The sequence below is a fragment of the Zingiber officinale genome, chromosome 4B, assembly GCF_018446385.1.
Source record: "Zingiber officinale cultivar Zhangliang chromosome 4B, Zo_v1.1, whole genome shotgun sequence".
NCBI lineage: Eukaryota > Viridiplantae > Streptophyta > Magnoliopsida > Zingiberales > Zingiberaceae > Zingiber > Zingiber officinale.
This window is the reverse complement of record NC_055993.1, coordinates 35,518,911-35,590,999: the sequence shown is the minus strand read 5'-3', so window position 1 is coordinate 35,590,999 and position 72,089 is coordinate 35,518,911. Positions and strand designations below refer to the sequence as shown.

The 72,089-nt window shown below is 37.9% G+C and overlaps 2 protein-coding genes and 1 long non-coding RNA gene across 15 annotated transcripts; all 3 read right to left on the bottom strand.

Annotated features, from left to right (window-relative positions):
- Positions 1-38,639: 38,639 nt before the first annotated feature.
- On the bottom strand, positions 38,640-52,024 carry LOC121978201 (protein MICRORCHIDIA 6-like). Its single transcript, XM_042530578.1, has 14 exons — positions 51,997-52,024; positions 51,706-51,890; positions 51,426-51,560; positions 51,012-51,110; positions 44,731-44,820; positions 44,507-44,653; positions 44,002-44,094; positions 41,783-41,834; positions 41,551-41,662; positions 40,676-40,911; positions 40,490-40,596; positions 39,757-39,830; positions 39,502-39,544; positions 38,640-39,067 (listed from the first exon to the last, which is right to left on the bottom strand). Exons 1-14 carry the CDS (start codon positions 52,022-52,024, stop codon positions 38,966-38,968), a joined length of 1,503 nt encoding a protein of 500 aa, XP_042386512.1. The 3' UTR covers positions 38,640-38,965.
- Positions 52,025-52,054: 30 nt separating this feature from the next.
- LOC121974947 lies at positions 52,055-68,124 on the bottom strand. 12 transcript variants are annotated; one of them, XR_006110157.1, is made up of 5 exons: positions 62,085-62,227; positions 61,910-61,998; positions 61,732-61,824; positions 57,739-57,845; positions 52,055-57,561 (listed from the first exon to the last, which is right to left on the bottom strand). XR_006110157.1 is itself a non-coding variant. In XM_042526242.1 (5 exons), the coding sequence occupies exons 2-5, from the start codon at positions 66,260-66,262 to the stop codon at positions 57,155-57,157; spliced, it is 612 nt and encodes a 203-aa protein (XP_042382176.1). In that variant the 5' UTR covers positions 66,263-66,394; positions 67,179-67,395; the 3' UTR covers positions 52,055-57,154. The 12 variants fall into 12 exon arrangements, 3 of the variants coding, with proteins under 3 accessions (XP_042382176.1, XP_042382175.1, XP_042382177.1); XR_006110158.1 differs by having other exon boundaries at positions 61,732-61,821; XM_042526242.1 differs by lacking the exons at positions 61,732-61,824; positions 61,910-61,998; positions 62,085-62,227 and adding exons at positions 61,430-61,483; positions 66,212-66,394; positions 67,179-67,395 and having other exon boundaries at positions 57,746-57,845.
- Positions 68,125-69,112: 988 nt separating this feature from the next.
- Positions 69,113-70,374, bottom strand: LOC121974948. Of its 2 annotated transcripts, none has more exons than XR_006110166.1 (4): positions 69,725-70,374; positions 69,550-69,638; positions 69,372-69,464; positions 69,113-69,171 (listed from the first exon to the last, which is right to left on the bottom strand). It is a non-coding gene; the product is annotated as an uncharacterized LOC121974948 (long non-coding RNA). The 2 variants fall into 2 exon arrangements; XR_006110165.1 differs by having other exon boundaries at positions 69,372-69,461.
- Positions 70,375-72,089: the final 1,715 nt, after the last annotated feature.

The window sequence follows — 72,089 nt, the reverse complement described above, 5'->3', positions numbered from 1 at the left end:
ATGTCATGATGTCATGGCATAAAGTGTGAAACTTAAATAAAGCATGACATTTAAACTAACCTAAGCATTATCATGACATTTTAAATGATCATAAAATAAATATGATGTCATGACATGGTATATGGCAAACAATATATGGCAAATAGCACATAAAGGTATAGAAAATACCTAAAACTAGCCTTAGTTGCCATTTTTGATAATTTTGATCATCTTGCCATAGGTTCTATATTCCTAAGTGTAATAGATCTAAGATCATATATCAAGGATGTTTAGATCACTATGTGCCAATTAAATTGACTCTAGACAACTCCTCAAATATGATTGGCACATCCTAATCACCTTAGGAATATTTTTCAATTTCATTTTCAAGGCTTGATTGCACCTTGAAACTTCCTAAAGTGCCACCTTTTGCCATGATTAGGTTAACTACCTATTCAAGTAAGGTTGGCACACCCTAACTCATCTAGCGTGATGAAATCACGCTCCTAGGAACCCAATACCTATTTGAGCTCATTGGGTTCACTAAATATTCACTAGGGATGACTTCCCTAGCAACCCTCCTAATGACCCTCTTAGGCTTTAAAGCCTTGATCATTTGGGACTCATCAAGATCAACTCTAGGGGTGACTCCCCTTGTGACCTTGGTGTTGTTCTTCCTAGCCCTAGGTTTTGTTCCATAATCGAATGGAACATTATGATAGGTGGGCTTGACCATTTGGGACTTAGGCTTGTGACCCAAACCTTTCTTGTCCTTAGGCTTTGAAATTTGACCCTTAGACCCTAGAGTTGACTTCTCTAAATTCTTTAGGGCCTTTTCTAGAGTGTTAAGTCTTGACCTCAAGACTTGATTTTCTTTCTCTAAAACCTCAAGTTTTAATTTATCATTCTTTCTTGAGGTGTTCCTAGGCATATGTCTAGTTGTCTTGGGGTTTCTACCTAGGTTCTCCTTAGCCTTAGATGAGTTAATCCTAGGGTTGGCCTTCCTAGTATTGTTCTTATCTAGGCTAAGATGTTTAGCACCTAAGCACACATGTTGATTTCTATGATTATCATGCTTATCATTCTTGACAATTGCAATAAGACTACTAGCATGTATCTTATTAGAAGTGCAAGAATGAACCTTAGAGGATACCTTAGGGTTTGCCTTCGCTCCCCCTTTACACGTGCTTGGTCTTTTATCCTTGTGAGATTGCCTCCCCCTTGGACATTGACTCCTATAGTGTCTCCGTTGCTTGCATTGGAAGCACACCACGTGCTCCTTGCCCTTGCGTTTTGGGACTCCGACTTCCTTGATCTTTGGCACCGGTGGAGTCTTCTTAGTCTTCTTTGGACATTTACTCTTGTAATGTCCAAATTCCCTACACTCAAAACACATTATATGCAATTTACTTGAACTTAAAGTGTTTGAGTTACCTAGGGTTGAGGATGGATGGATGCTCTCTTCTTCATCCCTCCCGGAGGTAGAAGCTTCTTCTTCGTGCTCCGATCTTGAAGAAGAACTCACCTCCTCTTCTTCTTTAGATGTTGAGTAGCCCTCAACTTCTAATTCCTCACCTCCACGATGTGAGCTACTTGGCTCACTAGGCTCCTCTTCATGGCTTGAAGTGGGGCTCTCCTCATGGAGTTTGGCCAAGTTGTTCCACAACTCCTTGGCATTATTGTATCCTCCTATCTTACACAAAATATCATTAGGTAAAGAAAATTCAATGATTTTTGTTACCTCATCATTGATGGTTGATTGGTGGATTTGCTCCTTGGTCCACTCCTTGTTCTCTAGGGTTTCTCCTTTCTTGTCCATCGGAGGCATGAAACCTAATTGAACACAACTCCAATTTTCAAGGTTAGTCATAAGAAAATACCTCATTCTTACCTTCCAATACGCGAAGTCGCAGCACTCGTAGAAGGGTGGAAACGTGATGTCTTCTCCGAGTCGATCCATTCTCTAGCTTGTGCTCCTCCGGGTGTTAATCCGACGAAGAGCAACCTTGCTCTGATACCACTTGTTAGGATCCTTCATACGGAGGCTAGAGAGGGGGGTGTGAATAGCCGACCCCAAATCGTCGCGTTTCTACAAAACGTGTTAGCGCAGCGAAAAATAAACACAGAAACGAAAGGGAAAGAAGACAAACCTCAAACAAACCGATGTAACGAGGTTCGGAGATAAACTCCTACTCCTCGGCGTGTCCGTAAGGTGGACGAAGCCTATCAATCCGTCGGTGGATGAGTCCCCGGAGAACCGGCTAATAAATGCTCCTTGTGGGTGGAGAAACCTCGCCACAATACTTGTAACAACAAGAGAGGAGTACAAGGAAAGCAAGAAGCAAATACAAACAACAATATGAATGCAACACTCGCTTGCCTTCTCTGTCGACCGGAGGCGATGAAGCAGCAACTTCACAACCCAACTGCAGCAGCTGATCGACGACTGGAAGCTCACGCGAAGCTTCGGAAGCGAGCTCAACAAAGCTCAGAACCTCAGAGCACAGAAGCAGAAGCTTCAATCCAATGGAAGAAGAAGAAGAAGGAAAGGAAGAAGAGAGGGTCAGCCCTGTAGCCCTCGACCTCTTTATATTACCTGTGCCTGCGAAGAACCTGCAACGAAGACAGAAGACGCAGAACCTAGCCGTTGTTACTCACAACGGCTAGATTCAGACCTCTGGGCCTTGCCTGATCGGTCATGGGGACCGATCAGGCCCTGTGCTGATCGGTCCCCAGACCGATCAGAAGGCTTCACAGAGAGTTGCCCAACTCTCTGTGTGGAATCTGATCGGTCCCTGGACCGATCCCACCTCAGGTGGTAGCGTCCCTGATCGGTCCCCAGACCGATCAGTAAGCCCACAGAACCATGATCGCCTTCTGTTTGTTATCTGATTGGTCACCAGACCAATCAGATACACAAAAGTATCACTGGATCGATCCAGAGCTTGGTTTTTGCCCAAACCAAGTCCCAAGTCTCCCAAACCAACATCCGGTCAACCTTGACCTATTGGTACATCATGCTTAGCATCCGGTCACTCCCTTGACCTGCTAAGACTCCCCACCAAGTGTCCGGTCAATCCCTTTGACCCACTTGGACTTTTCTCTTCGTGTCAAGTATCCGGTCACTCCCTTGACCTACTTGACCTTCTCAACACCAGATGTCCGATCATCCTTGATCCATCTGGATTTTCCCTTGCCCGGCTTCACTCACCAGGACTTTCACCTAGCTTCACTCACTAGGGTTTTCACCTGGCTTCACTCACCAGGATTTCCAATCTGCCCGGTTTCACTTACCAGGACTTTCCCACTGCCTGGCTTCACTCACCAGGACTTTCCCTTTCCGGTCCAGAGAACGAGCTCCCGAGCCCTCTCTGACCTCAGTCCGGAGAACGAGCTACCGAGCCCTCTCCGACTTCCCATGTGCCAAGCTTCCATACTTGGACTTCTCCGTGCCAAGTCTCCATACTTGGACTTTTCCCGTGCCAAGCTCCCTGCTTGGACTTTTCACCATGCCAAACTCCCTGCTTGGACTTTTCCCATGCCAAGCTCCATGCTTGGACTTTTCCCGTGCCAAGCTTCCTGCTTGGACTTTTCCCACGCCAAGCTCCCTGCTTGGACTTTTCCCGTGCCAAGCTCCCTGCTTGGACTTTTCCCAGTCATGTCAACTCACCTCGGGTCAACCAGGTCAACCTTGACCACGAGTTGCACCCACAATCTCCCAAGCTTGTATCCTTGTCAAACATCAAGATACAACTTTTCTGTTCACATCAAACATCGTCATAACTCGTCAAACATCAAAACATAACTCGAGTCAAGTCAACTCGAGTCTGGTCAACCAGGTCAACCTTGACCTAAGGTTGCACCAACATTCAGCACCGCTCATTCTCCTCTCTTCAACAAAAATGACTTTCCGTACTGGAATAAGATGATGGAAGTTTACTTGAAGATGGATATTGAGCAATGGTTCACCATCTGACGAGGGTACTGGGCATTTGTAGATGAAGCAACAAAAATACCACTCGATCTAAAAAGATGGAGTCCAGAAGAAAAAAAGAAAGCCCAGATCAACTCCAAAGTGTTGAACATGATCCAGTGCAGACTCACAAAAGAAGAACTCAACGAAGTCAAACTACACGAGAATACAAAGGAGTTATGGGACAAGCTCATGGAGCTACACGAAGGAACTCTCGATTTGAAGGTAACAAAATGTGACCTATTTCTTAATTCATTATTCAACATTAAAATGCAGGATGGTGAGATCGCGAATCAGCTCCAAGCTCGAATCAAGGACATCCTCAACAACTTTCACCTAATCGGACACCAACTCAAAAACTAGGACATAATAAGGTACGCTCTTAACTCGTTCCCTCGAAACACACTGTGGGCATCAATCATAGATGCCTATAAGGTTTCGAGGAACCTCTCTAAGTTAAAATTAGATGAACTATTTTGTGAACTTGAATTGCACGAATAAACTAACACCCCAAAGGTTGAGAAAGGAATTGTATTTCTTGCAAGCACTTCGAAGGGAGCTAAACTCAAAGTAGAAATTAAACCCGAATCAAAATCAAACAAAGAAGAGCAACTGGTGAATATGGTAAGGAAGATGTTCACTAGACGCAAGAAAAGTTTTACCAAACACGACATGAAGAAGATGTCCAAGTCGGTATCCAACAACATAGAGGTGACATTCATTGAGACTAAGTGGGTATTTAGGAATAAGTTAAATAAAAAGGGAGAAATTGTTAGGAATAAAGCTAGACTAGTAGCTAAAGCATTTAGTTAAGTAGCAGAAATTGATTATGATGAAACTTATGCCCCCAGTAGCCAGACTAAGTCCATTGGAATGCTATTAAGTTATGCAGCTCATAAAGGGTTTAAGCTCTACTAAATGGATGTTAAATAAACCTTCTTAAATGCACTAATAAAAGAAGAAGTATATGTCAACCACCTGATTTTGAAAATCTAGAACACTCTGATTATGAAGGCATTATGTGTTGGAGTAATCTGGGTATCCTAGGTTTTGATGTTTGGACAAAGGTTTAAGTTAGGTTTACTATTGTATTTGATATGCATTGTGAGTGTGCAGGATACAGGTACAACAACAAAAAGTCCAAGGGTGATCTTGGCAAAGGAGGAAAGTCCAAGGATGAGTCTTGGCGGTATAAGTCCAAGCATGTAGTCTTGGCAACGTAAGTCCAAGTGTGACTTGGCAATGGATGAAGTCCCGAAGGCACAACCTCTTGGAAAAAGGAAGACCTGACAATAATGACAAGGCTGATGGAAGCTCTAGAAGGTAAGACGTGAAAGATGGGGAGGCATCCGAGGGACTCAAGGCTGATGGAGAAAGCTAGAAGGCTAAGTCTAGGTTGGTCGGGCGAGGACGAGTGCTGAGCGAATGTACTCCGGGGTTAAATCCTAGGATTAGGGTTTTACTGTAGTGTTACTGTACTAGTACTGTAGCATTATTGCAGCGTTACTATAGCAGTCAACTGGTGTTTTCATTAGTTGACTGGTAGCCGACCGTTGGCTTGTAACGGTAGAATTTCACTTAGGGGCAGTCGACTGGTGGTTGTACCAGTTGACTAGTGGCGAGGAAAACAACAAGTGTTTTCCTCCCGAGCTCTATTTAATAGAGCTCGGGGTGCTTGCCCAAGGTTGACGAAATATAGGTGGTTAACCCTTATTAGTAGTCTTCCAAAGCCTCCAAGCTCTTCTTGTGATCTAAGAGTGTTTGGATTAAGGTTGTGGTGAGGTTTCTCCACCGAGAAGGAGATTTGAGCTAGCCGGAGGTTTCTAGGGAGTCATCCACCAATGATTGGGATCGTCCACCTTACGGACAGCCGTGGAGTAGGAGCCCTAATCTCCGAACCACGTAAACGCCTTATATTACGGTTTATTTTGGTTTATTGTCTTTCCTTATTGTTTATAGGGTTTAGCTTTCTTCTTGTTGTTTGTATTTTGTTTTCCGTTGCGTACTAACAAGTATAAAAAGTGACGATTTGGGTGAGACGCTATTCACCCCCTCCCCCCCTCTAGCGGACATAAAGGTCCCAACATTATGTAGTTTAAAATAAGCACCTAGGGCTTGATATGAATGATTATCCACCCATCTAATTTCAAAGGAATTCAAACAAGGTTGAATTGGCCCAACCTTGTTTGTAAAAACCTTTAAATCCGGTATTTTTTGTCACCCAAGTTTACGTCGATGACATAATCTTTGGATCTATAAACTCAAACTTTCTACAAAAATTTATTGACCTAATAGAGCAAAAATTTGAAATGAGTCTAGTAGGTAAGTTAACTTTCATTTTAGGCTTACAAATTAAACAAACTAATGAAGGTAATTATGTCTATTAAGAAAAATATACAAAGAAATTACTTTAAAAATTTAGAATGGATAATGTTAAAGAAATAAAAACACTCATGGCAGTGAATGAAAATATAGATAGTGATCCTAATGGAACACTAGTAGACCTAAAGTATTATAGAAATGTCATAGGTAGTCTCTTATACTTAACTGTAAGTCGACCTGACATACTATTTACAATTAGCATGTATTCTACATATCAAACATGTGCTAAGGAGTCTCATCTAAAGCTTGTTAAAAGAATCTTCATATATCTAAAAGGTACACAAAATATAGGAATGTGGTACCCTAGGCCAACTAATTTTGATCTTTTAGGATATTCTGACTCAAACTATGTTGGCTCTAAATTAGATAAAAATAAAGTACAAGTGGTGGATGTCAACTACTTGGGCCATCACTTGTCAGCTAGTTTAGTAGAAAGTAATACGTGGCATTTTATCTACAACTGAGGCAGAGTATATAGCTATGGGTGAGTGTGTAGCACAATTATTATAGATGATGCACACATTACAAGACTTTAACCTGAATTATAAAAATATAAAAATCTTTATTGACAACATAAGTTCAATAGATTTAACTAAAAATCTAGTGCATCATTCAAGAGCCAAGTATATAGAAATTAAACATCATTTTGTAAGAGATCATGTAGCCAAAGGCGATATTGAACTCAACTATGTTTGTTGAGTCAAAATAAAACCTAACGAGCATATTTAAAACCATTATTAGAACTAGAATTTAGCAACTTATGACGAAAATTAGAAATGTGTACGATAGACTAAGACAGCTATTTACAAAATAATTTTCAAATAATTTGCAAATTCAAGGATTTTTTTTATTTTCTAAAAATTCTCATTTCCTTAGTATTTTAAATATGTTTTGGCCTTAGACTAAATCAAATAGAAAACATGGTTCCTATAGTTCTAGGCATCAAATATCTCATAAACACACTAGGTCTACTTTGATTGTGTATTCAAACACTTAGAATGGTGTGAAATACATAGGCCTATTGCCTGAATTTAAGATGTTTATATCAATGCATCAACACAAGTCTAGGTGAAAAATACCAGAATTACAGTGATCAAGTTAAGTGATTCACTTTAGTCAGACACTAACTGAATACATTAACTTAATTTGACTAACCAATTGAATACTACTATCTTCAGATAGTTAGTTAGTAACTACGGTTAGATATTTAAGGATGTATTTTCTAGATGAATATTTTTAAATATAGCAGGTTCAAGGGGAGAAAATTTGAAAATAATTTTCAAAATAATTTATTTCCTTACCTATTGCAAATATCACTTTCAAAATTACCTTCAATTTTTTTGTAAAGTACTTTCAAAAATACCTTTCAAATCCTTACTCTGCAAAAATTATTATTTTTTAAACAAGTGTTTTCCAACTTTTAAAAAATTATTTTTGAAAATACTTACAAAACTCTTTGTAAAATTTTTAAAAGAAGTTTTGAACAATTGAAATTATAAAGCATACTTTTCAAATAAACTATCTTTTTAACAAATCTTCTTGAATCTATTTTTCTTACAAAATTTATTTATACAAAATGTTTTTTTTTTTTTTGCAAAGTCAAAATGTTGAAAACTATTTGAAAAATCATAAAATTTAAATAGGTTCTACTACTTTCAAACTTATTTTACTTAGCAAATTGTCATTGAAAACACTTTAAATTATTTTACAATATTTGTGCAACATATTTTTTAAGTGTTTTAAAAACTATCTTGCAAAACTATTTCTAAAACTTCTTTCATAATTTAAGCTTTGCAAAAAGATTTGATTTAGAAATTTTCAACATTTTGAAGTTTCAACGTTTTAGTCATTTTCAACGTTTTAGAAATTTCAACGTATTGAAAACCCTTTTGAACAGTTTGAAAATTTATTTTAAAAAATTATATTAACTCCTTCCTCCTATCAAACCTGCAGATTTGTGTTGGAAATTTTTACTAAAGTTTTATTACAATCTGCTATGCTTATCTGTATTATTTTGATGAATGTCAAAGGAGGAGGGTAAGAGTTAGTAAGATAAAAGAAATTTAAATTTAACCCTAAAATGATAAAGAGAATAAATAGAAACTTCTCTTGGATCATGTCTTTACTATTTCACTTCTGCATATCTTTTCCTAACTCTAACCCAGGTTGTCATTGCATCAAAAAGGGGGAGATTATTGGTGCAATTTGCACTAATGGTCTAACTTAGGTTTTGATAATGACAAGTGAGTTAAGTTAGGTGTTGTTATGATCTAATACATTTACCGAGTGTGTAGGAATGACTAACTTGGTAAAAGATGCCTTCTAAGGGATAAAATTCAGATTTCATCTCAGATAAGGAGCAACGAGTTTGGGATCAGATTTTACACGCTGGAGGTGCCTTCAAGGCTATGGAAGGTACCTTCCACACCTTATAAAGACTGTCTCGACCAAGCATTCAACATCAACTTCTATACAAGCTCCTACTCGTCCAATTGGCCTTTCAACTGCTTTGTCTTCCTACTGCTACTCTACTATGACTCTACTATGCTTGACTACCACCGAGGAGTTGTCCAAACATTGAGTTTGAGCCGACTATCTACAAAAGTATTTGGTACAAAACTTAATTACTGTACGCAATTTCTACAAACAGAAAGTGTAGTCTGTTACACTCTTTCAATTCTTGTGTACTCGATGCCCTCTTCCGGCAGTTCCAAAAAAGGCTTTTAGTGGATTACCCATCGATAAATCTATGAGATCTAGGTCTTGGAGTAGGATTCACCGAAGGTTCTGAACCAAATAAAATTGCTTACATTCAGGTTTCTTACTTGTACTCTCTTTTTCTTTTCTGTTCTTATTTTCGTTACACGTACTTTTTTTCAACTTAGAAAAAGAAAAAAAAATTTGAAAACCATGTGATTCACCCCCCCCCCCCTCCCTCTCATGTGTGTCTCGATCCAACACGATCGACTGATCCCCTTGATTGATCAACCGATCTGTGCAGTTTCCCTCTTTGTCGAGATTTGTCATTAATTCACCATTAATACTTTTATTGTTTGGTCGACCGATCTCTGGGTTTGGTTGATCGATCGGCTTGTCTTCCATGTTTGCTTCAGTACGGTCTAATCTCTTGTAACGACCCACCTTCTGAGTACTAGGCTGTAAGGCCGATCACTACAGTTATGCTAAACTATACTGTGCGGAAAGCTGGGCTAATTAAAATTTTGCTTAACTATTGTCATTTCTTTATTCTACATGTGCTAAGGATGTAATCCAAGCTGTTCATGACATATATTACATCCCCCAATGATCAAGGAATTTAACTAAGGATTTCTAGCTAATATTAGGCCTCCCAATCGATCCACCGATCGATTGGAATAGTCGGATCGATCTAGTGATCGATTCAGCCGGCTACTGTACGCGGGACATAGGTTGGATCGATCCAGTGATCGATCCAGCACGCTACTGTGCTCGGGACGATAATTTGGATCGATCGGCTGATCGATCCAGGAGGGTCAATCGATCCAGTGATCGATCCCGAAACCTTCTGTTCGCGACAGAATTGGCTCGATCGATCGGCTGATCGATCCAGACGCCTACTGTGCGAAACAGAATGTGACCAGATCGATCGGCTGATCGATCCAAAAGCACACTGTTCGCGGAATCCGCCCTCAATCGATTCATGAATCGATCAAGGACCTTCGATCGATCCATGGATCGATCAGAATTTCTGATTTCGCACTGAAACTCTGATTTCAGCACTCTGGCGTGCCAAAACCTCACACTAAAATTCTAAAATTCATAGAACATATTCTACTGGCATAAAACTAGCATTCTAAACTGAATAAAACACATGATCTACTAGCTCGTAGCATTTAACAATTAAAAGTGCATGAAAATAGAAATGCTAAAAGTTCCATTGTTTAAACTTGCTATATCCCTAAGGATCTTTTATTCCAGTTCCTGCCACACACACCATCCTTGCATTGACCTCCAGCCTCCGTTACTGGTCCACTTTTCCTTTACCTTTATCTGCAGTATAAGAAAAGTAGTATCTATAAGTTAAAAAGCTTAGTAAGAAACCATCTACCTCACAAAAACATGCAACGATGCAAACATGCTTTTAAAGAATGCTACTTGAAAACATGTACTGGCATGGCATACTATGGTTGCAAGCATAACTGAAATGACTGAACATGTAAACTGAAGCATGGCATAGCAACTAAACATACGAATCAATAAAGATAAACTGACCGAACATATAATAAGCTAAACTGATACTGAATTCAAACTCAACTAGCATAACTAATTCTGAGTTTTGAAAACTAATTCATAGTAAGTGAAAATACATAATCATGTTGTTTCGGCCCGGCAACTGTACTTGATGTGCGCGCATCCCTAACTAGACCCGAGTTTGCAAGTCCCGAATTTAGTAGGGTTAACTAGGTTATCTAAACCTACGGACGACTGTGGGAGTCCAGCCCATGGATATCTGATCCAGTACAGTGCCACTGAAAATAAAATACTGAATATAGCTAACTGTTTTAACTTGCTGTTTCTAAGTTATCTGAACCTAGAGCTAGGTTATCTGAACCTAGAGGCGACTATGGGAGCCCACCCATTGAACCGTAGTCCCATAAAACTGAACTAAACTAATGTACTATTTTAAATGCTCCTAATGCATTTAACTGAGCTATTAAACATAACTGAGGTGGCATTTAGCTACACTAACATTTTACCGAACACTTAGTGTGCTCAAACTCTCTCCTCTAATAGGGAGATCACCTCTAGGCACCCGACCACGTCTAGAATCTCCAACTAAAGGAGAACAACGTGTCCGGCCCATCTAGAGGTGCTCAACTAGATCCCTAATCCTCGAGGAGGGTTAGAACACACCCTATGTGCCGAAAAACCTGCATATAGCTAAAACTAAAAGTATGCAATCAAACGAAAGCTATAATACTGCAGGTGAGGGGTTTCTTACCTTGTGTGCTAGATTTCTTACAAATCTAATCGCTAGAAACTCCGGTGGAGGTGCCCCTTTCGAGAGACTTCTCGTGTCTATGCGCTCCTCTCGCGAAGGAGTGCGCCCTCGTGTCGAAATTATCGCCGGAAAGTGTCCTTGGGGTCCTAGAGAAAGAACCCTAGGTCTTCCTTGGTGTGGCGCCGAAAGAAGGAGGAAGAAAAGGGAGGTGTTCGGCGTGAGGGCTTGGAGGAGAGGAATTGTGCCGAACCAAATTCTAAAATAAACCCAAACCCAACTTAACTCCTCTATTTATATTAAGTGGATAATTGAACCCAACTTAAACTTAAATATAAATGTTTCCCTTCTCTTTCAGCACGGCTCTGCTGGGTTCAACTGGTTACTAACATTATCCCTAAGCCATAGGTCTCGGGTTCGATTCCCGCCTAAGCTATTTTGTGGTTCTAATTATTTTTGCTGCTTTCGCTACTCGGAAAATTCCGGAAAAATATCTAAAAATTCCAGAAAAATCATAGAATATTTATAATGCAGTTTCGAGAATTTTCGGGCATTACAATCCCCCATACCTTATAAAAAGTTCGTCCTCGAACTTAGAATAATTCTGGGTACTTCTGTCTCATGCTGGCTTCTGTCTCCTAAGTTGCCTCTTCTGCTGTGTGACTGTGCCAAATCACTTTGACTAATGGTACTTCCTTATTCTGTAATTTCTTAACTGCTCGGTCTATTATCTGAATAGGCCGACTATCATAACTGAGGTCTTTACAGATCTGTACCGACTGGGGCTCAATCACCTGGGTGGCATCTGGGATATGCTTCTTCAGCATGGAGACATGAAATACATTGTGGACTGCTGACATTTCCTGCGGTAGCTCTAGCTCATATGCTACCTTGCCCACTCTTCTGCTGATAAGGTATGGTCCCACATATCTGGGACTTAGCTTGCCCCTCTTCCCAAAACGCATTACTCCCTTCATGGGAGCTACTCTAAGGAACACTGAATCCCCAACTGAAAACTCTAAGGGTCTGCGCCGTGTATCAGCATAGCTCTTCTGGCGGCTCTGAGCTGTCTCTATCCTCTGGCGGATCTGCTGTATAGCTGCTGTGGTATCTGCTACTAGATGTGTCTGAAGCTCTAGTTCTTTCTGCTCACCACTCTCATACCAGCAGATTGGAGATCTACACCTCCGCCCATAGAGAGCCTCGTAAGGTGCCATGCCGATAGTGGCCTGATAGCTATTGTTGTATGCAAATTCTGCTAGACTCAGATATTTGCACCAACTTCCCTTGAAATCCAGGGCACATGCTCGGAGCATATCTTCGAGTACCTGATTTACTCGCTCCGTCTGACCATCTGTCTGAGGATGGAATGCTGTGCTGAACTTTAACTTAGTGCCCAACGCTGACTGTACACACTCCCAGAAGTGTGATGTGAATCTGCTATCTCTGTCTGAAATAATGGTCCGTGGGACTCCATGAAGTCTGACGATCTCCTGGAGATACAACTGAGCTAGCTTCTCCATGGAGTAGGATATCTTGATAGCTAAGAAGTGGGCTGATTTAGTCAACCTGTCGACTATTACCCAGATGGCGTCAAAACCATTCGTGGTTCTGGGCAGTCCCACTATGAAATCCATAGAGATATCCTCCCACTTCCATTCTGGAATCCGTATAGGCTGCAGGACTCCTCCTGGTCGCTGATGTTCTGCCTTGACCCTCTGACAGGTGAGGCAGATGCTAACATATCTGGCGATGTCTCGCTTCATCCCGGGCCACCAAAAATGTTTCTTCAGGTCTTGATACATTTTGGTGGAACCTGGATGCATCGCATAGGGAGTCTTGTGAGCCTCATCTAAAATCTATCTCCGTAGTTCCTCCTGATCTGGAACACAGAGTCTGTCCCCAAAGTACAACACCCCGCTATCAGACACTCTAAATTCTCTATTTTCTGATTCTGCTAGCCCTTGCTTGATTTTCTGAATTCCAGGATCCTGTTCCTGAGCTGTCTGGAGGTCACCAAGCAAGGTAGACTCTAAGGTCAAGGTAGAGAGATGTCCCACTATAAGCTCGAGACCGAAATCTGTGATCTCCTTCTGTAGGGGCGGTGACATGGCTGCTAGAGAAAATAAGGTAGCACTGGACTTTCTGCTGAGTGCATCTGCTACCTTATTGGCTTTTCCGGGATGGTAGAGGATATCTATATCATAGTCTTTGACCAGCTCTAGCCATCTGCGCTGTCGCATATTCAGATCCTTCTGAGTGAAGAAGTACTTCAGACTCTGATGATCTATATATACTCTACACTGGGCTCCATACAAGTAATGTCTCCAAATCTTGAGAGCGAACACCACTGCTGCAAGCTCAAGGTCATGAGTAGGGTAATTCTTCTCATAATCCTTGAGTTGTCTGGAGGCATAGGCGATCACCTTACCGTCTTGCATCAGCACTGCTCCTAATCCCAATTTAGAGGCATCACTGTAAATGTCGAAGCTATCTGTATTTCCTGGTAAAGCTAAGATAGGAGCACTGGTCAATCTCCTTTTGAGCTCGCTGAAGCTGTTCTCACAGTCCTCTGTCCACTGAAATTTTCTATTCTTTCTGGTGAGAGCTGTCAGTGGGGAGGCTATCCTGGAGAAGTCCTCTACAAACTTTCTGTAATAACCTGCTAATCCCAGAAAGCTTCTGATTTCACTGGCGTTCTTCGGTCTTTTCCAGTTACTTACTGCTTCTATTTTGCTGGGGTCTACCATGACACCATCCTTTGAGATGATGTGACCCAGGAAGGACACCTGATCAAGCCAGAATTCACATTTCGTGAACTTGGCATATAGCTGGTTCTGCTGAAGTGTCTGTAGTACTGTCCTCAGGTGCTCTGCATGTTCTTCCTGAGTTCCTGAGTAGATAAGGATGTCGTCGATGAACACGATCACAAACTTATCTAAGTACTCTCTGAATACTCTGTTCATGAGATCCATGAATATAGCTGGAGCATTTGTCACGCCAAAAGGCATGACTACGAACTCGTAATGTCCGTATCTGGTCCTGAATGCTGTCTTCGGTATATCACCCTCTTTGACTCTGACTTGGTGATATCCTGATCTGAGGTCAATCTTAGAGAACACTGCTGCTCCCTTTAACTGATCGAACAGGTCATCTATCTTGGGAAGAGGATACCTGTTCTTGATCGTGACCTGATTCAGTGCTCTGTAATCTATGCATAGCCGCATGCTTCCATCCTTCTTCTTCACGAACAGTACAGGCGCTCCCCATGGTGAGTGACTAGGGCGTATGAAGCCCTTGTCAAGCAGCTCCTGTAGTTGCTCATGAAGTTCCTTCAGTTCTGCTGGAGCCATGCGGTAAGGCGCTTTAGAAATAGGATTGGTGCCGGGGAAGAGCTCTATCTCAAATTCAATCTCCCTGACTGGTGCTAGGCCTGGTAACTCTTCAGGGAAGACTGCTGGGTAGTCACATACAACTCGGACCTCTGCTAGCTGTTCGTCCCTGTCCTGGCTGGTATTGACTACATGTGCTAGGTACCCCGTACATCCCGAATCCATCAACTTCTGTGCCTTCATAGCTGAGAGAAATTTTCTGGCTTTTCTCTTGGGTCCTCCGATGTACTCGAACTGTGCTTCTGCTTCGGGTTGGAATACGACTTTCTGTTTACGGCACTCTATGGAAGCACCGTATCTGATCAGGAAGTCCATCCCAAGGATGACGTCGTAGTCAGTCATTTCTAGCAGGATCAAGTCACAAAAGAGTTCCCTGTCTGCTATAATGACTGGCACTGCTCTGAGCCAGTGCGTGGATGCCATAACTTCTCCCGAAGGTAGTGTTGTCAGAAACTGACCACTGAGTACCTCTGGAGCTATTGCTGACTTTGCGGCTAACGCCCTAGCTATATAAGAATGGGTTGCCCCAGTATCGAATAATACAGTTGCTACTTGCTGAAAAATACTAATATGACCTGTAACAACTGTCGAGGCATTTGCTACGTCCTCTCTGGTGAGTGAGTAGATCCTCGCATTTGCCATAGCTGGAGGGGCTTCTAATCTGCCCTGGCTGATAAGTGGACCTTCTAGAGCAGCCTGCATCTGATACAACTGAGCTGGCTGGCCTGCATGCTGAATCTGCTGTGGCTGAGGAAGGCCGGTCTTGTTCAGGCACTGCTTGGCCATGTGCCCTTCTTGTCCACATTCAAAGCATCCTCGTGTGCCCTTGCGACAAACCCCTGGGTGGAATTTCCCACAAGTAGCACACTTTGGATAACTGGGTCGCTTGCTAGGTGGTCCTCCTTTTGGGTCACTCCCTGATTTGCGCTTGCTGTTGGAGTTCCCTTTCCAGTTAGAGCTGTGGCCTTGTTGCTTTTGAGTGTGAGAGTTTCCTTGGCCTTTGGACTCTGAGAAGACTTGTTTCTGCTGCTTTATGCTGTTCTGGTAATGCTCTGTGGTCAAGGCACTGCTCACTAACTCCTCTGCGGTTTGTGGCCTATGTATGCCACCAGCCACATTCACTGCTATCTCTGGCCTCAGCATCTTGAGCATCAACCGGATTCGTTCCTTCTCTGTGCTGACTAGCTCTGGGCATAGACGAGCCAACCTATTGAATTTCTTCACGGCTTCCTCAACTGAAAGGTTGCCCTGACAAAACTCAGTGAACTCGTCATAGTGGCGATTTGTAACCCGCATGTGAAAGAACTCCTCGAAGAATTCTTTCTCGAAGTCAGCCCATGACATCTGGTTCACTGGGCGCTTCGTTCTGATTCTTTCCCACCACATGCGTGCGTCTCCTGTCAGGCAGAAGGAGGCACACTTCACCTTCTCGTGTTCTGGCCAGTCCAGAAGCTCCATCGTGCTCTCTAGTGTTTTGAACCAGGCTTGGGCATCCCATGGTTCATTAGTGTCTGAGAAGTTCTCTCGCTTGACTCGCTGCCACTGGATCAGATAGGCTTCCTTTCTTGGCTCAGCTGCTGGAACTGCTGGTGCTGGTACTGTGGGCTGAGCTGGTGGAACTATTCGGTTCCGGGGTGACTGTGGGGGTACTCTGCTGATTAGCCTTTAAGGTGGCTATTTCCTGTTACTGTTCAGCTAGCTGCTGCTGTAACTGAGCCGCTAATGCTGTAAGGTCGGGAGGAGGCACTGAACTGCCTGCCTCTTGCTGGGGCTCAGTAGCTAGTGCCCTTCTAGCTGGGCGTCCTCGTGTCATTTCTAAAGACATAGAGAACATAACATAACTAACGTAATCATAGTCATATAACTACTGGTGTCATGTTTAAAACTATCACATACTAACAAGCAGTAGGCATATAAACATGAACTGTAATAACAAAACAAGGAGCATAAATAAAGTAGAGGTATTCTTACTTGGAAGCCGCAGGTTCAATGCTGATGTGTGTGTAGGAAGTATGGAACACTGCTCTGATACCACTCTGTAACGACCCACCTTCTGGGTACTAGGCTGTAAGGCCGATCACTACAGTTATGCTAAACTATACTGTGCGGAAAGCTGGGCTAATTAAAATTTTGCTTAACTATTGTCATTTCTTTATTCTACATGTGCTAAGGGTGTAATCAAAGCTGTTCATGACATATATTACATCCCCCAATGATCAAGAAATTTAACTAAGGATTTCTAGCTAATATCAGGCCTCCCAATCGATCCACCAATCAATTGGAATAGTCGGATCGATCCAGTGATCGATTCAGCCGACTACTGTACGCGGGACAAAGGTTGGATCGATCCAGTGATTGATCCAGCACGCTACTGTGCTCGGGACGATAATTTGGATCGATCGGCTGATCGATCCAGGAGGGTCAATCGATCGAGTGATCGATCCCGAAACCTTCTGTTCGCGACAGAATTGGCTCGATCGATCGGCTGATTGATCCAGACGCCTACTGTGCGAAACAGAATGTGACCAGATCGATCGGCTGATCGATCCAGAAGCACACTGTTCGCGGAATCCGCCCTCAATCGATTCATGAATCGATCAAGGACCTCCGATCGATCCATGGATCGATCAGAGTTTCTGATTTCGCACTGAAACTATGATTTCAGCACTCTGGCGTGCCAAAACCTCACACTAAAATTCTAAAATTCATAGAACATATTCTACTGGCATAAAACTAGCATTCTAAACTGAATAAAACACATGATCTACTAGCTCGTAGCATTTAACAATTAAAAGTGCATGAAAATAGAAATGCTAAAAGTTCCATTGTTTAAACTTGCTATATCCCTAAGGATCTTTTATTCCAGTTCCTGCCACACACACCATCCTTGCATTGACCTCCAGCCTCCGTTACTGGTCCACTTTTCCTTTACCTTTATTTGCAGTATAAGAAAAGTAGTATCTATAAGCTAAAAAGCTTAGTAAGAAACCATCTACCTCACAAAAACATGCAACGATGCAAACATGCTTTTAAAGAATGCTACTTGAAAACATGTACTGGCATGGCATACTATGGTTGCAAGCATAACTGAAATGACTGAACATGTAAACTGAAGCATGGCATAGCAACTAAACATACGAATCAATAAAGATAAACTGACCGAACATATAATAAGCTAAACTGATACTGAATTCAAACTCAACTAGCATAACTAATTCTGAGTTTTGAAAACTAATTCATAGTAAGTGAAAATACATAATCATGCTGTTTGGGCCCGGCAACTGTACTTGCTGTGCGCGCATCCCTAACTAGACCCGGGTTTGCAAGTCCCGAATTTAGTAGGGTTAACTAGGTTATCTAAACCTAGGGACGACTGTGGGAGTCCAGCCCATGGATATCTGATCCAATACAGTGCCACTGAAAATAAAATACTGAATATAGCTAACTGTTTTAACTTGCTATTTCTAAGTTATCTGAACCTAGAGCTAGGTTATCTTAACCTAGAGGCGACTGTGGGAGCCCACCCATTGAACCGTAGTCCCATAAAACTGAACTAAACTAATGTACTATTTTAAATGCTCCTAATGCATTTAACTGAGCTATTAAACATAACTGAGGTGGCATTTAGCTACACTAACATTTTACCGAACACTTAGTGTGCTCAAACTCTCTCCTCTAATAGGGAGATCACCTCTAGGCACCCGACCACGTCTAGAATCTCCAACTAAAGGAGAACAACGTGTCCGGCCCATCTAGAGGTGCTCAACTAGATCCCTAATCCTCGAGGAGGGTTAGAACACACCCTATGTGCCGAAAAACCTGCATATAGCTAAAACTAAAAGTATGCAATCAAACGAAAGCTATTATACTGCAGGTGAGGGGTTTCTTACCTTGTGTGCTAGATTTCTTACAAATCTAATCGCTAGAAACTCCGGTGGAGGTGCCCCTTTCAAGAGACTTCTCGCGTCTATGCGTTCCTCTCGCGAAGGAGTGCGCCCTCGTGTCGAAATCGTCGCCGGAAAGTGTCCTTGGGGTCCTAGAGAAAGAACCCTAGGTCTTCCTTGGTGTGGCGCCGAAAGAAGGAGGAAGAAAAGGGAGGTGTTCGGCGTGAGGGCTTGGAGGAGAGGAATTGTGTCGAACCAAATTCTAAAATAAACCCAAACCCAACTTAACTCCTCTATTTATATTAAGTGGATAATTGAACCCAACTTAAACTTAAATATAAATGTTTCCCTTCTCTTTCAGCACGGCCCTGCTGGGTTCAACTGGTTACTAACATTATCCCTAAGTCATAGGTCTCGGGTTCGATTCCCGCCTAAGCTATTTTGTGGTTCTAATTATTTTTGCTGCTTCCGCTACTCGGAAAATTCCGGAAAAATATCTAAAAATTCCAGAAAAATCATAGAATATTTATAATACAGTTTCGAGAATTTTCGGGCGTTACATCTCTGGTCTGAATCAACCTAGTTTAGTAGATCAATCCTAGTGTTCGATCGATCGATAACTTGGTTCCTATAAAATAGAGTTAAAATAAATACTCCTACAAAATAAAGTTAGCAGAGTGATAATATATGATGCATGAGTAGTAATATGCATGAGTAGTAACTGACAGTAAAACTGTCTTGATCTCAACTTGAAAATCTTTCCAGTTTCTTCAATTGGATCAACGACCTAAAGTTGTTCCTTTCCAAAACACGACCTCACCGTCGCTCCTCTCCAGTTGCTTACCTCAACCTACCTGGCAAACATTGGTCCTCCAGACTTATTTGGACTTTACTAATTATCATCGGATCAACTCACCAGGGCTTCCTCTTGATACCAGGTCCTCCAGACCTATCGAGCTTCCCTGCCAAGTGTAGGGTCCTATTGACCCACTTGGACTTCCTACCTGGCTTCCACGATCTACTAAGTCCTTGTTGGTTAAGTAAAATCTTGCACACTTAGTTAACTTGTTATATCATAACAAGATTTAACATGAATATTTGACAACATCAAAATTCAGGTTTGATTCTGGTGCATTCTACATCAACAATCTCCTCCTTTTTAATATTTGACAAACAGGGTTCACAGTTAAATTTATAATATCTGCAAAGATAAGTAAACAAGTATTTTTAACTTAACTTTCTCCCTGAGTTTATTAACTCACCCTGAATTCACTATCTCTCCCATTTTGACACACATCAAAAATAGGGAAAACACAAATAATAAGCTTGAAGCATTCCAAGATTTAAGTTTTGGAGTTAGAAAAATTACTTGCAAAAATTTTGAAAGCAAAGATTTTTAAGCATATAATTTGAAAATCTCAAAGAAAAATATACCAAAAGACTTAGTTTGAAAAATTTTTGCAAGATTTCAAATAAATAAGTTTTGAAAAGTAGACTTTCAAAAATTATTTCTAAGGACAAATACAAGATTAAAATAATTGTTGAAAATATAAAGAAAAACAAGGATATGAATTGTTAACCAAAAACCAAGTGATAAAATTAGTGTTTAGAAAACAATTTTTGAAAAAGTAGTATATGAAAATGTTTTGTAAAGAAAATTCTGAAACATAAGTGTGAAGATAAATTTTGAAAAGTAAAAATTAAGTGTTTTTAAAATATAAGTGTAGAATTTTAGAGTTTAAAATTTTAAGTTTAAAGTAAGATAAATTTTGAAAATAATAAGTATACAAGAAAGAAACTTTTGAAATATTTGAAGAAAATAGAAGAAATTTTGAAAATATATTAGTGTAAATCCAAATATTTGAAATTTTTAAAATTCATAAATTTTGAAAAATTGGTAAAGAGGATAAACTATGAAGTTTTGAAATTTCTTAGTCTTGTAATAAATCTAAAATGATATTTATGCTCCCCTTAAGTTGATATTTACCTAAAAGTCCAAACGTGGTTTTAAAAAACTAAAAAAAAATATCTTTATTATGAAATGTCCAACCTTAATACTTAGCTGACTACCACAAAATAGCAGCTGACTCAAGTTGGTCAATTTGAGCTTTTTGTTTTTAACTAGTTTGTTACTCGTCAGATTACTCAAATTGATCAATGTATTTTGTTTAAAGCCCAGATTTATAGTGATATACTGATATAAGCATCTGAAATCTTAGACTAAGTCCTAAGCATCTCACACCATTCAATGTTTCAAAATACACAAGCAAGGTACCCTACTGTGCTTGTGAGATGTTGGTTATTAAAACTATAAGAGCATGCAATTCTATGGTAAGTCCTAGACTACTCAATAAAGATAAAATATTTTAAAAATAATTTTGAAAGCAAATTTTTGAAAGGGAAATTTTGAAGACAAGTTTTGAAAAACTAATAAGTAATAATTTTTCAAAAACATATTTTGAAATAAAGAAAATTACTCTATAAAGCACATTCCTAATTATCTTCTTAAGTTACTAAATTCAGTTTCAGGTAAAGGTTTGATAAATATATCAGCTAGGTTAGATTGAGATTCAATATAGTTAAGTTCTATATTTTCTTTAGTGACATGATCCCTAATGAAGTGCTGTTTAACTTCTATGTGTTTTGTTCTAAAGTAATGTACTAAATTTTTAGTTAGGTTTATAGAACTTATATTATCAATGAAGGTTTTCACATTTTTGTATTCTAAATTAAAATCTTTTAAGGTATGGGACATCTATAGCAATTGAGCTACATGTTCGTTCATTGCTATGTATTCGGCTTCAGTAGTAGATAAGGTAACACAATGTTACTTTCTACTAAGTCATCTAACTAAAGAAGATCCTAGTAGTTAACATCCTTCACTTGTACTTTTTCTATCTAACTTACAGCCAACATAATCTGAATTAGAATAGCCAACTAATTTAAAATGTGATGTTCTCGGATACCGCATTCCTACATTTATAATTCCTTTTAGATATCTATTTTTTTTTAACATATGATAGGTGAGATTCTTTAGCACATGTTTGATATCTAGCACACATACTTATTATAAATAATATGTCAGGTCTGCTTGTAGTTAGTAAGCTACCTATCATACTTCTATAGTATTTTAAGTCAACTGAGTTATCATTTGAGTCACTATCTAGATTTATGTTACTTGCCATAGATATTTTTAGTTCTTTAGAGTTTTCCATACCAAATTTCCTAATTAGTTCTTTTGTGTATTTACTTTGGTGTACATAGTTTCCTTCTTTAATTTATTTAATTTGTAATCCTAGAAAATAGTTTAACTCTCCAACTAAACTCATTTCAAATTCATTTTCCATTAAAATTATAAATTCTTTTAAAAAAATTAAGTTGGTTAACCCAAATACTATGTCATCTACGTATACCTGGGCTATAAAAATATTTGAGACAAGGGTTTTATAAAAAGTGTAGGGTCAATTTGACCTTCTTTAAATCCTTTTTAATTTAGGAAGCTAGACGGTCTTTCATACTAAATCCTAGATGCTTGTTTTAATCTGTATAGTGCTTTCTAGGTTTGGGTATTCTAGGTTTTCAAAGCCTGGTGGTTGACTCATATAGACTTCCTCTTTAATTTACCCATTTAGGAATGCAGATTTAACATCCATTTGATATAACTTGAATCTTTTGTGTGTTGTAAAGGCTAGCAACATGCTAATGGATTCAAGCCAAGCTACCAAAGCATAAGTCTCATCGTAGTCAAGCCCTTCGACTTGACTGAACCCTTTGGTAACTAGTCGGGCTTTGTTCCTAATGATTTCTCCTTTGTCGTCTAATTTATTCTTAAAGACCCACTTAGTGTCAATAATCGACTTACATTTTGGTGGAGGTACTAGGCCCCAAACCTGATTTCTTTTGAATTGACCCAACTCTTCTTGCATTGTAATTACCCAGTTAGGTTCAGACAATGCATCATTTATGGTATTAGGTTCAATTTTAGATATTAGAGCTATTTTGCTTAAGATTCTAAAGGAAGATCAGGTTTGAACTCTTAACTCGGGATTTCCTATTATTTGTTCAATTGGATGATCAAGGTTTAGACGTTTTGTTCTTGGGTTGATTTTTACTATTTGTTTGTTTTGTGTTAGTTGTTCCTTTTCTTCTTGATTTGTTGAATTAGATTGATTATTTGTTTTCTCAAGATTAATTATTTCATTATTTTAATTTTTTCATCAAAAATGATATTTGTTGTTTCTTCAATTTTTAGAGTGGATTTATTATAAACCCTATAGTCTCTACTTGTAGATGAATATCTAAGCAAAGTTCCTTGTTGGATTTTCGAGGTAAATTTTTCTAAGTAATATTTAAGGTTTAAAATATATACATTGCATCCAAATACTTTTAAGTATTTTATATTTAGGATTTTATTAAAATAAATTTCATATGATGTTTCATTTAGAAATTTATTTATTTAACTTTATTTTGGACGTAACAAGCTGTATTAATGGCTTCAACCCAAAAATATTTATGTAAATTATATTCATTTAGCATTGTTCTTATAGCTTCTTATAAGGTTCTATTTTTACATTCTACTAGTCCATTTTGTTGTGGAGTTTTGGGGCGTGAATATTCGTGATGGTAACCATTTTCTAGACATAAGTTTGTAAAATTTTGATTTAAACTTACCTCTAATATCACTTCTAATTTTCTTAATTTTGATTTCTTTTTCATTTTCTATTTGTTTGCATAAATTATTAAATATTTCAAAATTTTTATTTTTATGAGTTAAGAATTTTACCCAAGTATATTTGGAGTAATCATCTATTATGATTAGGTAGTAAAGGCTCTCATTTAATGATTTAACTTCATGGGAGTCGAATAAGTCTAAGTGCAATAATTCAAGTATTTTATTTATTCTATTTTGATTAGTTAATTTACGTGTTGATTTAATTTATTTTCCTTGTTGACAAGGATTATAAATTTTATTTTAAAAAATTCCTAATTTAGGTAGATCTATAACTAAACTATTTTTATTTAATTTTAGTAAATTTCTAACATGGGTGTGAGCTAATCTCCAATGCCACAACTGTGTTTCTTCTGTTAGGACCAAAAGTAGCTAGAGGGGGGGTGAATAGCTCGTCGCGTTCGCTCGGTGCGCTTTGTTGCTTGGCGTTGCTTGTTTCTTCTTGGATGTGCAGCGGAAAATACAGAAACAAACACAAAACGCTAACACTAGGATTTTACTTGGTATCCACCTCACAAGAGGTGACTAATCCAAGGATCCACACCAACGCACACACCCTCCACTATGAATAACACTCCTTTATGGTAACTACCAAAGGCGGAGAAGCCCTACAACACTCTCAATACAAGAAGAAGAAAGGGAAATACAAGTTAAGCAAAAGCTTACAAGATGTGCAGTAAAAACCCTAACCCTAACTTCTTCCTCTTGCAATAGATCCGCCTCTTGACTTGGAAAGCCTCCAAGAACCTTCAAGAACTGGCGATCACGTGCTTGTAGAGAGCTGTGGAGAAGCTGGAATGAATCTGAGAAGAGCTTGTAAAAGCATACCGAAGACCACGCTCGCCTGCGGCTTTAAACCCGACGCAACGGTCGGATCCCGATCGAATGTTCGAATCGATCGGGAGGCTGGATCGATCACGGATCGATCCGAGCGCCTGCGATAAGCGCTGGATCGATCCACGGATCGATCCGGCGCTTATCGCGCGAAGCAGCATCGTCCCGATCGATCACGATCGAGCTCCTGATCGATCCACGGATCGATCCGAGCTTCATCGTGGAAGAATGCGGATCGATCCAGCGATCGATCCAGGATCGATCCACGGATCGATCCAGCGCATGGATTTTGCCCAAAACCAAGTCCCAAACCTCCTAACCAACATCCGGTCAACCTTGACTGTTGGTACATCATGCCTCGCATCTGGTCACTCCCTTGACCTGCTAGGACTCCCTACCAAGTGTCCGGTCAATCCCTTTGACCCACTTGGACTTTTACTCGTCGTGCCAAGTATCCGGTCACTCCATTGACCTACTTGGACTTTTACTCGTCGTGCCAAGTATCCGGTCACTCCATTGACCTACTTGGACTTCCACCAGATGTCTGGTCAACCTTGACCCATCTGGACTTCCTTCCTTGCCAAGTATCCAGTCAATCCTTTGACCTACTTGGACTTCCCAACACCAGATGTCCGATCATCCTTGATCCATCTGGATTTCCTTCCTTGCCTGGCTTCACTCACCAGGACGTTCACCTAGCTTCACTCACTAGGGTTTTCCATCTGCCTAGCTTCACTCACTAGGACTTTCACCTGGCTTCACTCACCAGGACTTTCACCTAGCTTCACTCACTAGGATTTCCTTCTGCCTAGCTTCACTCACTAGGACTTCCTTCTGCCTAGCTTCACTCACTAGGACTTTCACCTGGCTTCACTCACCAGGATTTCCACCTAGCTTCACTCACTAGGATTTCCTTCTGCCTAGCTTCACTCACTAGGACTTCCTAGTCAAGTATCCGGTCAACCTTGACCTACTTGACTCTTCTTCGATCAATATCTTATTGTCAAACATCTAAACCCAAACCAAGACTCAGCTTGGTTAACCAGGTCAACCTTGACCTGAGGGATTTTGCACCAACAATCTCCCCCTTTTTGATGTTTGACAATACCACAATAACACTTACAATCCCACATGTAAGTTAGGCTAATCCTATAGCCTTCTTCTTCATGCCACTAGGTAATGAACACATAAGTTAAGCTTTTCATTCTCCCCCTAAGAGGGCAAACTCCCTCTAGGTAATGAAAACCTAACTTACTTCCTTTCATTCTCCCCCTATTGGCACACATCAACCCCCTACTAATAAAACACATCAACCCGTCTTTGGACACACATCAACCTATGCTCCAATTTTGGGCACACTTCAACAACTCCATTTGTTGAAGACTCTCCCCCTGAAGAGTTGCTCATCGTGATCACAATTTCACTCATTGTGATCAACTCAATACTGAAGGTCCCATACCCTTCATTATTCTTACCCCTACATTCTCCCCCAATGTAGGCAAATGCCCATCCTTGAGCATTATCCAATGAAATCACTGAACAATGAGGATATACACTCCTCATTCAAGTTCAACCCATGCTCAACCTTGAGCATATTTTAAACAGAAGGTAAACCACCTTCCAAGGTTCATGAAAAATAATTTTTCATGTCTTTAAAGAGTACCTCCCCCTAAAGACATGGTGGTAACTTCTGTCATTGCACCAACAATGACTTGGAATCCCTAAATCTTTAGGAAACTCAATTGTAGAAGTTTTGAGGTTCAAATATTCAAAATTTGAAACAAACCTCAACCTAAACTTCAACTTAGCCTTCCTTAACCAATCCATCCTTGTTTTCACATGAAAACACCCTCCTTATGTATACAAATGTATATTTAGGGGTTTGGAAAGGTTACATTGACTAAAATAGGTTCAAAGTGCTGAAATCAGGCTTTCCCAGCCAAAATCAGCAACTTGGATCGATTGGAGTTGGGTTCCAATCGATTGAACCTGGCTGAATCGATCCACTGATCGATTCAAACTACCTGGATCGACCGGCTGATCGATCCAGCGAGCTTCTGGTCGCAGGAAATGCCTTCTGAATCGATCCACGGATCGATTCAGACTACCCTGGATCGATCGACTGATCGATCCAGCGAGCTACTGCTCGCGAGAACTGCCTTCTGAATCAATCCATGGATCGATTCAGGAACTCCAATCGATCCATGGATCGATCGGAGCTCTGATAGTTGCTGAAATTCCATTTCAGTCAACTTCAGAAACCCCTAGAAAATTCTACAAAAATCCAAAAATTATGAAATTTCGTGTAGACATTAGTTAGGGCATATACTATCCAGGAAAATTAGTTTTCTATGAAAATACATCATATTTTCAAAGATTGACACAAACTTGAAAACTTCCAAAAACTTTAGTGTTTTCTTCAAGTTTGTGTCTAACTATTCAATGGTGATTACTATCAAAAGATAGCTTTCACTAAGGTTTTCCAAAATCATTTTGAAAACATTTTCAAAACCAATATCCCACCATATTCCTTGGGCTTAATGCACATGACTTGTACATTAGCTTTCCCAATGATGGGAAAACACATAACTATGTGTTTTGATGAACCTAAAACTCAAAAGAATGCACTCAATCAACATCTTGAGTTTTGTTCATCATCCTAACATCTCACTTGTATCTAATGTGCACTAAAACACATACAAGTCATCTTATAGGTCTTGTGAGATGTAGATTTTGGTTTTGCCCTAATCTAGGGATCATGCATATCTATCTAGGCATTTTAGATATATATTAGACATCCACCAAGGATGTCACTTGTTAATAAGTGTTGTTAAATGCCATTTGTCCTTAATTACAAGGAATTAAACTTAATGCATGATAATGTTATGGCATACATCAAAATAAAATAACTTTCAAAAGAAAGATATCCTATAGCTACATGATGTATGTATGGCATGACATGGTATTTTTGTATTTTTCATGATAAGTCATGAATGCAAAAATAGACATGATGTCATGACATATGATGGGCAAACAATCATGGCAAGATTTAGCATAAATAAAATATACCTAGATTAACTATCTAAGTATCCTTAAAACCTTAGCTAAACTTACAACTTAAACCTAGATTTGCCCTAAAGTGCTTTAAGAAAATGCCAAAGCTTAAATTGGCATTTCTAATTCCCTTGATTAATTTATGCCAGTCGAAAGTAAGCATATCCTCAAATGTTGGCATATTTCATTTTTCACAAGAGTAGCACTTTTAAATTAAGGCCCGGATTGCCTTAAATTTACTAAGAACATATCAAAATCCCAACTTGGTAGTTCTTATGCATTTCCCAATATGTGTCATTTAAGATTAAAATCAAAATTTCCACCATTAGGCACATTTTACTCTTTCAAGGAGTAAATAATAATTCCATTTCATTTTCAAAGGTTAACAAAAACCTTGAAAATGCTCCTTGAGTGTCAATTTCCTCAAAGTTGGGTTAACTACCCTTCTAATCGGAGTTGACACTCTCTAACCCATCTATGGGGTAGAGAAGATGCTCCTAGGAACCCAACACCTATTGATGCTCCTTGGATGCTCTAGGTATTCACTAGGGATAACTTCCCTAGATATTTTCCTAGTGACCTTGTTTGGCTTCTTGGAGGCCTTGGTCACACTTTCTAGGTCAACTCTAGGGATAGCCTCCCTTGTGACCTTGTTTGTGACTTTCTTAGACTTCTTAGAAGCCTTAGTCACATTTATTGCAAAAATACTCTTAGGGATGACTTCCCTAGTATTTTTGGCTTGACCACTAGACCTAGGGTTTGTTCCATAACTATATGAAACTCTATGGTAAGAGGGCACATCCTTCTTAGCCTTTGGTTTGTATCCCAAACCTCTATGGCCATTGGATGGCTTTTGTACCCCTAAACCTAGGTTATGCTCTTTTTGCCCTAATAGGATATTTTCCATCCTTTTTAGGGTCTTTTCCATTTTATCAAGTCTTGACCTCAAGACTTGATTTTCCATCACTAAGTCCTTAGTTTTTGTTTTTCCATTTAGTTCATGAGCATTTTTGTTTCTAGGCTTGTAGCTACAATCCTTAGAGTTCTTGCCTAGACTTTTACCTACATTCCTAGCCCTAAGAGTGGTAGTTTTAGCATGAAGAGCTACATGTTTTTCCTTAATGCTATCATGCTTCCTATGTTCATGGTAAATAGCATTGAAATGATATAAATTTGACCTAGCATGCTTTTTACCATAATGTAAAGGAGTAGGCTCAATAAAAGATACCTTCTTCTTTACCTTGGAGGCTCCCCCTTGACTGGTGCCTCCTTGAGCCTTGATCATCTTCTTCCCCTTGGGACATTGACTACGGTAATGTCCCTTTTGTTGGCACAAAAAGCACACAATGTGCTCCTTGCTCTTCTTTGTTCCGGGGATGGTCTCCTTGGGCTTCACCTTGCCCTTTTGTGCCACTTGGCCCTTCTTCTTGGCCAATTTAGGACACTTGCTCTTGTAGTGCCCACTTTCCCTACACTCAAAACATATTATATGATTTTTATTATTAATTGAAATATTTATACCTTTGCTTGTAGGGGTGGCACTTGTTTTGGATGTAGAAGCTTCTCCATTTGATTTTTCTTGACTTGTGGAGGTAGAAGCTTCTTCCTCCTCTTTTTCTCTTGACCCGGATGTAGAAGCTTCTCCTTCTTCTTGATCCGGTGTCACCAAGGATTGCTCCCCCTCAATCCTAGAGGTGGAGGCTTCATCATCTTGAATATGAAACAAGGAGTATGCTCCCTCCTTGTTCCCTTCGTTGCATTCCCTTGAGGATGAAGCTTCTTGGATTTCCTCTTCTTCGGAGGTTGAGCATCTCTCAACCTCGGAGTCCTCCTCTTGGTCTTGCTCCAAAGAGTCACCCTCTTTAGATACTTCTTGATTCGGTACAGTGGAGGGGATCTCTTCATGAAGCTTGGCCAATTTGCTCCATAAATCCTTTACATCTTCAAATTCTCCAATTTTGCAAAGGATGGTGCTTGGCAATAGATTGACCAAAAGCTTGGTCACTTTGTTATTGGCCTCGCACCTTTGGACTAGCTCCGGGCTCCATTTGCTTTTCTTTAGAACTTTGCCCTTGGAATTTGTTGGAGCTTCGAAGCCTTCCATTAGAGCAAACCATTGCTCTATCTCCATCATAAGAAAATTTTCGATTCTTGATTTCCAAGAATCGAAACTCGTAGAAGTGTATGGTGGAGCCACCCTTGTGTCAAATCCAAGCCCATCTTGGAATTGCATCTTGAAGTTGAGCTTGATAAAGTCTTGAACTTGAAAATTTTGCTCCAACTTCTTCACCCTCTAGCTTTTCTTATTTATGCTTGACCCTTCCGGCGATGATTCCGGTGAAGAGCGGTCTTGCTCTGATACCACTTGTTAGGACCAAAAGTAGCTAGAGGGGGGGTGAATAGCTCGTCGCGTTCGCTCGGTGCGCTTTGTTGCTTGGCGTTGCTTGTTTCTTCTTGGATGTGCAGCGGAAAATACAGAAACAAACACAAAACGCTAACACTAGGATTTTACTTGATTTCCACCTCCAAAGGAGGTGACTAATCCAAGGATCCACACCACGCACACACCCTCCACTAATAAAACACTCCTTTATGGTAACTACCAAAGGCGGAGAAGCCCTACAACACTCTCAATACAAGAAGAAGAAAGGGAAATACAAGTTAAGCAAAAGCTTACAAGATGTGCAGTAAAACCCTAACCCTAACTTCTTCCTCTTGCAATAGATCCGCCTCTTGACTTGGAAAGCCTCCAAGAACCTTCAAGAACTGGCGATCACGTGCTTTTAGAGAGCGTGGAGGAGCTGGAATGAATCGAGAGAATTGTAAAAGGATGCCGAAGATCGTGCGCCTGCGGCTTTAAACCCGGCCTCCCCGATCGATTGAATGTTCGAATCGAGGGAGGCTGGATCGATCCACGGATCGATCCGACCATTTGCTCGAAAAGCGCTGGATCGATCCACGGATCGATCCGGCGCTATCGTCGGCGACGTCCCGATCGATCGGTGATCGATCGGGACCTGAATCGATCACGGATCGATCGAGCTTCGTCGGCGGAAGAATCGGATCGATCCACTGATCGATCCACAGCCTGGATCGATCCACGGATCGATCCAGCACTTGGTTTTTGCCCAAAACCAAGTCCCAAACCTCCCTAACCAACATCCGGTCAACCTTGACCTGTTGGTACATCATGCCTCGCATCTGGTCACTCCCTTGACCTGCTAGGACTCCCTACCAAGTGTCCGGTCAATCCCTTTGACCCACTTGGACTTTTACTCGTCGTGCCAAGTATCCGGTCACTCCATTGACCTACTTGGACTTTTACTCGTCGTGCCAAGTATCCGGTCACTCCATTGACCTACTTGGACTTCCACCAGATGTCTGGTCAACCTTGACCCATCTGGACTTCCTTCCTTGCCAAGTATCCAGTCAATCCTTTGACCTACTTGGACTTCCCAACACCAGATGTCCGATCATCCTTGATCCATCTGGATTTCCTTCCTTGCCTGGCTTCACTCACCAGGACATTCACCTAGCTTCACTCACTAGGGTTTTCCATCTGCCTAGCTTCACTCACTAGGACTTTCACCTGGCTTCACTCACCAGGACTTTCACCTAGCTTCACTCACTAGGATTTCCTTCTGCCTAGCTTCACTCACTAGGACTTCCTTCTGCCTAGCTTCACTCACTAGGACTTTCACCTGGCTTCACTCACCAGGATTTCCACCTAGCTTCACTCACTAGGATTTCCTTCTGCCTAGCTTCACTCACTAGGACTTCCTAGTCAAGTATCCGGTCAACCTTGACCTACTTGACTCTTCTTCGATCAATATCTTATTGTCAAACATCTAAACCCAAACCAAGACTCAGCTTGGTTAACCAGGTCAACCTTGACCTGAGGGATTTTGCACCAACATCTTCTTATTGTGTCAAAAGACACTTGGGTGAGGTTTTTGGTAGATTTATTGAGAAAATATTGTTATCTCTAAATTCTTTCAATAATATGCTTGATGATTTAGTGTAACTTATTTGACATTCAGAAGATAAAAATTTTACATTAAATCTAAAGTCACATAATTGACTTATACTAAGCAAGTTATAATGAAAATGTTCAACAAGCAATACTTTTCTAATTGATATATTCAACTGTAATTGAATTTCTCCTGTACCAAATACATTTAGCTTGTCATTATTTCCAAAGGTAACTGATCCTAGATTTTTAAACTTTATACTTATGAATTTGTGCAGATTCCCAGTCACATGCCTGGAGTAGCCGCTATCCAGAATCCATTTGTCCAAAGATTTGGGTTCCTACACATACCGTAGGAGTTAGACCAAAGTTTTGGAATTTAATTTTAAGATAATTAATTATTAGTTTAATTTTGAATTAATAATTTTAATTAGTATTTAAGTTTTAAGTCTTTTAAATTTTTTAATTAAGTTTTAATTTATTTTGAATTAAGTTTTAATTTAAAATTTAAGTAATTTTGAATTAAGTTTTAATTAATTTTGGATTAAGTTTGAATTAATTTTGAATGAAGTTTTATTTAATTTTGATTAAGTTTTGATTTAAGTTTTAATTAATTTTAAATTAAGTTTTAATTAATTGTGATTAAGTTTTAAATTAATTTTAAATTAAGTTTTAATTAATTTTGATTAAGTTTTAAGTTAATTTTAAATTAAGTTTTAATTAATTTTGGATTAAGCTCTAATTTAATTTTTAATTAAGTTTTAAATTAATTTTAAATTAAGTTTCAATTAATTTTGATTAAGTTTTAAATTAATTTTGAATTAATTTTTATTTAATTTTTCTTAAGTTTTGATTTAAGTTTTAATTAATTTTGAAGTAAGTTTTAATTTAAGTTTAAATTAATTTTGATTAAGTTTTAAATTAATTTTAAACTAAATTTTAATTAATTTTGAATTAAGTTTCAATTAATTTAAAGTTTTTAATTAATTTTGAATTAAATTATCAAGAATTTTGAAAAAGGTTATTCAACTCATGTTAGATTCAAGCTTAGCTTTGGGTTAATCAAGCAAACTTCCTAAGGATAAGTTTTTAGTCAGTGGGGAGACATATGGCCTTCTTGTGTATCAATGGTTGATCATTTTCTGAAAACTTTCTAAAATAGTCTTGCCCAAAGAACTTAATACTAGATTTTGGTCTAACTAGCTCATATTTGATTGGGGTAGCTTCGGTCAGATCCACTAGGTCTAGTGCACCAAGTAGAATACACATGATTCAACCTAAACATGTCTTCGACACAGTTTTTTTAGTATACTATCATCCCAATCCATTTCGATGCTATGTTATTAGGGTTTAGTAAACCTTTTTAACTAACCATTCTAACCTAAGTAGAAACGTAAACATAATCCTAAGTATACATAGTTGATTAATCAGGTAGGTTGAACAGTTTTTCTATTTGTTCCCCGTAAGTTATAGCTTAGATATGGTCTATCTAATAAATGAATTTGACTCTTAGAGATCAAATATTAGTTTGGTTTGATTAAGCATTTTTTAGGAACCCATGCTTGGATTTGATTTCTAACATTTTGACTAATTAATGACAAATATGGTTTGTTGGTTTTGTTTGGGTTATAGCCGAGTCCAGATTTGTTGTACACAGCTCGTTGCTATCCAAGTACCATATTAGACACTTGGATCCTAATTTGAACTTTTCCAATATTTTCTTGAGTCACTCCACTTGACCTTTCAAGTTAAAATTTTTCTTCCTCAAGTTTTGTAACTTGAGTTGAAGTTCCAACCTGAAGTTGGTTAGTCGAGTTACTCAAGTTAACTTGCTCCTTAAGGTGGTAAATTACCTTAAGTACTAAGTTATTTTATTCCTCGAACTTTGTTAATTTTTTAAATAAACATTTAACTACTTTAAGTAAATTTGACTTTGAATAAAAAGTTACCATATCGAGACCTTTGGAGATGGATACGGATTCGTGGCTTCTCTCAGACTCGGTATCAGTCTTAGACTCGTACTCTTCCTCGGTCTCAAAATCTTCGTTTCTTGCCATAAAGACAAGATGGCTCGAGTGCTTCGATTCTTCCGCGTCGGACTCCTCGGAAGATAACTCGTCCCACATTGCTTGGAGGGCTTTCTTCCTTTTTGTCGACTTAGGCTTTTTCTCCTTCTGGTTTGGGCATTTCTTCTTCCTTGTCAGTAGTCTTTGGATCATGTTGACTAGTTCTTCTTCATTTGTTGAGTCCATGTCTGACTCACTTTCTGATTTATTCTTTGTTCTTGATTTAGTCTCCTTGCTTGTTCCTGTATATAGGGAAATTCCTTTCTCGACTTGGCTTAAGTTAGATTGCTCATGTAATTCTAATTCACAAAATAATTCATCTAACTTAAGAATTAAAAAATCCCTTGAGACTTTGTAAGCATCTATTATCGATGCCCACAAAGCATTTCGCAAGAAGGCGTTTAGCGCGTACCTTATTGTGTCGTGGTTCTCTAGGTGGTGTCCAATCAGATAGAGGTCATTGAAGATATCTTTCAATCACGCGTGTAGTTGGGTGGCCATTTCTCTAGGAAGCATTTTAATATTAAATAAATTATTTAATAAAAGATCTCTCTTATTTACCTTTAATTCGTCAGTTTCCTCATGTAGTTTTACCAAGTGATCCCAAAGTTCCTTTGTGTTCTCGTAGGCCCTAACTCATTTCAGTTCCTCCATAGTCAACCCGCACTTGATGGTGTTAATTGCCTAGTAATTCAATTGTGCCTTCTTGATTATTGGAGGATCCAGTTTTCTAGTTCTAATGGCTTTCCATCTTCAATCGGAGGTGTGTATCCTTTTAGTATGGTGAACTAGAGCTCGATGTTGGACTTGAGGTAGCACTCCATTTTATTTTTCTAGTAGCTGAAGTTTTTTCCTTTGAATAATAGGGGGCGGACCGTGTTATAACCTTCTTAGTAGGAGTTCGACATTCTTAAAATCACAGAATTAACAAAAGGAATTTCTAAGAATCTCATCTTGGGATTAGCAGTGCAAGATAAAAAGAAATAAGCATATAGCAAGAAAAATCTTTTTAAAGAATGAAAAAGTTTTTAAAATTGCTCGAAAAACTGTCAAGTAAATTCAGAGCGACCTACTTTGATGCCAATTGATGGATCGAAATAAAGCGATAGAGGGGGGTGAATATCGCTCGTTAACAAATTTTCTTTTCATATCAATTTGTAAGACTAATATCAAAGTAAGGTAGCAAAAAATAAAATAGCAAAAGAAAGACAGGTGACTTAGGTGATTACTTGGTTCGGAGCCTATGTCGACTCCTACTCTAAGACCTGCGATCCTTGATCACACCGTTGAGCAATTCATTATAATTCTTCTTCCCGAAATCTTCAAAAAGAAGCAATTAGTACAAATGAAAAGATAGTAACACACTATTATCTTTTAGAAAGTAAAATAATGCAAGCTTAACTAAAATTATACCGACAATAAGTAGGAGATGAAACTCTGTCGGCACTTTTTGCTGGAGCAGCTTACTTGTGGGATGAAATGCAGAGTAAGAGCACAAATAGCAGTTTTGCATAAAGATGAACTGAAAATTGATGCCTTGCCTTGGGCCTTGAGCTCCCCTTATATAAGCCTGGTTTGGTCGACCGAAAAGTCGTTCAGTCGACTAATCCTTTCAGTCAACTGATCCTCCTATCAGTTAACTGAACCTCTTGCTTTCCTTCTTGGACGAGATTCGATCTTCGCACATTTATGAGCATTTATGGTTCGATCAACTGATCCCCTTGATCAGTCAACCGATCTGTGCAGTTTCCCTCTTCGTTGAGATTCGTCATTAATTCTCCATTAATACTTTTATTGTTTAGTTGATCGATTCCTAGGTTCGGTCGACCGATCGGGATGACTTCCATGTTTGCTTCAGTACAATCTGATCTCTAGTCTGAATCAACCTAGTTTAATCGACCGATCCTGGTGTTCAGTCGACTAATAACTTCGGTTCTTGCAAAATAGAGTTAAAACAAATACTCCTGTAAAACAAAGTTACAATAGTAATAATATATGATGCATGAGTAGTAATATACATGAGTAGTAATTGATAGTTAAACTGTCTTGATCTCAACTTGGAAATCTTTCCGATTTCTTCAGTTGGATCAGCGACCTAAGGTTGTTCCTTTCCAAAACACGACATCACTGTCGCTCCTCTCCAATTGTTTACCTCAACCTACCTGTCAGACATTTGTCCTCCATACCTATTTGAACTTTACTACTTAGCATCAGATCGGCTCACCAGGGATTCCTCTTGATAGTAGGTTCTTCAGACTTATCAAGCTTCCCTGCCAAGTGTTGGGTCTTCTCGATTCACTTGGATTTCCTGCCTGACTTCTACGATCTGCTAAGTCTTTCCTGGTTGAGTAAATATCCTGCACAGTTAGTTAACTTGTCAGATCACAACAAGACTTGACTTGAATCTTGGACAACATCAAAACTCAGGTTTGATTCTAGTGCACCCTGCACCAACACAATCCTCTAGCACATTAAATGCACGAAACTTTTTTCATTTATTCCATGTTATTTAATCCTCCTCATACTAGGTTTCTAAGCCATCAAACAGGGGCATAGCTAAGTGGGGACGAGGGGGTGCGACCCCTCCTTTTTTTAAAAAATAATAATAATTCTATACCTCACTACTACTTTGATCAGCTGATTCACCATCGTTCGTCATTGGAAAATAGAAATTGACCACGTATTTAAAAAAAACTCTCAACCTAAGTTATCTATAGATACCATTTTTACGAGGAAATGTCGTGATTTAGAATATTAAGTATTGAATTTTAAAAATAAAATATATAATAATAAACAAATGAACTAAATCGTAGAACACAAAGTGAGGGCACTAAATTAAAATTGGATCGGATTTGAACTAAATTCAATGGGTAGGCGTGGAGATAAGGATTACGTTGGTTCAAACTTGGATCGATTTGGAGATGATTTGGTCAAGTTATGATCAAATTAAGTTTAAGGTTTATAGGAGTTCGAGCGGTGTAAAATGAATTAGAATATTTTTGAAGAAACTTTCTCTTTCCTTTTTTTTTCCCTCCCTTTTCTCCCTATGCATGTTGCAGCCTCCGTCATGTCGTACACTGCCATCGTGCCTTCGTCCATCTCTCTTTTTTATTTTTCCCTTTCTCTTTTTCTTCATTTTCTTCTTCTCCTTCTCTTCTCTAGTAAACTTGTAGTTTTTTACTCTTCTCTTATCAAACACAAGAGCTCTCTTTTCTTCTCTTTTATCTTCTCCAGCAAACAAGAAACATAGCATCATATGTTACCTTCTTCCAACAACAAGAGCAGCCCTCGGCGCTCACATCTTCTTCTTCTCATATTTTCTAAGATTTTGTTGGCACCACAATTATAGCCGTGTTTTGCCTTACTTATTTTGTGTCATTGTCGAGCTCACCGAAACTAGTAGAAGTTGTTAACAATAAAGGTAAAGTTCTCCTCTTTTGCGTCTTCCTCTCTATTCTCTCTTCTCTATTTTTCTCAAAAGCAACAATATTTCTTTTATCTTTTCCAACAAGCAACCCTTTACAAGCAGCTCTTTTTCCCCTTTGTCCAACTACATCAACAACAAGAGGAATAAGTTGTTCGTTTCTTTTTTCATGTTTCATTAATTGAAAGAGAATTGTAAAGTATAAATTTTATTTTATTATGTTACTAGTTAAGATAATTAGATCGGAATGGAGGTCTTAGGAATGTTAAATATTATAAGAAAGTGATATCACAAATGATTCTTTAACATTGAGTCATAGATAAGATTTGGGGACCGACATATAGTGATTTCAACTAGAACGAATGGCTAAATATTTTCTATTGTATTAATTTTTTAAGTTATTGAATTCTTCCTTCTGATTAAAAATCTTGACTACACCACTACCATCAAACCCATCATCTCATGATCGCATCCATATTTCCTTATGTATGCAAGAAAAATCCTAAATTGGTGCAAGGGAAACAAGGAAGAGATAGTTTTGATCATATACTTGAATACGCCAAAGCATTTGATAATATTAGTTGGTATGCTTTGGATGATATTTTGAGGATCAATGTCTTCCTACTACTTGGATAGCAAAGACCCTATATTGGCTAAAAATTGACAAGGGAGATGGTCTAAATGCATGTGGGGATTGCTCTAAGAATTCTATGTTTTACAATTTGCCACGATGATCTTCCATTCTCAAAGGCAAATGTCATTTTCATTAGAAACTGAGCGTGTCATTGGCTTTATTTTCTCAGTACATTGGATTGCATTTCCAATATTTGCAAGCTTCAAAGAAACGAAGGCACGTAGCTCATTTAGAGTGTGTTGGTGCATCTAATACTAGTTCGTCGGCAAAACTTGTCTCTCGTTGCAGAGTGACCCTCTTTGAGAGCGCCTTAACCTCCTTGACTTCTACTCGACATCAGTGTGCATTTCTTCGATAATGGGTTTCTCTTAAATTGGAGAAAGCGAGAATGAATTTTCAATGACTTTCAAGAAAATCTGTGATGGAAAAACATGACGAGTTCTTCTGATTTAGATATAAACATTGCAATTAAATAATCATGCAGAAGTAGTTTCATAGTTCATTCACAACTTGGCACAAACCATAATCCCTACCCTATAGTGCTTCTACCGTGTGACCTAAAAGTCCCATGTTCAAATCTTAAAAACCTCTTACAAAATAAAATAAGACCGCATACAATAAATCCTTCCCCAAAACCCCATATTGACAGAAGCTTCATACATCGGACGACCTTTAAATACAAAATATAATACTCCTTATAATCTTGTTATAACAATATTTTCACTAAAATAATGTCTCTCATTGAGCTCCATAAAAGGGTCTAATTTTTTTTTTTTTTTTTTTTTTTTGAGGAATAAGTTTGAACAAGCATGTCAAACAAAAATAAAACCTAGATATAATCGAATTTCACTTTGATTGATTTGTACAAACATCCATATACCTCCGATAATTTCAGCATTTATCTTGCGCTTGTTACTGCTGCAAGTGGTATTTTTTAAAATATCAATGTTGCCGACTCAATTCATTAACTTGAAATAAGAAGCGAGAGCTGGTCCTCCTGTATCAATGCAAAACATCCGGTTAAATAAAATTTTTGAATGCAACTACAGCATTGTCTTCGACATAGTGATGAATTTTAACTAGACCACATTGAACATTCAAAATTTAGAGATACAAATCATACTTGCGCTAACCGGGCTATTCACATTTCATCCACATTTGGCTGGCATGTTTTGCAAAGGGAGACTCCATCCACTGATCCTGCCAATTGAACGACTACTTGAGATTGAAAGGCAACTTCTTATTCATAGCCGCAAAAACTAGGATGTATAACACCTGTCGCCTAATTTGTTAGCACGACATGAAAACTAGGTTTTCCATAAACTTGAAAAGGTAACGAATGATCTTCCAAAAGAAATCAATGGAATGCTAAAACCACTATACTCGTACTTTTACAAATTACAACAGCAAATAAGCACAAGGTAGCCAGATTACAGGTTCATCTTACATGAGAATAATGATCATACAACATATCGGCCATGAGAATAATGGCCTTACAACATATCAGCCGGAACAACCTTTTCTGCATCTAAAATTTTTGCAAGTGAATATTTCACATAAGATGAACTCATCCTTTCCAAGAACTTTTTAAGATTATGGGCAGTTTATAATGGATCATGGTCGTGCTTTAGAGGATAACTAATAGACGTTCTTTAGATAGAATGATCTACAGTGTCTCTGTTTTAACATCTTCAATTGGTATGACATCAATCAGCAATTTCTTGTATGCCTCTAAAACCTCTAGAAGCTCAGTTCTAAGTTTCTTCGCCTGCCAGATAAGATCAACAAATATTCAATAGTCCAAAAATCACACTCTAAAGCATTCAACTATATGTTATCAAGAAGCCACCACTAGCATGGATTTAATAATACCTTAAAGAGCACATCAATTTTGAAAAATTATCATGCTATCAGGTGCGACACAAATAAGCATATATATGTGATGATAGGAAAGAATGAGTGTTAAAAACGGCCAGTACAATACTTTGTTTACGGAGTGGAAAGGGAGAAGATGGAAAGACAGAAAATTCTCATATAACTTGATTTCCAAAGTTTATAGCTTAAATATATTGAATGTAGAAGGAAAAGGCAATGAGTTACGACTGAAATTTAGCAGATATTATTGTAATATCTAATGCTACTTAGAATGCAAAAAACATCACAGTTTCAGTTGTTATAGAATGAAACACTAGGGGTTGAGACCTTTTGCATAAGTTGTTTCTCTGTCTCTTCGTACTCCAAGCACCTGAAAACAAAAAACAATGGTAAAAAATTTGCAAACAGTTTTACCCAATAAGTTTTCAAACTCTTGTGAGATTGGTAACACCGATGATACGAACATTTACGTAGCACCAATGAGCTTTAAAAATCTCCCATTGTTGCACAGATCGACAAAGTGAAGTAAAAAACACATTTTGGAGAAACAAAACACTGGGAAGGGAACAAATAGATACTTACTGATCACGTAGCTCCTTATTTTTTAAAATCATAGCTTTAATATCAGGAATTGGTTGCACGCCAGAACCAGAATCCTGGACAAATGTCATGGATTATGCAGGATGAGAAAGCTTGTGGTCAGGGATATAAACTAAATCGGCACACAATCACAATTCTCAAAGGACATTTTATCTTTGTCTGTGTTTCCACATTTTATTTCAGAACCCTGTTAAGTCTAATGATTATAGAACAATTTGGACTTGTTACTGCCGCTTGAACAATATGAGAAATAAAATTTCTACAATTACACATCTAGAGTTATATGTTTTATTGACTAGCATATAAAGGAAGGACATGGAATTAAATATCTTATTATTTCTTGCAGCCATAACTAGAAATGCTCCAGGATTTCATATAGTGCATGTCTGGCTATAGAAACATTTTCAGTGGGGAAAAAAAAGGTTGTGAGAAAATTTCTTTCCAGCATTTGATTGATAATAACAAAAAACCAATACATAAAAATAGAATGGTTTCTCAAGGCTTGAACATGGAAGAAAAGTTATATATTTCAAGTTCTAGTATTCGACCCAAAGTTCTAAGAGAGACTGACTGAACAAGTTAAATATCATAATGGTCTTAACACTGGCTGCTGCATTTAGTGCATGCATAGGAACATGGGGGTATCAAATTTATGCTGCATATCTTGTGGAAACAACAGAGTTATCAGAAGCCCATTGCAAAAAAAATTCCATACTTTGGTTGGCTTGGTGCGTCTAGATCCAAATGGATTAGATAAATTCTGCACTTTTGTTTCTCGCGTGACAGCAACTTGATTTTCATTCTTTCTTTTAAGTGGTAGTCCTGGTTTGAACATCACAATATAACTGAGGTTAGCATAAAAAAACAAATTAGCTAACACTGAAGGAAATAGTTAACCTACTGGTCTGTATGCTACCATCACATTTTAAGTCTGTAGGTGTTGTGCAGGATATAGGTTGTGTGGATGCAGTAATGAGAGTGGTTCTCTCCAGGTTAGCTGGTGTAAAATCCTTAGTCTCAACCAGATCTAAAGAGCCAGATGTTCCCAACTGAGGCATCTGGCAAACAACAGAAGATGGTCTTGGTGCTGCAGGCTTCTTGTTGTTATAGTAGCCCACCAAATGGCAATGAAGATCCCTGTTAAGAGAATCATAAATACAATAGAATTTCACATATTAAAAATATTTATGTGCACATACAAGTAGATAAAAAAAAAATCATAACAGCCAAAAAAAATTAAAGATAACAATTGAAATACATAACAAAAGATGAAAAGAATTTATGACCTAAACTAACAAAATTTCTCAATTGAATTTGTTATAACTTCATAGCATTTCCAACAAGAAAGAGACTCTTTATATACTGAAGAAAAATTTGCTTATGCTTGCCTCAATGGTTTTTATAGAAAGGCATCCATTGTTTGAATAGAATGGAATTCCAAATATTTGCTTTACATCAATTGACAAAAAGAGAAAACAGATAGTTGCCACGGCAAACCCCAAGAAAGGTTAAAGAAACAAATTCTGATTTTCCACCATCCTAACTGAAATTACTTGCCATCAAAAAGGAACTTATTGCCAGTCAACCAATTCAAATATGCAAATATATATATTCATGCAACTCATTTTAGATGCACAAAGCATGTATAAAAGCTTCATCCATGATTGTTAATATCAAGCAACAACTTCTCATCAAACAGGAAAAAAAATATTGATAAGAGCAAAAGAACTCTGAGGTTTGGGCCTCCTCTTCCTGTCCTAGCATAATCAGGCTTACCAATACTCATATGTCATCTCTTTCAAGCGACTCTCAAGCTTTTGGTAAAGGGCAGACTTCTCAAAATCCTGCTTATCATGAGTAGGCTTTATGAAATTTGTCTCAAGTACACCTGACAATTTTATAGGAAACCGGAAATTAAGTTGAGGATAGACTTTGAGCGGAGGCCTCCAGCATGACAAAAAGATAGAAATACAAAAAAGTGCCATCGGAAAGAATTTATAGTGTGTACCAACAACTCCTCTGCCTTTTCCATAGGAATTATTTGCAACTTTCCAATAAGGCTGCCAAATATTTACATTGCATGTTTAGTACTGTGTTACATTTGAAAGATACCAATTTCAAATAAAAGGAATCAGTTTCAGGAAAAAAAAAAAGCAATGACATAAAATCAAGCAAGAAACTTCAATAATGGGTTGTATGTATCTCACTCCATAGCTTAAGTACGATTGAAATAAAAAATCTAATCCAAAAATCAGTGAGGAATATCACTATCAAGCAAGAACTAGCTAGTAGCAGGAGACCAAATGGTTTTCTGATTTGTAAACTACTCAACAAGAAAGTTGCAAAAATTGGCAAACATTATGGAGAATTCTTCAGGATTTCCAAAATACAAGATGAGTGTGTTTCTTAATCATCACAAACAAATCATGCCACCCAATACTCAAACTCTCGACTAACAAGGAGGGAATTGTTGAACTAAAAGATAATATAATATACGTGGTCTTAACCTTTGTATAGCCTTGAAATGAGATCAAGTTGCCTAAGAAAAGGCCTATTTTATCTCTAAAACTATAACCAATTTTAAAAGATCTAATTTATCTCTAAGAAATATAACAAACACTTAAAAATTTAAAAACTCATAGAACTTGTAAACTATAATTTTAAAAAAAAATTCCAAATGGATCTCCAATTCTTGGGTTGTGTTATGATCAAGGAGAACTCAATTCTGAGTGAGTTGCTAGCACCTTCTTTGGTCGTTATTCCTAAGAAGAAGTGTTTGCCTCATAAAGATTGTTCAGTATTTCTTTGTTGTTCATAGACAACTGTTCCAATGAGTGAGAAGCTGATGTACTTTCTTTTTTATTTTAATTTTTAGAGAATTAACCAATGATTTTTTTTTTCTTTTTCAGTCATCCCTACTAATGAGTTCGGAAATAGTATCAGATCTGGAAGTGGAAGTAATCTCTATGGTTCCCCAGTGTCAAAGTCAACAATGTCAAGAAAAGGCTCAAGTGTCTCCTAGTAACTTAGCATACTTTTCTAATTTGAAAATTGGACTAATATTTAAATAAGCTGATAATTAAATAAACATGCATTACAATCAATTTTTCTCACAAATAGGATGCATATAGAGATACTTGCATAAAACTTATGTTTCTAGGGCTCATGAATACACTATAGAACTCTCACTTTAGTGTCTAGTGGATAAGAGTACACAAAGGAACAAAAATTGATGAACATTAATTTCACAAACTACAAATGGACACATACATGTAAATGTCTTATTAGAGCATTTATATGCAATTTTATCAATTTTTAATGTTATATTATCCATTTGTTCATTCAATTTGGTTGGTTCTTCAAGAATTACAACATCAAGGTTTTACTTACAGTGTCTTTAGAGGACTCTTTAAGGGTAACTCATTAGAAAGATCTTCTAAGGTTAAGTCAATAGGAGAATTTTCAAGATTAACACTTGTAGTTCAATTAGAGGTTCAACAATTTTAAGTGGGAGCTCTAGACCTGTAGTTCAATTGGAGGTTTATCTTTTGATAATCTAATTCTCTTGAATGAGATTAATATTTCTTCTAAACTGTTATAATTTAGGAATTATATTTGATGCAAAAAAAAAAGTAGAAAAATTATTAAGTTTAACAAATAATATCCACTTACAATTGCACAAAATCATAATATTTCACACTTTCTTCATTTGACGGATTAAACTTGTTATGAGTGATCTCTTTTTGTTCCAACAATCAAATAGTCCTTTTCACTAATGACATCTTCCCCTCTCATTCATCCATGGTTTATATTTATACTAAATTAAGGGCACTCATCTAGTTTATTCAAAGAGATTGATATTGAATCAATAAAATAACCTGGAAAAGGAGAAACAAATGAGGATTTAAATGATACAAAGTTGTATGTATATGCAGATATATGCAATGGGGGCGAAGCATACTTGAATGCAACACAGTACTTCATGTGCAACTGTGGCAGCATATGCAGGTGCAAAGAACACTATTAGAACAATTATACAGTCATACAACATCAAGTCAGAATTTAGCAAGTAAACTTTGCAAGAGTCAGAATCATTTGAAGTAGAAAACCAGAAACGCAATTTATCACTTTCAGATGATATCACAATATGATTTATGAGAATTTAAATAGGCAAACAAAATAAGATCTATTAATACTAATTAAATGGTGAAAGAAAGAATGTCAAACCAATATAAGGCGATTCTTGTGGTAGACATTGAATCCATGGACATTAACATTTGGAGCGCCATCTAGAAATCCAATGGTAGTGACAATAGAAGCCTAAATTAAGAAAGAAAAGGAAATCAACAACCCATAAATGATGTATACGAATATTAAACATTTATCTAGTTTGTACCACAAGTATCTGATATTCTGATGAATATTCTAACTTAACATAAAGAAGTTACTATGGTAGCTAGTTTTGGAATCCTTTTCTTTAAAACATCATTCAAATAGAACAATCAGCCAATTTTATTTTAGGTGCAATATCTTTATCCAGCTAACACAATTACAATCAATTAACAGAAATCTCAGATATAAATTTTTAAGACAGGCAATTGAGGAGCGTAGAAAAATAGTCAATTAACATAAAAATCGCAGATGTATGAAAATTTGGAAGACTAGTTACTGAGACATACAAAACATACAACAAAAGTCGCTCACTAGAGGTGAAACAAGTTAAGAGGCAAACCTCTGAAACTCCACATGCTTGTGGTTTATACAATATGCATTCCCGATATATGAGATCATTAGCTATGTTGTGAGGTCTAACAACTTCCCCACGCAATACTATCCTGAAATTTTGTGGTATCCGTAGATATAAGATGGATATGTATGCCTGTATAGTTTGGAGAAGCAGCAATAGTTATATTAGGTAATGCTATTCGAGATCATATATTACTAGTTCAGACTTACTCGAAGAGAAAAACGTAGCCTATTTGCAATTTGTTTACTGTCATGTTTATTTTTCTGCACTTGTCTTTGTGCTTCACTAATCATAATATCCTGCAGCCAATAAACATACCCCAAAATAGATTAATCTGAGAACAATTAGAAGTGATATATTTTTAGTAAATCAACCTATTATTACACAAATAGCATGAAGGCAAATATCATGGTTATCACAGGTGTTCCATCCAGCAAGATTTTCAAAAGTTTGGAATAAAAAAAATACAAGAATATCTTTGATCAAATTGTGCAGGATCTGCTAAGTCAAATTGGGATATATATAGTGCCAATTCAATTTTTTTTCATGAAAAAGTTGGACCATCCCATCAAAAACTTACTGAAAAATCTCCTAAAATATGAATACACTGAAAATTGGATAAAAATGAATAAATGATCTGTCTATCATAATAAAACAATCATTTGTCTAATCAACAGATGAAATCTTGCAAATGGTACATATAGCAGGTGACAAAAAGCTGAAACGACAAGGTAAGAAGCAAAGAGAGAATCAATCAAATGCAATGTGGAAACCTGCAAATAGATTATTCAACCACAAGGTGAAACGGGAGATTTTCCAGTATGTGATGTAATACCTTCAGAAAGGGCTCAAAGGGAGGAAAGCATCTATGTAGCAATGTCTAATAGTTACTTCTATCTGTTGAAAGCATTTAATTAGCAAAGCTTTAAGCAATGTCTAATAGTTACTCATGGGCACGAATTCTAAGCTTTAAGCCGCTGCCTAGCAGAGGTGTTTGCTGAAATTCGTCGAGCGGAAGGTCGATAAAAGGTAATGCCTGGTTCAACCACAACCATCAAACCCGCTGCTCTCTCCATGCAGCGATTCCAGTAGCGTCCTGCAAATCAAACCGAACAACATCAACCTCACCAAATTCGCCCGTATTGCGACCACTATCGAAAGGCTGACCACCCAAGGGAGAAATGTTGGGTCCTTCATGGAAAGCCAGTCGATTGTAAGCCAAGGGCCGATCGTTCCCACCATGCGCACGTCGCTAATCCACATACGGGAACACCGCCTGCCTCGACCACTACCCTCCAAAAACAGATTGAGTCTCTTATGAAAAACCCCCCAGATGCAGGGCTTACACCACAGGAAGAATGGGCCTCTCCGTAACAACAGAATGGGTCGTGACTTCCAGCAAAGGCAAATTGGTGCTCCTCAAGCCCAATTTGATGGGGCCACTGCTTCCTCAGCCTACTTAAGTCCCACGACCCACTCAGGTATTTTCTCAATATTTTGGCGTTGGATTATCGATTCAGGAGCATCGGAACATATGACGGGTAATATATCTTTACTCCACAACTTTGTGCCACGACAAGACGAGTCAAATACCCGTGTTGCTAATGGAGCAATGACAAAAATCACCGGTGTTGGTTCAACTAAAATAACACCAAACATATGTTTGAAAAATGTTCTTTATGCTTCTACACTAAATTACAATTTTTATTATCCATGAGTAAATTCACTCATGATTTAAAATGAGTAAATTAACTCATGATTTAAAATGTCGTGCTAAATTGTCACCTTATTATTGTGAATTTCAGGATACAAAGATGAGGAAGAAGATTGACAGTGCTGAGCTGTGTTTAGGACTCTACATTATTCACAAGATTCCACCTCTACCTAGTTCTCATCTGACTTTCAGTAAATGTGCCAAAATCATGTTATGGCACTAGAAGTTAGGTCATCCAAATTTCCCTCATCTTGTAATATTGTTTCCAAATCTACTCCTTAATGAAAAAGTATGTTCTTTTAAATGTGAGATTTGGCAACTTTCTAAACATATAAGGTCCCTTCCTAAAAATTCGCTATAAACCATCCAAACCTTTCGCACTCATTCACAACGATGTTTGGGGTCCATCCCGAATCAATACTCTCACATGAAATGGCTGATTCATAACCTTTGTTAATGATCATACACGACTCACCTGGTTGTATCTAGTGAAAGAAAAATTAGAGATTGGTCACATTCAAAAAATTATTTGTCATGATCTAAACACAGTTCCATATATCCATCCAAGTACTCAAAACCGATCCAAGTACTCAAAACCGACAATGCAAAAGAGTACTTCACCTCAAACCTAAGAGCATTTCGTAACTCCAAAGGTGTCATTCATCTCAGTTCTTACATTGATATTCTACAACAAAATGGAGTTGCCGAATGTAAAAACAGACACCTTGGAGTAACTTGTTCTCTAATGTTTTCCTCCAATGCACCCAAAATCTTCTGGGTGATGCCGTCTCTACTGCCACATACCTCATCAACCATATGCCATCACACATCATCAACTTCCAAAGCTTAGTTCAACGTCTTCTCCAATCTTTCCCACACACCAAACTTCTTCAGTCACTCCCACACACTAAAATCTTTAGGTGCACATCCTTTGTCCACATCCACAAACATCATTGGAGCAAACTTGACCCTCGCTCCACCAAATGCATTTTTCTTGAATATTCTTCCCTTTAAAAGGATACAAATGCTACTCACCTACCACCAATAACACCTACATCTCAATAGATGTTACATTCTTTGAAAATCAACCATACTACCCCATCAGGGAGGAACTTGAGAGAATATCATCCCAAAGAGCTTAAAATAATCCCTAACACAAATACTATGCTTGAGTCTACTCCTGACACAAATACTATGCTTGAGTGGAAAAACACGCTCAAGACCAGTCTAAAAGTTGGAACTAGATCTAGATTCTACTAACACTCGTACAGGTATGACCTAGAATCATTAGTCTAATTTACTCACAGTAAATGAATCGGAGATACCAATTGCTTTAAGGAAAGGGGTTGGATTATGCACAATGCACCCCATTTCCAATTTCATCTCTTATGAAAGGTCATCCTCAAAATACCGAGCATGTATAGCCTCCTTCGACATCATTCAAGTTCCATCCAACATTAATGAATCTCTAAATCAGACAAAATGGAAACAGATAGTAAATGAGGAGATAAGAGCATCGTAGAAAAATAGCACTTGGTCCATCTGCGAACTACCAAATGGAAAAAAAGGCAATTAGGTGCAAGTGGATATTCAAAGTCAAACAAACACAAGGTGGACGGATCAGTTGAAAGATTGAAGGCATGACTGATCGCAAAGGGTTTATCATGAGACCTTCGCTCTAGTCGCTAAACTTAACACAATCAGGATCCTCCTTTCCTTGGCCGCTAATAAGAACTGGCAACTCTACCAATTGGATGTCCAAAACACCTTTCTAAATGGAGACTTGGATGAATAAGTCTCTATGGAAGTTCTATCTAGAATTAGACCATACCCTAACAAAGTATGTAGATTACACAAATCCTTGTATGGCCTCAAACAATCTCCTAGAGCGTGGTTTGACAAGTTTGCCACATTTGTAACCAAACACGAGTACAAATAGTGGCAAGCATACCACACTCTATAAAAATCTTGACTGACAACAAAATCTTCATTCTTATTATTTATGTCGACAACATCATTGTCATAGGGAACAACAAGAAAGAAATAGCTCTGAGCTCCTCACAAGAGAACTTGAAACCAAAGATCTCGAAGATCCAAAATTCTTCATAGAAATGGCGCTGGCAAGATCGAAACAAGGTATTTTTCTTTTACAACGAAAATACACTACAGATCTACTAAAGGAAACTGGAATGATTAGATGCAAACCAGTGGATACCCTAATAGATGAATCAAAAAAAATTGGTTATGAAAAGGACTAGACACCAACAAACAGGGGAAGATACCAACGACTTGTAGGCAGACTGCTCTACCTATCACACACTCGACCCAATATTAGGATTTCCGTAAGTGTGGTAACTCAATTCATGAATCATCCCACAGAAGCACATATGAAAGCCGTTTATAGAATTCTCAAATATCTTAAAAGTACTCCGGCAAAAGGCTACTATTCCGGAAAACTAAAGACATATGCATACAAGTTTACACTGATGCAGACATGCACACTGGCCGAAAACGTTAATGACTAACGATCAACCTTGGAACGTATGTAATGGGACAGCCCTTAGTGGCTAGAAGCAGTGCTGAAGCTGAATACATGGCTCTTGCTCTTGGAAGCTGTGAAGGAATATGCATCCAAAGAATTATGAATGACCACGGAATCTCCACAGAGAAGACAGTTAAACAGTGGTGCAATAATCAAGCAACTATCAGTATCGCCAAAAATTTGGTTCACCATGATAGAACAAAGCACATTGAATTGACGGGCATTTCATTTCAGAGAATGTGACGAACGAAAATATGGAATTCTCATATGTTTCATCTCAACATCAAATAGCTGACATTCTCACAAAGGCTCTCCCACGTAACAACTTTGAAGAGCTACGTGGCAAGTTGGGCATGTACATGTATAACCCAACTTGAGGGAGAGTGTTGAAAATAAAATATTAATTGCGAGCATGCTTCCCTATTTCCTAGATGAAGCATGCTTCCCCATTTCCCTAGATGTCCTTTAGGCTTCCCTACCTTCCTTTAATGTCTTCTTGGAAATATGTATTTCATTTACTTTTCTCTTGTTTACATTGTATTTATACAATCTCTCTTGTACATTTGCAAAAGAAAGAAATAGAAAACTAGTCCTATTATTTTCACATCTCTCGGCATTCTTCAGTTTGAAACTCGACTAAATACTTCGATTGATGGATATCAGTCAATTGGTGAATATTATCTATCAATTGATATCACTATTGCAGTGAGCAGAAGGTTTCTAAATCGACTACGACACTCAACTGTTTGGACATCAATGTTCATGGTTAAACCAGAGTTGGTAAGAATCGAAAAGAGTCGTTCTACAAGTGCAATGGTTGAATTCAGTGGAGCAATCGACTGATACGTGGAAATCATCTGGAAGTTATAAAAGAAAGGTTTCAAAGAGGTTTTCACGGCCAATTTTTAAGGATTTTTGAGACAAGTATTGTTGCATTTCTAGACTTTAGGAGGCAATCCAAAAGCATTCAACAGCGAACAAAGAAAATTTTTGTTTGCAAATTGTCCATTTACATTATATTCATTGTTATCTTTTCACTTTGTATTTGCTTGTAAGAACAAGTGTTCTATAAGAGGTTTTTTCGCCTCCAAAAGGTCTTTGGCAAGGAAAAAGCTAGTGGATTATCATTAGGACTAGACAGTGGAGTAGGAATTAAGGTTCTGAATCAGGTAAATTGATTTGTGTTTGTGCTTGTTTCTTTTCTTGTATTTGGTTTTTGTGTTATTCTTTCTGCTGCGAACTTACGAGTACACGAGAACGATCAAGCGAAGTGAAACGATATCCCCCCCCCCCCTCCTCCTCTAGCGATGCCATCGGTCCGAACAGTAATCACTCCAATCACCTATGCCAACATGTTTATAAGGGCAGCTTGCTTCTTCAAAATTCTAGTTCAAAGTAGACAAAGAGTGTAGGTTTAAAACTTGTACTTCTTTTGTGAGAGGGGGGAGTGGAACTTCTTTGAGATAATTAGGAATAGCTTTGTGCTTATGAAGTTCTAATAGTGAAGGAGCTTCTTTAAGTTCTGAGATAACTTAATATAGCTCTAACCATGATGACTTACAAAATCACCATATCTATATAAATCTGAATGAGGGTTTTCTTCATCTCGGAATGACTCCTTTAGCATTAGGAGTTCAAGAATATAAAGGAAGACGCAACCAAGTAGCTCTCTAAGTATGTAGCTGCCTTCTGTTCCTTTTAGTATTCTTCATCTTCTTCCTTCACCTCCATTTTTTTTAGGTAATTATCCAACTCTTACAATCTGACTAATCTTGGAGGTGATTGACCCGACCCGACGAAAGTTTTCCATTGACCACCAAGATAAATCGAGAAGGGCGGATGAAAACTGGCGGAGGGCTCAACGTCACAAGTTTTTCAAACTCCCCAAGTATAATATGCCCTGTACGAGATTTGAAACTGTGTTGCTTAGGGAGTTCGTCCCACCTCTTACCATTGCACCATAACCCGGGGGCTCCTTCACCTCCAATTTGACACCAACACCATGTGTCAACATTTAGGCATGATACCAAAATATCTTGTTCTAGTCCACCATTAAAATTTCAACACTAGACAAATTTATAAACCTTACAAAAAATTGAACCCTCCTGAAGCCAAGTAGTCAAAATACTACTCCAATCAATTTTCTATCCGCGATAAATAAAATCAGGATGCTACAAAATTGTCATGTCTAAGAAGAGGAAAAAAAATGCACTCTTTAAAGATGTCTTGCTCACCTTTGCATCTAACTGGAAATCAAGCTCCATATTCCCATCATCATTCAACCATAAGTTGAATATCATAATCTTTGTACCATGATGCCCTATGTCAATAAACTGTTCAGTAATCAGAAACAAGAAAATAAGTTAAACAAATATAGCCATAAAATCACAAAAAGGTTGATCACCTTAGATTTTCATTAAACACACATATACTAACACTCGGGTAAAAAGCAACCGAATTAGAAAAAAGATGTGACATTAATGTACAAATAAAACACCACCAAAGCAAGGAAATACTAACAAGTGATGTTTGAGAAATTATAGTTACTTCATGACTATTCAAATTTTCATCCTTTATAAGATCAAAATTTTCTTGCATGGTGGCAGTAATGAAATTATTGGATATGACCATATATAATTCACTCTTACTTGTGCTAACAATTTATCTTCTGTGTCAAATGGTGACCACTCCAAGATCGTTGATAAATTTGAAGAAAAATGTTTCTCATCATGACGATATAATCTCTTGAATGAATTAGTCAGCTCGTCAAATTCATAATCAGCCTGCATAAAATTGTGTACGCCAATTAAACTAGCATTTTTGGTGGAGAAGGGGGATGAGTCCTACAGCAATGGCATACTTTGCAAATAATTGTGTAAAGAGAAAAGATGCTTTGCACAATATTTTCTTCCTAAGGATTGAACTTACAGTTGGTACAATAATGTCATCGCAACCTGTCTCCCTGAGAAAAGTGTAAGAAAGGAGCCCTATACTTTGAGTAAATGCCCTGGACAAAAGTAAAACTTCATCAGGTATTAAGGACTTCAATTTATTAAGAGGATTTGTACCAACCAAATCATTTTGAAGAAAATTGTATACTAAATAAATGAAGTCTCACTAAGAAGTTAATATTGCATGAAGTTTCACTAAGTTCAGCAATGAAAATTAGCCACAAAATGATGGCACAAATATATATTCACAATCTATTATCCTAATAACAAAGGTTAAAAGTATTATTCCCCGTCATGCCATAGTTTTAGTTCACAACCAAAACAGTCCAATGGAAACACTCTTAACGTTCCAATCATGCACACTATGTAATATTGTCACTTGGATATTTAAGTTATTCCTCAACTCAAAAATGGAACAAGTGTTATCATCCTTCATTAAAGAAGTTATATGTCTTGGAGGACATTACTTTCAATGAACAAATGTCTTACTTTAATACACGTTATCTTCAGAGAGAGAATTTCATACCAGAGGATAAGGGTATTTCTTTCTCGACTTGTCATTACTTTCATTGTCAGTCAGTATCTTAATGTCATTGAAAATGTGAGACTAGACAAGGCATTTACCGATCGCCTAAGTAAATATTCATACGTGTCTCTTAGAGTTTTCCCCTAGTAGATGCAACCCCAACTTTCATATACACTTTAACATCTTTATCTCTATAACTTTCATCTTGTATTCGATCCATATTCTAACATTCAACTTCATATAATATAGAAAGTCTATCTACCGTTTTGTAATGTAAGACTTCTCTTTAAACTTTAGCGGTATCTTACGATCACAAAAAGAAAACACCTAACGCTATCCTTCATTTCAACAATCCAATTTCTATCCTATGTAAAACATCTCCATCCCCTCTCCATTCTAAAAATTTCACCCATCAAGATATGAAAAAAAATTTGGAAGCTCAGACTGTATGAAAACCTTAGATAAACTTAAGCAATCACCATGAGCATGATTTGTGAGAGAGATGATTGTCATGGGGTATAGACAAAGCAAAAGGGATTACACGTTATTTATTGAACACTCTTCTTTAGGTGGAGTCGCAACGCTCTTAGTATATGTTGATATAATTGTGACAAGAAATGATGTTAGTCACTCTAAGCAAGACATCTTTATCTCTGAACAAAAATAAGTTATAGATCTCCTAGACAAGACAACATGCAAGGCAGCAAGTACTCTAATAGGTCCAAATCTTAGACTTAGAATGGTAGAGAAAAATGTCATAATAGAAAGGAAATGTATCAATGGCTGCTCACCGAGTAATACAATACCTCAAAGGAACACGGTATTCTATTTAAAAGACATGGAGCAAGAAAGAGCATGTGGAAGCATTGTCAAATGCAGAGGTAGAATTCCAAGTAATGACAGGTGTCTGAACTACTTTAGTAAAAAATCATAAGACTTGAAGCTCAAGTGGGATGACCCAATGAGACTTTATTGTGATAATAACTCTCCGATTAGCATAATCACAATCGAGTCAATATGATCAAATAAAACACATTGAAGACACTTCATCAAGGAGACTAGAGAGTGGGTTAATTTGTACCTCTTATGTTACTAAAGGATTAAGTAGCTCACTAGATTATAGGATAATTTTGTAACCATATATAGACTAAAATATTCCATAAATTCTAGGATATGCTAGTGTAATTAGTTTTCACAAAAGTCTTGTGTAGCTTTTTTAATGTCTTTTAACTTTTTTAATAAGTCCTTCAAGAGAACTCTTGTTTTGGGTTTTTATTAGAAAAATCTATTATCTTATGAAAAATAAGTCGTATTATCAATTTAGGATTCCATGTATTTGACAAGTTTTAGTTAATACAATTTTCAACAATTTAATTCAAAACTTTAATACAAGACTTTTTGTTCATAAATAAAGACTCAATTTATTTAAATAAAAACTCCAATTATCTCAATCAAAACTCTAATTCTATTGATCAAAACTCTAATTCTCCCAATAAAAACTCTATTCAAACAGACTAAACACTTTTACCTAGTTTTAAAATATATAAAAAAAAAATTAAAGTTCAAATAAATTTAAAAAGTAACGATGTAGACAAGTTAGAACAATCATATATTGAATTAAAATTATTGAGTATGTTATTAAGCACAACTGCCGAGTTGTGAAGGTTCAAAAAATTCTAGCTATAAAAGGAGGTAACAGGGAAACATCAACAATGAAGGCCCAATAACGAAGAAAAATTAGCTATGAAGGTTGGTAAAAGAAAAAAAAAATAGCAATAAAGATCAAGCAACAAAAAGTCCATTAAAAAAGCAAATGAAATCAAGCTATAAAAGTCGAGCAAAAGGGAAAAATCCAGCTATGAAGAGTGGTAAAAGACAAAAATCGACAATGAAGGCTGAGCAAAATAGAAAATCCAGTTAATCAAGCTAGTCCAGCTATAAAAGCTAGTAAAATATTAAAAATAAAATAAAATCAGAAATGAAAGTCAAGCAAAAAGGAAAAATACAATTATGAGGCTATGAACTCTGAAGTCTAGTAAAAGAAATTCAACTATGAAGGGTGATAAAAGAAAAAAAAATCGACAATGAAGGCCGGACAAAAGGGAAAAAATCCATCTATGAAGGAGGTAAAAGGAATCCAGTTATAAAGGCTGGTAAAACAAAAAATCAGCAATGAAGGTCAAGCAAAAGAGAAAAAAAAAGAAAAAGAAAAATTAACAATGAAGGACAAGCAAAAGAGGACTTGAACTAAGATGACTGCTAAAGGAATTCTTAAAAGAAAAAATTGACAATGAAAGCAGAGTAAAAGAGAAAAATCCATCTATGAAAGCTGATAAAAGAAATACAGCAATGAAGGACAAACAAAAGGGGAAAATCTAGGTGAAAGAAATCCAAGTATGAAGATTGGAAAAAGAGATAATGAGGGTTGAGCAAAAGGTAAAAATCTTGGATTAGAAAATTAATGATGGTGGTAGAACAAAGCAATGAAAGGTGAAGATGGTAATCAGTGTAGAGGATGTGATGGAGGAAACAATTCATGATGATAAAAAGAGAAGGGGAAGAGAAAAGAATGTGAATTATGAGATTTGTTGGATTAGAGTTTTGATTGAAAGCATCACAAGGAAATGAAAAAAAAAAAGATTAGAAGAGGAAAAAGGACAAAGCAAGAATAAAAAAAAGACAGCCCAGTGCACGAAGCTCCCGCCATACAAGTCCCATGAAGGATCCATTGTACGCAACCTTATCCTGTTTTTTGCAAAAGGCTGTTTCCAGGATTCGAACCCGTGAACTTTACCATTGCGCAAAGCAAGAATAAAAGAAGAGAAATTTTAAAAGATGAAAATGGTGGAAAGAAAGAATATAAAGATAAACACTAGTAATAGGAAACTCGAAAACGGAGAAAAAGAAGATAATAAATATAAAGAGAATAAAAAAATTAAAAGAAGTCATCATGGATTTGAAGCAATGAGAGAATCTGTGTTTCCTAAAGAAAATAGTTGTGATTAATAAGTTTGATGGGTAGAAAAGATAACGTGTTTATTGGTAAGGAAGAGGTTTATATAGCTAGGAGCATTTCTCCGATTGAAAATAGAGATTAAATTTGAGACCCTTTTTTGTATTTTTTTAATTTTTACATGCAAATCAAAAAGGATATATATATCTATATATATATAATTTTAGAGTTAAGAGGTGATAACAAAAAGAGTAAGAGCACAAATAAGCCAAGGGAATGATAATAGAATCATTTTAGCAAAACTAGAGTAGAAAGACTAGGGTAAAGGAAAATAAAATTAAAAGGGCATGAAAATAAAGAGAGGGCCCAGATTAGGAATAAATATAGAGTATGAAAGAATGAAAAAGGAAAGAGTTAACTTATTTGTAAGGAAAGAATAAGGAGAGAAGGAACCAAACCATATATCAAAGTGTGAATGATTCGTGGATGAGCTAGTACTAAGATTGAATTACCAAATTTCAACTTTGATACCATTTTTACAATTGAAAATTGTATTAACTTAAAATTTGTTTGATACATGGGATGCTAAACCCTTTTGACATATTAATAACACAACTTATACTTCATAAAATAATATGACTTATTCTTTATAAAATAATAGCATTTCTAATAAAATTCTTGACAAACTTTTCTACATGGACATTAAAAAACTAAATAAATTTTTATGAAAATTAGTTATGCTATCCTATCCCATAATTTTTGAAATATTTTCAACCTATATATGGTTACAAAATCATGTTTTCCCACAAATACAATTTTTAATTTCTTTTCTCTACGTGAGATTACTAACTTCTCAATGGGTGAGAATTGTTTGTTCATTATTTTACATCAATTGGATATAGACTAGACAGAGTAGAATAAGATCAAACACAAATACAAGATAAAAGATAAATGTACGTCACCTAGCACCGATTTAACAGATCACCATATCTTCCAGCAGAACAAAAACATGTGATACATTGTATCATAATTTTCTATTAAGACTTAATCTCAACTAGGCTTTTCCTAATATCTTAAAACCTTTTAATGCTAAAGTTTTCTCTACAAAAATTAAATTTCAAACTAAGCTAATTACACTCTCATCAATTAACAAAATAATGCCTTAAAATAACTAATGAGAGCTTTATCTTGAACATGATTGGATAGTTCATCTAACTTTAATGTGAAAGGAAAATGACTTGGAGCCTATCCTTAATGTTAATGTATAACTGGAGAAAATTCATATGTTACTTAGACCCCAATGCAACTCTAACACTAATAAATAAGATTATCACATAGCTTTATCCCATTGATATAATTACTAAATATTCCTTTCAAGTAATCTACTTACGACAATCTATAGTTTTGCCAAGCCCCTCTATGAAGCTTAATTTATATTTTTGAGTGACAAACTTAGCATGGTAGACTAGCTTAAGGATGTATCTATCTAAAATACAATTAGATAGTTCATCTAATGCAAATATCAAAGAGATATGACTTAAAGCTAACCCTTAACCTAAAACTACAATCATATGAAAATCATGTCATGCTCCACATGGCCTATTATTGTTACAAGTATCTTTTATTTTATCAGACTGATTAATAGGTATTACTTTCTATCAACATACTAAAAAGAAGTCCACATTTTGGCTAAGCCACTCCATGAAGCTTGACTATGTCTTAAGAGTGACAAACTTAGCATGGCAGATATGGAACTCCAGCTTGAGGGTGTTCTGAAAGTAAATGAGTTTAGTTGCATTGATAGTGTACCACAGATTGTGGACTTGAAAATTATATTAGTGTGTGTGTAAACCTACATCTCAACTACATGTAAAAGCAAGTTACTCAAAAGAAATAGCAACAAGATCACTGTTAACAATTACCAGCCAGAAACCAATTATTAGAACATCACAAGAATCCTTGGAGAGCAATTTTTAAATCACAAACCATAATAGGTAAAAGATTACTTTCAGATGTGGAAGAAATAGCTTGTCCAACTTCATAGTCTCCAGATTTCCAGAATTGTCGACATAGAGGAACAGGAGAAGATGGTGAGGCAAAGTTCAGAGAAATCATATTAGCTGAAGGACCCCCTTGATCTGTTATGCTGGAACCACTAGTAGAACTTCTGCTTTCCTCAAGTTCTTGCTTTAAAGAGACACCTCTATGAAGTGACTGATCATTTACTGTGGAACATCCACTTTTACCAGAACTAATTTGTAAAGGAAAAATAGGTTTAACATCTTCAAAATATGTTTGCTCAGATTCTTCATCACAGGACAAGTCAATGAAGTTTGTATAGTTCATCCTGAGGACTGCAGTTGCAACAGACATCAAATGAGCATACACCAACAAAATATATCCTCCAGAGACTGACATTAACAGAAAAAAAAACTTGCAGATTATGTAGGACAAACAAAGAAACCCTGAATTCTTTGATTCACAGGAAACAACAAGATAAAAGCAGATCACTGAATAAAGGAAAATCAGACCACTTGCTGTGCAAGAGAGAAGTGGAAAGAAGCCTCTGGACCTCCACCCCACGATAATAGTCAGCTAGAAGCAAGTCATCATAAGGGAAATGGACCTTGTCAACCACCTGCAGAGGAGCACCGAAGCATTTAGCTTAAAATTTGTGCACAGTGCAACTCAGTAGCCAGAAATGGAGCTACATCAAACAAGTCAGGCAGCTGACCGCCTGACCCTAGTTAAATTTTAGATGGATGGTTTATATATAGATCATTCGAAAAAATATAAACAAGGATTTTGAATATGTTGTACTCATGTATTTCACACCAGAAATCGTACAAATATTGATTATTCTAAAATATGTGAATAACTTTTTGTGGAAGATATGACAAAAAAAACATGCATTTTATCGTTTTATATATTTAAGATTTTTATAAAAGCATCATGCACCCATTCAGAAAATATTCTAGCACTATCTCTGCCTTTGATTGCACGATTGACTATGATTAAATAAGCTGCCTTCAGACTAATGGACTGTACAATCCACTATCCTAACCCACATGAAACTCAAGCCCAAGCCCTGCAAAACAGTTTTAAAAAATTAACAAAAAAGCAAAAAACAACAAGAAAGTGTGAATCACCTTGCAGGATCTCTCTACAAAATGTGTCATAAATATACCTCATCGTGTAGATATTATAATTTATAATTATCCATTCATGTCTAAAACTAAAAAAGTTAGTAGCTCAAAACGCCCTAAGTTCGTATATAATTGTTGGTCCAAAAACACATTTTGTCTACCTACAAGCAAGTGAAATAAACTTCCAGATGAGTACTATGGCAAAAGTAATTGATCAACAGTTAATAATTATATTTTCACGATTCAAAATTTCGTTCTATACCGAATGGAACAGGCAAAACTTACCGTTCCACCCGTGCACCAAAACCGGCACCAGACTAGCGACGATTTCATTGCGTCATCGCATGCGTCACGCTCTGGGAGGAATCGAGTGCGCCAGAAGGAATCGCGCACACTTGTCGTCGCGCGACAGCATGGGCAATGTCGCCAGACGCTTCCGATGCAACCGAAAGCATCGCGGGGGGCCTGAAGCGTCGCGAGCACCGTAGGCGTCACCATGTGACGTTTCTGGCAGCGCCAAAAGCATCGCAAGACGCTTCCGACGCTTCCGAAAGCGTCGCCAAATGCCTCCGATGTCGCCGAAGGTGTCACCGAACACCTCCGGAAGGCGCCGGAGGCGTCCGCGGGGCGTCAGAGGAGTTGCAGGCGTGGGATTACTGTATAAAATTAATATTACAATTTAAATAAATCAAACAATTCCTACTTAATTGTGATATTTTAAAGAGACTTTCATAGATCCTAATTAAATTATCTCAATAAAATATAAAAAAATATATATTTAAAATTTTAAAATAATAATAAATTTTATTAAATAATATTCTGAAATTATTTTTACTATTTTAAATTTTATTTAAAAATCTAAAAAATTCTAAAAAATATATAAAAATACTAATAAATCAAATTTACATTCTTATATATATTTTTTAATTATTTGTTTTTTTACTGTTTTAATATTTAATTGATATTCTAATTTTTTAACTATTTTAAATATATATATATATATATATATATATATATATATATATTACTTAAATTATTAAATAAATAAATAGTTAATTTATATGATTATTATATATAAAATAGTATTTTGTATTAATTTATATAATTATGATTATTTAATCTGGATATTGGAAAACTATAAAGGTTATCTGAGTAAAATATTACAAGAACCATTGCTTTTATTTGATTCACGTCATTCATTTTAGTAAGGTAACATATTATGATATTATAATATATCAATTTTAATTCGAGTTATTGATAGATCAATTATGTTTTAAAGAAAATTATATTTAATTATTTTTTAAAATATTTAAAATCAATATATAACTTATTTTTAAATTATACACAATAAATATATTTATTTAATAATTACTATATATAAATAAAAAAATATCGAAACCGTATTGATACAGCACAATACGATACCGAAACTGTATCGTTCCGATCTGGGACTGAAACATCAGCACTGGTCAAAATTTTAAACCTTATTATTACCAGTCTGCTAGAAATTATGTTCCAATCGATTCAAGGCTTCTCAGCCTCAAGTCAACTAGATTGAACCTTTAGCAAAGGGTTGTTCAAACATAAATATTATACCATCAAACCCTAGCATTTAGTGGACTTCACTGTCTTCAGTTAATTGAATCAACATTTTTCCAATTGGATAAATCAAATAATTGATCCCACCTTTACTACGTATACATCACGTAAGTGTATGCAAAGTTCCAAGATCAACCTAAATCACAAACTACGCCTTAGTGTCTATTGTTTGTAGGTTAAAAGCATCAACCCAAGTTAAATCAAATCATTGATCCTCTTTTACTAGGTTCACCTCATAAGGCATTATTCTAAGTCTGCATTTAATGCACATATTGTTAGAACCAAAAGATTTCATTATAATAGTATGATATTGTCCACTTAGGGCTTAAGCCCTTATGGTTTTGCTCTTGGGCTTTATCCAAAAAGTCTCATACCAATGAAGATATTTTTTACTTATAAACCGATGATCTTTCCCATGTGTTTTCAATGTAGAACTATATTTGCAACATTGCAACCCCAACAATCTCCCCCTCAAACAAAAGACCACGGGTCCCCCCTCGAGCATCAGGCCACTCTTGACCTGCTCAGGGCCTCTCCTCGAGCATCGGGTCACTCTTGACCTGCTTAAGGCCTCCCCTACTTTGTTCAAGGTTTCACCCACATGGTTCAATCTCAAATCATGGCTCTGGCTCGTGCTTCTTTCGGCGGTTAGTCTAGTGAAGAGCGACCTCGCTCTTATACCAACTGTTAGAACCAAAAGATTTAAGATATCTCCACAATAATATGATATTGTCCACTTTAGACCTAAGCCCTCATGGTTTTGCCCTTAGACTTTTACCAAAAAGGTTTCACGCCAATGGAGATATCTTTTTCTTAAAAACCCATGATATTTCCCATGGGTTTTTAATATGGGACTATGTTTGTAACTTTGCAACCCAACACATCAGTACTTGTCACGCCCTGGAGGAGTCCCTGTCCGAAGAAATTTCGACAGCATCTCCCCTGTACGGGGAGGGATCTCTAACGTGCTACACGCTGCGTCACACTACCCATGAGCAGACCAACGGAGCACCGGAAGAGCAAACTGACGTGCTACCACGCTGTGTCACGCTATTCATAAGCGTCACAACGGAGCACCGAACAGTGATGACACTGGCGATGTACTCGACAATAATGGAGCAATCTATCACACAGCATGCAATCATGCGAATGGTGCATGTCACTAAGCATGGTAATATACTAAACCAATCTATGGACATATAACGATGTGCACCATAGTGAACAAATCATATCAAATACACTGATCGAATAAGGTATCAATCTTAGGTCCTGAACATGGTGAAACATGGTTATATCACTACCCCTATGAGCATGTGCAATCAGGTACATAACGAGACGAAATGCAAAACAAACAATCAATCAAGCAGATAACAGGTAATCGGATAGTGATTAACCAAAACAAATAAGGAACATAATTAATGCAACTTGTTAATTTCATTACTATGCATATCTAAGACAATAAGTCAAAAGTACCCGCCTCCAATAAGAAATGTCCAATCCAACTCCGAGATACTCGTCTCGTGTCAAAATCCTGTGTCACAATATTTAATTTAGTTAATTCTATCATGCCTCCATTAATTAAACCAAATCATAATTTCATTGATCAATTAGAGTTAAACTCATTAACCCTAACCCTTCCACCCTTCAATTGATCAAGGTCTATATATATATCTATATATATCCGACCTAACATAATAAATTCAAATCCAATTTCATTTCCAAACCTTCCTTCAATTCGGTGCATACTACAGCAAAAGAAACAACTGCACTACACCTTACCTCAAATTATCAATTGCTGTTGTTGCTGAAACAAAGGGTGTTTGCTACTAGAATTTCAAGGTAGTAGCTGTTGGAACAAAGTGAGCCAATCTGCTGTGGTTCCGGATCAAAGTGAGATCAAGCAATCTACAACCAACAGAAAATCAAACCCAAATCCACAGCCAGGTATGGCACTTACCTTCAACCAGTAGCCCTAATTTCCCTCTGCAAAGAAGGAGTCCAAGCTCCGATCAGGAAAAACAGCAAGAACGATCCAAAATCTTCCTCCTAGTGTAAAACAGGAAGAAGGTTACAAGCTGTTAAACCCAATCAACCAAAATCAATGAAATCCAGAATTTCTCGTCCCTGCTTACCTTGAGAATCGTTACTAGGACACGGGAACATCGGCGATAGATCGGTAGTGGCACGCAGAGACAAAGTCAAGCGATCGTGTGGAGACGGCTAGGGCAAAGAGGAAAGGAAAAGGGTGATGGCAGGTCCTCGGCAGCTGTGATGCCAAACCCTCTGCGGTGACTAGCAACACCGTCGCTGATTCTGCTTCGACGAAGGAATGGCGGCGAGGAATTTGGGCACAGGTGGTTTGATTAGTGAGGTTTGTGCCGACGAGAGGCCCTGGTGCTAGAGCTCGGATCGGTGGCCTAGCAGAGGTGAGGAGATGGGGCGATGGCGGCTAGGGCAGACTGACTGCCCCGGTCCCGTCCAATGAGGGCAGGGCCTTAGGCTCGACCACGGCCGGCGGATCGCGTGAAGAGTGGTGTCGAAGGTGAGACAGTGAGGTTGCGTCGCGCACCTGGCTGTGCAGAGGAGAAGGCGGCTTCTCCTCTTGGTCCGGGCTTATGACGCGTGGGAGAGGAGGGAGGAACAGTGGCGGTTGGGGCACTGAGGAATCACGAGGGGCTCAAAAGGAGGGGCTTTCACGAGGTAAGAAAAGAATCAAATAAGGAAAATAAAGAAAAGGAAATGTAATTATAAACATTTCCTCGCTTAAATAGTAGCTAAAAGCACTTTTCCGGCCCCTTTTATCCCGTAAACTCGTCATCAGACGAGCTCAAAAATTCGAAAAATTTCCAAAATTTGGAAAATTCCATTAATATTCGTTTATTTCCGTATTTTACATTCTCCCCACTAATAAAAAATTGGTCCCAAAATTTTCATTATCTACCATCGCAAGTACAACAGATATAGAGTATAAATGTTGAACAGTAAATAAATCACATACCTCAAGTGAAAAGATGGGGATATCGAGCTGGATCATATCCTCGAGCTCCCAAGTAGCCTCCTCGTCCGAAGAATGATCCGACTTTAACCGGATAGTCTTGTTCATAGTGACGCTCTTCCGGTCCGTAATCCGTCAGGAATCTCCTCATACGTAATGTCAGAAAATCGAATATTCGCCACACGCGTCGTTGGCACGTATCTCCGCGATAGATCGTGGAATACATCGTGAATGTCGGCGGACGGTGGTAGTGCCCGGTCGAAGCTACCGCCGATCCTCTCCAAGATCTCGAAGGACCAATGTCACGGAGCTAGCTTACCTCTGAGGCAAATCTCTTCACCCCTTTTGTGGTGAAAATACATGGTCGCCAATAGAGAACTCTAGTGGTGCGTCGCCTCCGATCAAGATAACTCTTCTCGCGGTCTTGCGCCTCGACATCCTCCGCTCAATAAGACGGACCAACTCTGATCCGTCTCCTGAACTACATGAGGTCCCAACAGGGCCTCTCCAACCTCATCCTGAGGCGGGTGTCCGATAAGTACCATACAACGCTCAAACGGTGCCATCCGGATACCGAATGAAAGCTGTTGTAAGTAACTCTACTAACGGATGATCCTCCCGCCTCAAATCCATAACATACGATCCAGCAGATCTCTAAAGTCCGAATGGTCCGCCTCGATCGGCCCATCCGTACATGGACGGAAAGTCAGATCAACAGAGCAGTGTGCCCAAGGCCCGCCGCAGACTCGCGAAACGAGGCGTGAACCGTGGATCTCTATCCGAAATGATACTCAACGGAACAGCATGAGTCCGATAATCTCGCATACAGATCGCCAATCGATCCAGGGATCGGTCCTCGGATCGCTAAGTGCTGCGGTGGTTAATCGATCAACGATTACCCAAATCGCGTCATAGCCTCGTCGTGTCCTCGGCAATCCTACCACAAAGTCCATGGTAATGTGATCCCACTTCCACTCAAGAATAGAAATCCAGAAGTAACCTAAGTCTCGACGCCACCACCACCGATGACAAGACATCTAGCTACGAAATCCGCGATATCTTTCTTCATCGTTCCACCAATAAGAACGCCTCAAGTCTCGATACATACGGGTCCCACCGGATCGATCGAATCGAGAGCGGTGTGCCTCCGGAGTAGCCCCTGTAAGACCGGATGAGACCGAGGTAGCATAATCCGCCTCAAGTATATAACACCTCCTCGTCTCGTGTAAACTCTCCGCTCGAAGCTATCTCGATCATAATGAACCGCAACGCCGATCACCGACTGTGCCTTGATCCTCGTCTCGATCGACGGTGACCATGGTAACGGAATACCGCCTGCTTGGTCCCTCCTCAAGATCTAACTCAGAAACCACCGATCAAGTCCTGCGATCAAGTCCGCAAGCCAAAGTCCTCCGACTTCCTATCGAGTGCATCTGTGAACCACATTAGTTTTCCCGTGGTAGCTAATGGTTACAATCGTAGTCCTTCAAGAACTCCATCCATCTCCTCTCGCGGAGATTAAGCTCCTTCGAGTGAAAATATATTTCGAGACTCTTATGATCACCGAGAATCTCAAATGTAATCTAGATAAACGATGCCGCCAAAGCTTGAGCAAAGACGATGGCAATTAACTCAAGTCGTGAGCGGGTAGTTCTTCTCTACGCCTGGCGACGAGAATCAGAAACTACTCACTGTAGTCTGCGTCGAGCGGCACCCAAACCCCTCAGAGAAGGCGTCGGTGTGAAGTAATCAAGTCCTCTTCCGTAAGGTAAAACCAAAACCGGAGCCGACACTAATCTCCGCTCACTCCCGGTGGTCTCACAATCCTCGGACCATGAACTTCACGCCTTCCGGTAAGGCGTGTCGCAGTGAATAGAAACCTCGAAAAACGTCGGTAATATCCGCCAATCCGTAAAATCGCGGATCTCTGAATCGACTTTCGCTACTCCAACTAGTGACCTCGATCTTCGAGGATCAATCAAATACCTCTGCTAAACCACGTGTCCCGAAACAGATCGAGGATAGCAACGCACATCACGAACTTCGCGTCGGTGATGTCGTCAAGAATCTCCAAGACTACACGCTAAGACGCGCCTCCTGAACGAGTAGACCATATGTCATCAATGAAAACGATAACAAACCGATCCGGATACTCCGAAAAATGTGGTTCATCAAGTCCATAAACACGAGGGCGTATCGTAAGCCCAAATGGCATTACCAAAAACTCATAATGACCGTATCTGGTGCGGAAAGCTGTCTTCTGAATATCTGAGTCTCTAACTCTCAGCTGATGATATCCGGATCACAGATCAATCTTAGAATACACTGATGTACCTCTGAACTGATCAAACAAATCCTCGATCCGTGGTAATGGATACTTATTTCTGACGGTCACTGCATTCAGCTGTCTGTAGTCAATACATAACCTCATAGTCCCGTCTTTTTTCTTGACAAACAAAATTGGAGAACCCCATGGGGAAACACTAGGGCGAATGAATCCCCTATCTAAAAGCTCCTGGAGTTGAACCTTCAGCTCGTTCAACTCTTTTGGTGTCATACGATACGGAGCTTTTGATGTCGGTGCAGTCCCCGGAATCAGCTCAATAGCGAACTCGACCTGCCTTCTGGGAGGCAAACCTGGCAGCTCCTCTGGAAATACATCTGGGTACTCCCGGACTACAGGATCGTCGGAGAGCTGCGAACTACTGTTGTCCTCAGTACTGATCAAAGATAATAGAAAACCCTGACAGCCATGTGACAGTAGCTTCTGAACCTGAATCGCTGAAATGATCGATATGTCGTCGTCTCTAATGCAATGAAGTCCCACGAGGGTTGGTTTGGAAGTCGACATGTGACCACCCTCGTCTGGCAATCAACCGTGGCATTATATGCAGACAACCAATCCATGCAAAGGATAATGTCGAACGTGACCATTTCCAATACTAAAAAAAAATCAACCATGAGTATCTATATATATATATATAGATCGCTCTCTTGTTTAATCAAATCTTGGGATTTTATTTGGATTTGTATGTGTTATGCAGCCTAGACGATAACAGAACATGGTCTCTGTTAAGTCTGAATTAACTATGACAACCTAACAAATTCATTGACTGAAGACGAACAAATCAACAACACAACAATCCATTTTCTTCATGGATTAATAAACTAGAACCATCAAGTGAAAAAAAAAAACATTTAACAGTAGCCTACCATAACCAAATATCAACCTCAATAATGAACGGTTTCAGCTGGCACACAAACCTTACAGTGGCTGCCAATAGAGAGATTTACTACCAATTGTTCAATCAGCATGCCACGCTTCCCGTTAGCCGATGCCAGTGATCTTTCTGAGTCTTATGCATCCCTAGTTGGAATTCCAAATAGCTGATTTTTCTGAATGTGTGACCTTATGACTTTTAAACTTCAACAGCTACCTAATTCAGACTGCGAGCGTTCAAATATGAATGTTGCTGTAATATTCATTATCTGGCCTCTTTTGACAAAGTTGGTATCTCATTGCAAACTTGACAGTTGATGTAAATCAAGACAGATATTTTCTACTGCTTTGATGTCTTTAACTTAACCCTTGATCACTTATTTTTGATGATTGAACGTTAACAGAATAACAGTAGAGTTAGATAAATGAGAATGTTGAGGTTACTTTAAATATAACTACTCAAACTTCGCCAGCAATTATACTGTAGCATTCTTGGAATTGACACTATCTAAGGATGGTAACTAATTGTTTGGCAATGGTTACATGTACAGACTAAACCTGTTCCATTGGGACACTTGACATATTCCTGAATTTGATCCAAACTCACTATTTTGACATGTCATTATCTATATATCTCAGCTTCAAACATGAACATTTGTTTTTGTTTGTTTTATCCTTTCCTTACAGAATATAAGGTGAGACATGATGTAACTGCAAAATTGTTATTGTGTGATCTTTGACATAGATTCGAGTGTTGAAACCAGTCTCATGTTAAGTAAGGTAAGATTATGTATCATAGGTCATTCCTCATGCAGAATCAGCTTCGAGACATACAAGTTGTCATTAGAATACCCTTCATATTCAGTAATTCGTTTGTCTTGTTTTCTATTCTTTTGGTCCACAATAAGAGAAACATTCCCTCATTACTAAACATATCTCTTATGACCAATAAGGATATCAATACTACCCCAGTATTAAATATAGATACCAAAATTATAAAATTAATCATACCTATTTACCGTATGGAGATGTTCCGTCGCTGTCCAGTCCCCAAATTGATCTCGGAATTCCATACGGGAAAATCATCGGAAATTCATAATAAAATCCGAAACGAAAGTCCAAAACATATACGTAATGGAAAACCCGTGCAACCAAAATAACTACCTAGTTTGACTCGCAAACTAGGACTAGCACAACATATCCAGAATACTAAAAGCAGATATCACACCTGCTCTGATACCAATAAATTGGTATCAGATAAATCTCAAAAATCCAACACACGAAAATCAACAAGTATCGCCAAACTTTGGCGCTCTGATACCATATCAATTGGTATCAGGTTATACCATCTATCCAAAATACGAAAACAACAATCGTAAAACTTCTCTCTGATACCAAATAAATTGGTATCAGATAAATCTCGAAAATCCAAAACGCATAGCAAGTATCGTAACCTCGCTCTGATACCACTAAATTGTCACGCCCCGGAGGAGTCCCTGTCCGAAGAAATTTCGACAACATCTCCCCTGTACGGCGGACAATCTGAAACTTTCTACATCCCACATACCTCAGCCACATGCGGCTGGAATAATAACAGAAATAAAACAAACATATACATAATCATCACACGCAGTTAATATAAATTTCAGCCTCTGGCTGACATCACCATGCAGTATATATAAATATAAGCAAACAAAGCAGTAATACCATGACTCGAAATCAACCCTACTCCACTACACTCATAAAACTCAAATCCGATTTACTCACCTCTTCTGCCGTCCAGGCAGGCATGTAGTAAAACATATCGAAATAAAATCCATCAACACATAAAATTCACATCAGATCCATAGTATCAAAAATCCATAGTATCAATAACAGAATAAGTCTGAACATAGACTAAATAAGAAGAAAACCAAAAGATTACTAAGCCTCGTGGTCAGCAGGGGACTAACGACTGGAACTCTCTCCTGACAGCATCAACCTGAAAAATAACAACAATGGAGGCGGGGTGAGTCCAACACTCAGCAGGTACAATTGATATGCAAAGTAAGGAAATAACACCTAGCACTAATCATAATGCTCTCGATAAAATAAAGGTAAATGCAGTAAAAGCAAGAGAAGCTGCACTAACGAGACTGGGTATCAGAGAAAACAAAGTGGTAAAGAAATCATGAGCATGGGTATCGAACAATATACGCAGATAAATGCCGTGAAACACAAACAGCAATAAATGCATCGTGATACGATGCGATGTCATGGTCTGACGCGGACTCCTCACAACAAAAGTGAGACCGAATGGGTAAAAATTTGACGATAGGCAGTCTGATCACTACACGGGATGGTAGTGTGGGCGAGATAATACCGCACACATACTCTACCCCAAATCGTAAATGGGGAGCTAAGTGCTCTCATCTCCCGTTACACTATGACGGGAGGGATCTCTAACGTGCTACACTGCGTCACACTACCCATGGCGGACCAACGGAGCCAAAGAAACTGACGTGCTATCACGCTGTGTCACGCTATCCATAAGCGTCACAACGGAGCACCGAACAGTGATGACACTGGCGATGTGCTCGACAATAATGGAGCAATCTATCACACAGCATGCAATCATGCGAATGGTGCATGTCACTAAGCATGGTAATATACTAAACCAATCTATGGACATATAACGATATGCATCATAGTGAACAAATCATATCAAAGTACACTGATCGAATAAGGTATCAATCCTAGGTCCTGAACATGGTGAAACATGGTTATATCACTACCCCTATGAGCATGTGCAATCAGGTACATAACGAGACGAAATGCAAAACAAACAATCAATCAAGCAGGTAACAGGTAATCGGGTAGTGATTAACCGAAACAAATAAGGAACATAATTAATGCAACTTGTTAATTTCATTACTATGCATATCTAAGACAATAAGTCAAAAGTACCCGCCTCCAATAAGAAATGTCCAATCCGACTCCGAGATACTCGTCTCGTGTCAAAATCCTGTGTCACAATATTTAATTTAGTTAATTCTATCATGCCTCCATTAACTAACATAATTCCACCCTTCAATTGATCAAGGTCTATATATATATCTATATATATCCGACCTAACATAATAAATTCAAATCCAATTTCATTTCCAAACCTTCCTTCAATTCGGTGCATACTACAGCAAAAGAAACAACTGCACTACACCTTACCTCAAATTATCAATTGCTGTTGTTGCTGAAACAAAGGGTGTTTGCTGCTAGAATTTCAAGGTAGTAGCTGTTGGAACAGAGTGAGCCAATCTGCTGTGGTTCCGGATCAAAGTGAGATCAAGCAATCTACAACCAACAGAAAATCAAACCCAAATCCACAGCCAGGTATGGCACTTACCTTCAACCAGTAGCCCTAATTTCCCTCTGCAAAGAAGGAGTCCAAGCTCCGATCAGGAAAAACAGCAAGAACGATCCAAAATCTTCCTCCTAGTGTAAAACAGGAAGAAGGTTACAAGCTGTTAAACCCAATCAACCAAAATCATTGAAATCCAGAATTTCTCGTCCCTGCTTACCTTGAGAATCGTTACTAGGACACGGGAACATCGGCGATAGATCGGTAGTGGCACGCAGAGACAAAGTCAAGCGATCGTGTGGAGACGGCTAGGGCAAAGAGGAAAGGAAAAGGGTGATGGCAGGTCCTCGGCAGCTGTGATGCCAAACCCTCTGCGGTGACTAGCAACACCGTCGCTGATTCTGCTTCGACGAAGGAATGGCGGCGAGGAATTTGGGCACAGCGGTCGGGGTCGGAACAGGTGGTTTGATTAGTGAGGTTTGTGCCGACGAGAGGCCCTGGTGCTAGAGCTCGGATCGGTGGCCGGCAGAGGTGAGGAGATGGTGCGGTGGCGGTGCTAGGGCACGGCGACGGCGCTGCTCCGGTCCAGTGAGGGCAGCGGCTTCGGCAGGGCTCAGCGACGGCCGGCGGATCGTGGGCGGCGGCGAAGAGTGGCTGTCGAAGGTGAGACAGTGAGGCTGGGCGTCGCGCGGGCACAAGCACAGAGAGGAGAAGGCGTCGGCTTCTCCCTTGGTCCGGGGCTTATGCACGCGTGGGAGAGGAGAGGAGGGAACCGCCGAGTGGCCGGCGGTTAGGGCACGGAGGAATCGGCGCGCAGCGAGGGCTCGGGCAGGCAGGCTTTCGGCGAGGTAAGAAAAAGAATCAAATAAGGAAAATAAAAAAAAAAGGAAATGTAATTATAAATATTTCCTCGCTTAAATGATTTAAGTAGCTAAAATAGATTTTTTTTCGGGTCTCGTTTTTATCTCTATAAATTGGTCCGTACGAGATCCGAAAATTTTTTAAAAATTTCGGAAAATTTCCTTATTAATATTCGCCTATTTCCAATATTTTACAGTACTAATACAGGTCAAGCATAACTTAAACTCTTTATCAAAAACACATGATCGCAAATGATCTCTTGGTGACATCAATCACTAACAATATCCCTTTTTATGTTCGATAAGGCATGAGTTCCAATATCACAAGTCTATCTTCATATGCCAATTTGATCAATTACTCTTTGCCCTTTGAAAACAGACATATTATATATATTTTAAACTAAAATTTTTATTTCTTTATCCAAAATTAATTTATTTATCATAAGGTTATCATATCTCCCATCAATGAATAATGAACTTAACAATGAGATTTATTATCGGCAATCTTGTTATGGTAGGAAATAGTACAAATAAGTAAATTAAGAAATTAAAATTAAAGGAACCTTATACCTAAGCTCCCTTCTATGTGGTCCTATTTAACATTCTATCCTCGTATGAGATACCATTCAAATTACCCTACATTATCTAATTAGAGGAGGGTTTAATATTTTAATCATCTACACTTCTCTCCCTTTACCACAAATCAACTAGGCATTATCATTTAAAAATAAATGTATGCAAGTATGAACTCCCTATAATAATAAGGTAATAATGGTGATTAAAGGTCAGAAACAAGTAAGCATTCAATTATACATTTCAATCAAGCATAGCATGATTCTCATTGTCTAAGAATAAGCATAAGAATATCATATAAATATTAAATGTAAGCATGGTATATACACACATGATAAATATATACTATTATATGTTGTCAAAAATGAAATTGTAACTAAAGAATCAAGAGTTATAAGCATAATTTTAGGTGTTGTTATGTATGAAAATTAATCTACATAATATAGAGCATTGTCTATAGAAATATCAAAATGACATAAAATGCTCGAATCTCACTGGTTCTATTATTCTAGTCGATTGAATTACCCATCTAGTCAAATGAATTTGTGATCTAGTCAACTAAATGCAAAAACTTTCAGCACGCCCAATTTAAAATGCATTAAAAGTTATACACAATTGAAAATTCATAGAATCTTGTAGGCATATATATCTAAGTCAACTTTATTTGGGAAAAAATACTTTTCATATAAAGTCATTATACTTAAGGATTTTGGCACAAAATTCAAAAGGGTTAAAATATTTAAACCATGTATTGCATGAACATCAATGTTAAATTAAGTTTTTTTATTAGTTTGATGGCATGCGTTAATTTAAATTATATGTATTTACTCCATGAATAGGTAATTTTAATAATTCTATGTTCTAGTAATAGAGAGTGCTAAAAATCATAATTTTTTAAAACTTTATCTTGTCAAAATTAGTATTTTGGCTCATAATAAGAATTTCAGCCATGATCATTTTGGACTAAGTATACATAATTGGGTACAATATATTTCCCCCATGATTACCCATTACATGATTCATAGATGAATTGGCATTTTAGTTCAAATAAATGTGTCATAACAATGATCATGAAACGAAGGTAAATAAGGTATCATCTTAGCATCTCACTCATCATCTAGTGCCTCAATGCACAATCTTTTTTAAATTATT

Coding starts and splice junctions, on each gene's coding strand:
- LOC121974947 (XM_042526241.1), bottom strand. CDS start 66,262: ATGCTGATTGAACAATTGGTAGTAAATCTCTCTATTGGCAGCCACTGT. Junction 61,484..66,211: donor CTATTGGCAGCCACTGTAAG/GTTTGTGTGCCA, acceptor ATTGTGACACAG/GATTTTGACACGAGACGAGT. Junction 57,562..57,745: donor TTCCACTTCTCTCTTGCACA/GCAAGTGGTCTG, acceptor TTGCAACTGCAG/TCCTCAGGATGAACTATACA.
- LOC121978201 (XM_042530578.1), bottom strand. CDS start 52,024: ATGACGGGGAATAATACTTTTAACCTTT. Junction 51,891..51,996: donor GAATAATACTTTTAACCTTT/GTTATTAGGATA, acceptor CTTCTTAGTGAG/ACTTCATTTATTTAGTATAC. Junction 51,561..51,705: donor ATGACATTATTGTACCAACT/GTAAGTTCAATC, acceptor AATTTTATGCAG/GCTGATTATGAATTTGACGA.